This window comes from Chanos chanos, chromosome 8 (assembly GCF_902362185.1).
Source record: "Chanos chanos chromosome 8, fChaCha1.1, whole genome shotgun sequence".
Taxonomy (NCBI): domain Eukaryota; kingdom Metazoa; phylum Chordata; class Actinopteri; order Gonorynchiformes; family Chanidae; genus Chanos; species Chanos chanos.
Window position 1 is genome coordinate 45109459 of NC_044502.1, and position 70993 is coordinate 45180451.

General features: G+C 42.1%; 4 protein-coding genes across 6 annotated transcripts; all 4 read left to right on the top strand.

The window, feature by feature from the left end:
- The first annotated feature begins 11237 nt into the window (after window positions 1-11237).
- ncalda (neurocalcin delta a) lies at window positions 11238-18566 on the top strand. 2 transcript variants are annotated; one of them, XM_030781276.1, is made up of 3 exons: window positions 11238-11621; window positions 16052-16157; window positions 18468-18566. In XM_030781276.1, exons 1-3 carry the CDS (start codon window positions 11244-11246, stop codon window positions 18563-18565), a joined length of 582 nt encoding a protein of 193 aa, XP_030637136.1. In that variant the 5' UTR covers window positions 11238-11243; the 3' UTR covers window position 18566. The 2 variants fall into 2 exon arrangements, with proteins under 2 accessions (XP_030637136.1, XP_030637137.1); XM_030781277.1 differs by having other exon boundaries at window positions 11238-11403; window positions 16050-16157.
- A 7428-nt stretch (window positions 18567-25994) lies between these two features.
- grhl2a (grainyhead-like transcription factor 2a) lies at window positions 25995-37347 on the top strand. Of its 2 annotated transcripts, none has more exons than XM_030782167.1 (16): window positions 25995-26011; window positions 26914-27100; window positions 27465-27523; window positions 27762-28083; window positions 28380-28438; window positions 29649-29805; window positions 30115-30226; window positions 31462-31556; window positions 34476-34634; window positions 35119-35206; window positions 35559-35695; window positions 35785-35822; window positions 36441-36529; window positions 36652-36746; window positions 36939-36994; window positions 37233-37347. In XM_030782167.1, exons 1-16 carry the CDS (start codon window positions 25995-25997, stop codon window positions 37345-37347), a joined length of 1785 nt encoding a protein of 594 aa, XP_030638027.1. The 2 variants fall into 2 exon arrangements, with proteins under 2 accessions (XP_030638027.1, XP_030638028.1); XM_030782168.1 differs by having other exon boundaries at window positions 27765-28083.
- An 8955-nt stretch (window positions 37348-46302) lies between these two features.
- Window positions 46303-61161, top strand: LOC115819742 (gamma-aminobutyric acid type B receptor subunit 2-like). Its single transcript, XM_030783244.1, has 19 exons — window positions 46303-46539; window positions 49012-49149; window positions 49572-49742; window positions 50021-50122; window positions 50430-50495; window positions 50617-50805; window positions 51182-51424; window positions 51854-51914; window positions 52777-52854; window positions 53117-53267; window positions 53792-53924; window positions 54069-54161; window positions 54388-54504; window positions 57264-57374; window positions 57721-57945; window positions 58171-58383; window positions 58854-58977; window positions 59142-59220; window positions 60996-61161. The coding sequence occupies exons 1-19, from the start codon at window positions 46303-46305 to the stop codon at window positions 61159-61161; spliced, it is 2697 nt and encodes an 898-aa protein (XP_030639104.1).
- Window positions 61162-65795: 4634 nt separating this feature from the next.
- On the top strand, window positions 65796-66881 carry LOC115819743 (C-C chemokine receptor type 5-like). The gene has a single exon (XM_030783245.1). The coding sequence runs from the start codon at window positions 65796-65798 to the stop codon at window positions 66879-66881; it is 1086 nt and encodes a 361-aa protein (XP_030639105.1).
- The last annotated feature ends 4112 nt before the right edge of the window (window positions 66882-70993 follow it).

The window sequence follows — 70993 nt, forward strand, 5'->3', positions numbered from 1 at the left end:
TCGACCTTAAATGGAATTCTCCGGAGAAAGCCTGGAGGGCCCTGAGATGCTGAGAAGCAAGCTGGCAGACCAGTGGCATGTACTGATGTCACAGTCAGTCAGCATCATATGGGGCAAGGCTGGGGAATGTTTTCGTGGCTGAATCTGGAGGAAAGCAGTCAGTGTATGTCGGTATGGGAAGTGTGCGTTTTAAACCCGCACGGGATGTTAGAGAATGCAGTGTTGATTTTCTCGACTTCAAGGAGGCTCAAGTTTATCGTAATCCCTCGAGAACATTTTGTCATAGTCCCTTCCTGTCCTTTTCGCGAGGTGATACACAGATAAGGCTAAAAAGATTATGCAAATGCTTCACCCCCCAGACTGTTTTCAATACGCCTTTACACAGACACAGATGGGTGGGTGTGTATCTATAAGTTAAGCAGTTTTATGTGTGTGTGTATATATATGTGTATATATGTGTGTGTGTGTGTGTATATATATATGTGTATATATGTGTGTGTGTGTGTACGTGTGTGTGAGAGAGAGAGAGAGCGCATGTGTGTAAAGTTGCAGTATGATTAACATTACACTGCTAAAAGCTGTGCTCTCTCTCTCTTTCTCTCCCTCCCTCCCTCCCTCTGTCCTGTGGGACTCTTGTGTAGCACTGTGGCATGGTATGGATGAATTGACCTGCTGTCTGGTCCCCCTGCTCTCAGGATGTCGTTCACACAGACTCCTCAGGGTTATGCATTGGACAGAAAATAGCTCCACACTGTGAACTAGGCACAGCTGCTCCTCTATAGGAGCGCTTCGATCCCACAGACAGACAGACAGGCAGGCAGGCAGACAGGCAGACGGGCAGACAGGCAGGCAGGCAGGCAGGCAGAGAGAAAGAGGGAATGTATAGAGGGAAGAGGGGAGACTGTGTCTATCAGAATATTTGCTGTAAAAAAAAGAAAAAAAACCTCTTTTCAAAGCAATTCCAGTCAGAGCCTTCAGTCTCAGAATAAGACATTTTCCCCAACCTTTTTTTGTCTGATTTGAGCGTCTGACATGCTACGTAACCTCTAAACTGTGTAGTTTGCCCTTAAACCGAAAGGACAGCGTTTGTCTTGAGTACCGTCATTCATATGACTGCTGGAAGCACTTATTTATTTATTTGTTTGTTTATTTATTAGTTAGTTTGTTTTTGTTTATTGACTCATATGTTCCGTTGAGTGCCTGTGAGTTTATTAGTCTGGTGGTGTTTTGACTTTTCACTGCACTCCACTTTCTCTTCAGGTTTGATTTAATGAGTGGCTTTGATTTTCATTTTCTCTCTCTTTGAAGAATGGTAGGGGGTGTGCCCATGGGATTACCCTGTTATTATGAAAGAAAAAACAAGGACATCTCTCAAGATTATCCAGATTATCAGTCGACATTTTGTTTAATCTGTAATCACCGTAGTCAGGGATTACAGACACATCTCTTCTGATGTGTAAATTCTACAATAAAAAAAATTCTGCTCCTTTTTTTTTAACGATGTTCGCCTTGCAATTTTCCTTTCTATTTTTGTTTCGTTTTTCCAGACGGGAGAATAAAATGTCGCTCTGAATTTTGGAGCAGGGGAAACTTTAGTCGCGGTCTTAAAATGGCGCCAACGTTCGATTTCTCTTTGAATTCCCTCAATGGTTGCTGAAATGCTGAAAACTGTATGTTACGTGTGCTGGGATTTTCACTGGTTTGTCAGCCAAGCACAGCACCCTCATGCTGAAAACATGAACTAAATGTGAACTGTGAAACTGGATTCTGTTTTAATTCAGTTTGCAGTTTGCCCTGTTATGTGTCGGACGGAAGTGTGAACTTTCGTGTTGTTTTGTTAATTTCTAGCTTTCAGACTGTGGAATCCTCTGCTGTTTGTTGCCAGCACTGAACAGACTTTTCTGGTCGACACATTTTTCTGTTTGTTTGTTTGTTTGTTTGTTTGAATTGTGTAGAATCGTGGGAATAGTGAGGAACATAAAGGAGCAGTGAACGTGAATCTGGCGAGACTAAAATCTTCGGCTGTAGATAAGGCTGATAATCAGTGACACACACAAGGTTAACTATTTTTACATTGGCACACATTAATATTCCTTTGGGCAATACCTTTTGTATTTACTGTGTGTGTGTGTGTGTGTGTGTGTGAGTGAGAGTGTGATGGAGTTTCCCGTCATCTTGGTCTCATGTGCTAATCCTACAGTCCTACACAGGAGGCACAATTACATCCCAGCACTCATTATTAAAGCCCAGGTCACTCTCATATATAATCACACCCCAGCACTCATTATTAAAGCCCAGGTCACTCTCATATATAATCACAACCCAGTACTCAATATTAAAGCACAAGCCACTCTCATATATAATCACACCCCAACACTCATTGAGAGAGAGAAAGAGGGAGAGAGAGAAAGGGGGAAAGGGAAAGGGGAGAGAGACAGAGAGAATGAGACAGAGACAGAGAGAATGAGACAGAGACAGAGAGAGAATGAGACAGAGACAGAGAGAGACTGAGACAGAGACAGAGAGAGACTGAGACAGAGACAGAGAGAGACTGAGACAGAGACAGAGAGAGAACGAGACACAGAGACAGAGAGAGAATGAGACAGAGACAGAGAGAGAACGAGACACAGAGACAGAGAGAACGAGACACAGACAGAGAGAACGAGACAGAGAGAACGAGACAGAGAGAACGAGACAGAGACAGAGACAGAGACAGAGAGAGAGACAGAGACAGAGACAGAGAGAGACAGAGAGAATGAGACAGAGACAGAGAGAATGAGACAGAGACAGAGAGAGAACGAGACAGAGACAGAGAGAGAGACAGAGGAAGATGGGCAGAAAACAGGAAAAAACGGGCAGATCTCTGATCTTAATCTGTGCTATTTTATGTGAATTATAGGAATGCATGACGTACATGGTTTTAAGGAATAATGTCAACAGAGGAACTGAAGACGGTGAAATAATGTAGTCTATGACAGCAGGTGAAGTTCTGAGTAAAAAAACAACAACAACAACAAAAAAACCCCAAAAGTTCTAGATCAGACCTGTAAAAGACTAGCGTATGTTTTCACTGTGTTTAAATGACTGCACTATCCCATCACTCTTAGGCTTATAAACACTAATCTTATATTGTAACATTAGGGAAACAGTCATAAAGTCTGTCTAAGACACTGTTTGGTATTTGCTTCCTCAGTCATGTCTGAATAGCCACCTGCAAGGGTAAAATTGCACAAGTTAAAGTAGCCATGTAAAAGTGTTAGGACAATCATTTAAATAGCTCCACTCCAGTTACTGCCAGGTCAGTTTCACAGACGGGTTTACTGTGTGCAGGGCTATGGTTAGAGGGTTTGAGTCAGAGTTAGGGTAGACATTTGAGGTGATATCAGCCTTGTGTCTGAACCTGTGGACTTGTCTCTTGTGAATATATATCTGTCTGGGTTAAGCTCACTTCTTCCATAAAGTCTTCATTGTTTTGTCACTGTTTTGTATTAATTAATCTACTATGAGTGTAGTTTATAGGAGCCATTTAATTCACATTAGCATTTATGTGATGTCTCCTTTGTGCAGGTGTTTATGGGTGGGACTAGTATGCAGGTGTTTTTGTGGGTGAGCAGGATGTTGTTGTTTTTTAAAAAAAGACGGAAAATAAGGCAACACATCCTACCTCGGCTCCATATCCCTGAGTTTTGCCCACAGTTAATCAGTTAGTTATAGCTTATACTCTTAGGTGGTAGATGTCACAAACAGGTCTCTGTGGAAGCAGTTTGTTCTTCATCTGTTAGATTCAGAGTGAGCCGTTTGAATGTTGGGCTTGCCAGAACCAATCTAAGATTTTTTTTTTTTTTTTTTTTTAAGCCAAAAGGTTTAAAGGCTGTGAAGAGTTTCCTTTTTTCTTTTGGGGTATGCGAAGACAAAACACTGATCCTTTTTTAATGTCAGAACCTTTTAGAATTCAGCAGCAGTGTCTCTCCGCTGCTTGGCAGTCTGCATGTGTAACTGCAGAAGAACCAAAAGCATTAGCAGGGGAGTGGAACACAACAGTAGCGAAACCATGAACATGTCTTAAGAGAGAAATCAAAAAGGAAAACTTTTCATTAATTTGGAGAAATGGAAATGTGAAATGAGTTGGGTTGTGTTTTTTTTTTTTTTTGTTCTCTTTTAACGATGAGAGAATAGAAACCAAACAGCATATGATCACGGTTTTAAGCCATGGCTCAAACGTGGTGCATTTGGCAGCGGTTAAATGACTAATGAAACTGTCCTTTATGTTACGCCAAAAAAAAAACCCCTCTCTTATCCCAGGCCAGATCTGTAATTCTTTACGACACGGAGAGCTTTTTCTCTTTAGAATGATGGTGGACAAACCAACATGGCAGCGTCTTCTAACGCGAGACACAGTGTGTTAATTCTAGTTTCAAGTTTATTTAGAGCCCAATATCACTGTTTACAGTCTCAAAGGGCTTTACAGGCCACAACAGTCAAAATCAAAATCAAATTAATTCTGGCCTTCATTAACTTTCATTTAAAAAAAAAAAAAAAGTAACACATCCTCAATGGCGACTAAAACCCAGAGCGAACGAACTATCGGGGTTTTTTTTTGAAGATCACTGCAGTGTTTGGAACCAATGATGTATCTATTTTCTGCTGAAGCTTCACGTCCTGTTTTTTTTTTATTAATCACCTCCATGTCTGGGGCCTGATAACTGAGAAGTGAAAAAGAGGGAGGTGAAACAGAATGGTGATGAATAAAAAGTCTGGAGGGAGAAAAAATAAACCACGTCGAGGACAGCGGAACCCGTGGCAGCGGCCCGTCTCTCTGTGGGCCCGGGCGGTGCCATCCTCAGGGAGAGGTCCGAAGAGGAACGCCGTGCTCAGACGGAATGGAAACGTGGTAGACGGGGGTCAGGATGCCCCGATAAACCGTTTCCTTTTCACCGTTTCCTCCTGAGGCATCGTCTCTCGTCGCTCCACTCGAGTGTGAGAATCCGCATGGCATTCTAGCGGCAGATGAACGTGTTCACAGGAAATTAGGGTAACACAGGTGTTCGTCGTGTTTATCAGTGTTTATTGTTCTCCAGAGATAGGTGCCTTAGTGGACATACTAGATGTGAGAGTGGGTTGAAAAAGGAGAAGTATTACTGCGAAGACCTGGCAACCACGCCCAGGAGCTGGTCTGTGTACTATTCCTCAACTTGCTTTCGTTTTTATGATGAGTGGAAGTCTGTTTGCCATAGTCACCTTTTCCTCTAAAATGAGATGTGAGAGAGAGTAGAGATGAATCAGCAGATGGTCTCTCGTACACTGAGCTTGTTGAGTATTGTTTCCAGGCAGAGGCCATTCAAGTGTGTGAAGCAAAGCCTCTGTCAGTCTTTTACGGATTATTATAAGGGGTGGGGGGGGGGGGGGGGGGGGGGGGGGGGGGGGGGGGGGGTGAGTCCGTTCTGGAGAGTGTTCTCCACCTGCCTGTCGGCGAGATGAATGACTGAAGAGCCTGTAGGATTTTTATGAGAGAGAATAACCGGCCTTTTAACCCTGTACTTCCTGACCACCTAAACCTCAAAACTGACCTTGTCTCTCACCTTAGAGCCAGGTCACCCATAATCCTGGTCTTTGTCTTAGACACAGAGTGGGGGTGGTGTTACTTCCCTGTGCTAAGGCAAACTGAAAAACCCTCAATAAAGCTACGGGAAGTTGTTTTGCATGGGGAAGGGTTGTGCAGACCTGTGCAAAACTAAAATATTTCATTTAAGCTGTGCTTACTGCAACCCACCCGTGGGATGGTGAACCAGTCCACTAGAGGAATTTCCAAACCCTGCAGATCAAGTCTCGCTCTGTGCGTTTGTCTTGATACTGAACTAGAACAGCTGGTGTGGATTTTTGTTTGTCAGGGGAGGTGGGCAGTTAACCAGTTTCAGAGCACCGGTGTCGATAAATCTTGTTTCCACAGCGATTCACTCAGACACTTATTTTAACAGCTGATGCATCTTTTCCATGCTACGTTTTTTTTTTTTTGTTTTGTTTTGTTTTTTAAACACGATTGAACCTAATGACTTGAGCCAGCAAAATGAATCAGTTTGTGTAACAACCCTTCACTTCACAATCGGAGCCATTGGTTGAGTCAGCTCCCCCTACATGCAGACAGAACAGGGGCAGTTGATTGTTACCTGGACACAGGTAAAGCAGCATAAAGATGCTCTGTCCAGTTGGTGCTCCCCAAGATACTGCACACAGGGTGCCGGAGAAATGAGTCACGACCTCAGAGGTGCAAGGCAGGAGATGTTTCCTGTTTATATCACCATCATAAGACCTGGACCGCGCTTACTCACGCAACACTAACGCACAGTAAGCAGGCGTTGACCTGACCCCGTGCGCACTCGGCCTCCTCTCTGAGGTCGGCTTGTCTCGCTTTTTGTTTTATTGGGGTTTTTTTTTTTTTTTTTCTGGACGAACTGGATGACATCTCAGCGGGACTGGATATTTTTGGAGTTGAGTGTTGAATGCTGAGACTCGGAGGCTCGGTCACACGCGGATCTGGAGGACGTATTGACCGATGGAGAGTGAATGAAGAGCGGCAGATCTTTTCACCTCGTAGTTTTCTATTCCCGCCTGGGTATGACGTTATCGATCCCCCCCTTTTTTTTGTCTTCTTCTTCTTTTTTTTTCTCCCTTCACTCTCTCTTTTTGGCTGCCACCTGCGACACTACCCCCCCCCCCCCCCCCCCCCCCCCCCCCCCCCCCACCCGGTTCTTTTATTTTTAAAAGCTAAAACTGAGTGTGATGCTGCATGTTTGATGACTGTTAACTCAAACTCACCAAGTGCCCTAATGACATTATTACTTCATCCAGCCATACGTGATGGGATCTGTGTGGTGGCAGAACTTCTGTCTGCAGCCGACAGGGGGAGAGGGGGAGTAAGGGGGGGGATTAACAGTAGTCTCTCATTGATTTATTGTTTCTCTGCTCTAACCAATGCAGCATGGAGTGTCTGTTTCCATAGCAACGTGGTGAAAGGTCACAGAGAGTCATTATTACACATTAAGAGAGCATTGCTTCGTGGGGAGAAAATAAAAAAGAAAAGAAAAGAATTAATCTCTTGTTCTTTGTCTCCTCGTTTAAACCAAAGGGTTCGAGAAATAACAAGTGCCGATGCTTACCATGCGGCTGTCAGACATAACGCTTTCAACTGTAAAACACAGGCCTCACTGTCAATCGCTCTGTGAAAAAGACTGCCAAAATAAAGGAAACACCTGACCCAATGAAGAATGCAAAATACAGGCCTATTGATAGCATGTGCCTACCGACAGGTATGTTTCATGAGTCCATTAAGCAGCTAAGGTTCCATCCTACTTACAGTTGTGTACATAAACTCTGGGCTGGCCCTGCCGTATGTTATTTTGGCCACCGTAGCCAGAGGAGGAGACTTGCATGGTTCTGGAAGAGGGATAATCGTCAGTGCACGTTTGGCAGGAGCTGCGTTAGCACGCTCATCCTTATCATCATGTTTTATTTGGAGCAGTGGAAGAACAGATGTATAACTCTGAAGAGGAAGAACAGCGTCAGCTAAATTTTGTTTTTTTGCTCGACCGTGATGGTCCATGCATTGGTTTGAGATATAAACCAAAGCAGACTGAGTAACTCTGGATGAGTGGACTCCATACGTCTGTGTGGGGTGTGAGGAGGAGTTTATGAAGAATGATCCATGTAGAAAGTTAACCCTGAGGAATAAGTAATGGGCCCCGGTTGCAGTGCATAAACCTGTTATTACACTGAGAAATACATGGATTTACAAGTGGCTCTTTGTGCATAAAATATTGTCTCGTTCTCCTAATTTCCACAAGGTTTCGACTTTTTTTTTTTTGAGTGCACGTGGCAGAAATATGCAAGTTCCCACTGAAGAGCTTAGAGATGAATAAGGATCTCGATGTCTCTGTCTCTGCCCTGCACTATCTCTCACAGCTGCACTTAGCCAACGTGAATGTAGTCGACCAATACGGCACTTAGCTTTGAGAATCCTAAATTAATACCCTGGGTTTTTTTTTAGATGTATGTTCATGGACAGAATCCAAACCCAGAACTGAGCCCTCTTCTCAGTTACAGTTGTGTTTATTCCTCTTTTTTCTTTTTTTCTTTTTTAAACCAGACCGGCTGTTGTCTGTAATGTGCAGACAGTGATGGCTGTAAAGGAGTGTGGCAGCTGAGCACCAGGTCTTCTAAAATGACGTTTCAGTTACTGACCTTTAATTTCAGATTCTTCTTTTAACAGAATAGAGTGAATTTCTTACAGACCCTGACAGATATTTGGATTTGTGGCGTCGTCCTTGAAAGCTATCGCGTCGCTCTGTCAGGTGCTGTCGGCTTGTACAATACTGTGAGCTTATACTGTGAGGCCCCCCCCCCCCCCCCAAAACTATTCCTGACTTGTGTTCAGAAATGACAGGAGGGTGTACATGAATTCCCCCCCAAGTCATCCTAATGACTCCTGAATGGCCGGCAAAGTCTTTGGAGGAGATTTCCATGGCAACTGCTCAACAGTTCACACTGGTGTTCTAACCGTTTTTTTTTTTTAAGCTTGAGAGGAGGCTGACAGTGTTCGGGAGAAGGGGGGAGGGGTCAGACTTTTTTCTTTCTTTCCTTTCTTTTTTTTTTTTTTATACATAGAGGATTTCAGACAATGGTCCCCAGCCCTCTTTCATGTTTCTGTCTGGCCCATCTGACGAATATACCCCCACCCCCACCCCCATTAACATCACTATAGACCAATCGCGAGAGGCTTCACACAAGAGAGTCCCATTTTAGCGTGCAAGGGAAATTATCCACAGTTATAGAAACCCATCTGTGGTAATGAATGTTTGCCTATGAAACAATAACATTTCCCAGTTTGTGGCGGTGTCAGCTGATGTCTGTTTGTCTCATCCGGAGCTCCTTAAAACGTCTTTAAAACTTCTGTTGTTCAAATTGGCGTGTCGTGCTGAAAATGAGCTTCTGCCAATGCCTGTGTGAGATGAATGAAGGTAAGTGGAAACTAGATCAGGGCTCACGGTGTTCACTTTGTTTTGGCGAACTTCTCACCCTGTGTATTAATGGTCCGCTGTAGCCAAAAAAATAAAAGCGCGCTTGAGTTAAGAGACACTTCCAAGTTGGCTTACATTCTTCTTGGAAGTTTTTATTGGCCAGCGTGACGTCCACCGTTCCACTGTGTAATCGCCTTTGATTGCTGTTGTCTAATTTTGTGCCTGTCTGATTTCTGTGCGTAACCAAAAATGGATGAGAAGACAAGACGCAGTTCACGCGGCCGATTCATGGAGACGAGGCTCGGGTCTCGAGAGCGGCACTCCAGATAAACGACGTTCGAGCCGTCACCGTCTTCAAACCCCTGTGTTTTCTCCTGTGCTTCAGCGTTTGGGGTTTTCACAATGTTCTCCGGTTCAAAAGCTCGTTCGGTTAGGAATTGTCACTTTGATTTTCACTGATCTCAGGCTCGTGGTTTCATAAGGGTTACACCGTGTGACATGAGGAGAATATCAGCTGCCACAGCTGAGACCAAAGGTGTAACCGTTACGCCAGATGAGTTTCCATTGAACTATTTGCCTTAAAAACGTCACACAGCGGGGCAGGGAAAGCAGTAGGCTAATGCTTCATGCTTTTTGCCCATTCCTGAGAGCTGACCTCTTCTCAGGCATTTGCCTTGTCTGATTAGAACAAAGTGCCGTGACCCCGCTGAGAGAGGGAGGGGAGAGTCACTTCCTGTTTGCAGACGTATAAAAATGTCACGCTGCAGCTGATACTCAACAGCCTTTCCGTCCGTGGAGGACGAGCAGCATTTGGCTGAAGCAAAAGACACTAGATGTTCTGTTCTTTGGATGGTTGAATTACTCTTTGCCTTTGCTTGTCTTCGTTTTCTTTTTTTTTTTTTTTTCTTTCTTGCTTTCTGTCTCAATTTTGTCCTCTCCTTCCATCCAAACATTTCTGAAAGATCACCGCCGGGGAAAGTTTTGAGAGCAGTAAAGGTCTAAACATCACGTTGTGCAATAACTCGAGTTTGTATTATTATTGTTTTTATCATTGTGTGGAAATGCTCTATGGGAAACTGTTTCTGGAACTAGAAAGCACAAGGGCAGGTTTCATGTTCTGGCATGCAGTTTCATTTGTTCGGATTATTTTCATTTCGGCCAAGAGCTTTAAAGGCAAGCAAACAAAATATAGATCAGAAATAGGTCGCCTCAAATCCCGGGTGTTATCATTTCTTAAAATAATACGCCCTCCATGAAGTCTTACGTAGGCTCAGACGTTACTGCAGATAAGCTTGGCTTCATTCTGGGCCTTCATCGTTAACCTCAGAAACATAGAGTGTCACTGCCCCTGGTCCACTTCTTATCCATGCAGTCTGTGTTTAGGGAAGCAAGTATTAATGTGTCTGCACTGGAAAAAATGCTTTACGGTGGACTGTATTCTGACCAAGCGGAAGTTCTATCTTGACATGGGTTTATTCGGTGTGGGGACTCAGAACTCTCTTAAGTTCTGGGGAGTGCTTATTTGGACCTTTTGAAGCACACTGGCCCTCGGGAGTGTGCACCCCACAAAACTCTGTAACCCAGTACCAACGGACCTCGGGTCAAGTAATCGGCTAACGGTCAAAGCTTTGGTTTCTTAAATTAGATGTGTTTGTGAGAGGCTGGGACAGTGGCTGTCTCAGCTCGAGTGAACTTATCCATCAGACAATCCATTCTGACTAATGCCAAGAAGTCATGGGCTCAGTCATTGAATTAATTGCAGAGAAATTAAATCAGGTTTAACGGTGCTGCAAAAATGCACTGTCCTTTGGGTCCCCAGCACTGGGGTTGAAGTCCACTGGGTTGGAACGTTACTGTGTGGGTCAGAGAGGATCACATGACTGGACGTTTGAAACACCGCTGTCGTTGAGTAGCGTGTGAAAAGACAGCTTATGTTCAACAACAATCGATAATCAAAACAATAAGTTCAGGTTTGTAATAAACAAATGATCCTTGTGCTCAATCAACCAAACTGGTTGGTCGATGGTTTATAATTAGAGTTTATCTGAATCCAGCTCTTGGGCGAAATTAGCGACCTAGAAAGATAATTCTTTACGGTCTCGTTAAAAAAAAAAAAAATTCGATGTGTACCAATATAGTAATTCTTTCTTTCTTTCTTTCTTTCTTTCTTTCATTTTTCTCTCTCTCTCTCCTTTGCCTTTATCTTTATAGCTGTTGTGTGACACTTAAGCCATGGGGAAGCAGAACAGTAAGCTACGGCCGGAGGTGATGCAGGACCTGCTGGAGAGCACCGACTTCACCGAGCACGAGATCCAGGAGTGGTACAAAGGCTTCCTGCGAGACTGCCCCAGCGGAAACCTCTCCATGGAGGAGTTCAAGAAGATCTACGGAAACTTCTTCCCTTACGGGGACGCCTCCAAGTTCGCCGAGCACGTGTTTCGCACGTTCGACGCCAACGGCGACGGGACGATAGACTTTCGGGAGTTCATCATCGCCCTCAGCGTCACGTCGCGGGGGAAGTTAGAGCAGAAGCTCAAGTGGGCGTTCAGTATGTACGACCTGGACGGGAACGGATACATCAGCAAGGCCGAGATGCTGGAGATCGTACAGGTATGCGCCTTTCCGACATTCCCGATTATTTCTCCCTCTTTTCTAGTAAACACCAAATAGCTAGTTCTACAGACTCCTCCTATTAAGGAACAGGTCTCCAAGCTCCTCCCATTGCATGCTGGCTGCTTAGCAACGGGCCAAATATGTTCTTTTTTAAATTTATTTATTTATTTATTTATTTTGTTTTGAGTGAATGAAAATTTGTATTAGAGCAGTGGTTTCTAATCCTGCACCCGAGGGTTCAAAAGCACCGCGTATTTTAGATCTTCCCCATGCCATAACGCCCCTGATTCAAACTCACCAGCTCTTTGTCCAGGTTCTAATGAGCTGGTGCAAAGGGTGAGAGAGAGAGAGAGAGAGAGAGAGAGAGAGAGATGTAAAACGTGCAGAGCCGCGGACCTCCCAGAGCAGTCAGAGGAAGCGTGGAAGCAGCGTGTGAGTGTTTGTAACGGCAGCAGCAGCAGCGCTGCAGTGGCCTGTAGGCAAAGGCATTGACACACTTGACTGAAACATCCCAGTGTCTCAGCTGCTGCGGTTTGCTTCGGTTCAGTCACCCTCAAACTAGAAGCAGGTTCTTCTTACACAGGGCTCTCTGAGCTGTCTGATCCCCTACTGAGTTGTAGCCTTCTTTTTTTTTTTTTTTTTAGGGAAAAGGGCAAGCCACATACTAAATTGAGAGAAGAAACCAAAACCATATTCAAGAATTTCAGTTTTCAGGAAACACAGCCAACTCTGCTGACGCACGGAGCACTATTTTTGAACGTTGCTTGAAGCGATGCCTTCAATCCATGGTTCATTTTTTCTTTTTTCTTTTTCTTTTTTTTTCCACATAATAGCACACATGTTTCATTATGGGAGTCTTTTATCAGATCTGCTTAAAAAAAAAAAAAAACCTTATCATAAAACAAGCAGCACATTCCTCAGTTAAATTTCAGACCAAAAAAGAGGCAACATTTAGACTAAACATCTTGAATCCTGATCGTGAAACGGACCCTCTGAACCAGACACATTGACACACTCACAGTCCAGATGGGTCAGGGCTACTAACACTCCCTGTGTTGTGACTGACAGTTTTGCTTAATTAACTTTGATTAGCCCGACATTGTCAGCAAACTCTATCACTCTGTATCCTCTGGCGCGATTTAACCATTCGACAAACTCGTATGTCTTTCACCGGAGGACCGGAGCGCTTTGGAGGTTATTTAGGTCAGTTTTGTGAGTTTTGCGAGAGCACTTGGTCAGTGTGAGTTTAAAAGAAACACACACACCTCTGTGTCTGGCTCCGTGAACTCAGCCCTGAGAGAGAGAGAAGTACGACAAGGCTGTGCTTCTCTCCTGAAATGAACGAGTTTTCTCGTTAGATATTTAATTTTGGGTTTTGGATGAGTTTGGCCTGGTTCTGTTTTCGCCCCATTCCTCCCTCCATGCGTGCACAATTTTAGTAACAAGTGGTCGTTAAGATGTCGGGACCCAGTTCAAGACGAAGTCTGGTTTGATGAGAAGGCGGGGTGTGGGGTGTGTGGGGGGGTTCGTTGGGGGGGGGGGGTTGGTTCAGTGGAACTGGTGGGCGGGACCCAGATGTTGCTAGCCTATCACCCTAGGGGAGCTTGAGTTATTTATATTGATTTAGGGCATATGAATGTCAACAGAGCAGAAGAGGTCTCGTAAGGGGGGCGAGACAGCACAACTCTTCTCTTTAAACTTGTGTGATGAGCAGGAGCGAACTCGAGGAAAGGCTCGTCCTGGTTTAAAGTCTTCGGAAATAAAACAGAACTAACACTTTGCATTTAAACCCGTGTACTCTTAAGCATTTCACTTTTGATGTTTAAATACTTTTAAAAACCTTAAGAAACAAATAGTTTTTTTTTTTTATCATATTGTTCCCCAAACGCTTGGCTCTATGCCACAGACTGGCACAGGGGCATTTCACACCTGCTTTGGTTTTATTTAGTTGAGCGGTTGAAACGCAGGTCTTCTGTTATTCTCTGTTTTAGTTTTTTTGTTGCCTCATTCGTTCTTTGTGCCCCCAAGTCCTCGTGTCCCGAGCGGTAATGGCTTTACTAATGTACCGTCTCTCTACGCGAGTAAGTCATGTCACTGGTCAGAACTTCACTCTTCTGCTCCTCCGTGAGTCATACCAGTCATTTTGAAGAGGAATTACAGTAATGACTACTCTTAGTTTTGAAAGCGTAGGATTTCTAGTGAAATTTGGAAACATGTTCTCAGACATTTTCTTCTCTTACTCGTGTGATGACACTAGATTCATGTCGGTTCCAGCACTGGTCAGTTTTTGGTTTTGGTTTTAATCATGCCTCTGTGAATGTGGTTGAATGTGATGTTAAAGTTTAGTCAGACTTACTAACGACAGCTTATTCATTGGTGTAAAGGACTGACATAAGTGTGAATGTCAGTTTGATATGCGTTCTCATCTCCTCCCTGACAGACCACCTGTGTTTACTGGGCCCTAAACTGGTGAATTTGTATTCTTTAGTAGTGCAAGTAGATGTGATTTTTTTTCAATGCATCCAGTTTTGTTTTGTTTTTTTTTTTCTTCCCTGGGTGTTGAACAGAAGTAATTTATCCCGACAGACATTGTCTGTGTGCGTGTCAGAACACTTATTATTTCAAAGAAAGAAAAAAAAGAAAGAAAGACAGAAAGTCTCCCCCTCCGTGTGTTTATATGCGTAAACGTCAGTTCTGTTCTCTAATAGGCCTCACTGCACTTGTATAATGGCAGAATACATGAGCTATGCTGCAATATCTAAAGATGATTTCTCTGTCCAACTCCACACGCGCGCACACACACACACACACACACATCTATGCTCCCAAACACGCACCCTTACAATGCCCCCTTTCTCTACACATTCCACCCTGTTAAACATATTGTTCTTCTTCTAACCCAGAGACAAGAGTGTGTCTTAGTCGTCAGTGTGTTTGACCGTCTGGAAACAGGCTCTGAAGCAGAGAATGGGTGGGGGGTTTTTTTTGTTTTTTTTTTTTCCCTCTGTGAGAAATATCAGCTCGGTATCGGTTAAACACAGACCCAGGAAACAGGAAACAGCAAGCGGCTCGCTCGGAAGTGAAAAGCTTAATGCTGCTTCTTCTTCTTCATCTTCTTCTTCTTCTTCGGTGGTGGCAGTGCCCAGCTGGCATCGCCCGTCTCAGTCACACTCTACAAAGGAGCCGTGTCTGCTGCAGATGCTCTCAGGGGACCGTGTGAAATCCCTTATTCACGGTCTGTAAAGTCGTGATAGACGGGCGGCGAGGAGAGGCCGCCACTAACGCGCGTGCGCTCCTCATCTTTCCTCAACGCGTCTTTTTTTTTTTTTTTTTCCCCCCTCTCAGCGTAACGACCCTCACCTCGGTCTTGCTGAAGAGCGTCTCTTACTAGACCGTTCAGTGGAAACCCACGTCACGATTCAGATCTCGCCCACCGGCGTCACGGCATCACGGCGTATTCGGCCTGTGGAGGGTTGTGTGGGTGGGTGGGGAGAAGCGAGTTGTGAATAAAACATATGAATTTAGGTGTGAGGAGTTTTCATCTTTACCGCTTCTTACTCTCCTCCACTTCAGTGGACCGATTGTTTGAACATCTCTTTCTCTCTCTCTCTCTCTCTCTCTCTCTCTCTCTCTCTTTCTCTCTCTCTCTGTCTGTCTCTGTCTCTCTCTCTCTGTCTGTCTCTGTCTCTCTCTCTCTCTTTCTCTCTCTCTCTCTCTCTCTGTCGCACCACACATGTGCATGTGCATGTGCATGTGCACCACAGCAGAAACCTGTGCACTTTTGTTCTTTATTGAATTAGAATGACTATAATAGCGTTGTACTTGTGAGTTAGACTGGGTTTATTCGTGTGGTACTTGTGAGTCAGACTGGGTTTAATCGTGTGGTACTTGTGAATGAGACTGAGTGTAATAGTGTAGTACTTGTGAGGCTCTTCGTAGCTGTCAGACGGGGGGTAATTTTGCCTCATGTCTCCTCACACTCACTCATTCATCCTCTATCCCACTGATAGATCACAGGATCAGAATGTTTTCTGATTCGGCACATCGTCATGACAACGAGCAAGGGTGGTGGTCCACTGTGCCTTTTTTTTGTTTCTTTTTTATCTTTTTCTCTGTGTGTGTTTTGGGCATTGCTTTTTGGAAACTTCAGAACTCTATTTTATTTACTTATTTTGGCTTCTCTGATAAGCCCCCTTTTGAGTACTTTTTTTTTAACTTACTCTGTTTTGTTTTTTTTTATTATTATTATTATTTTAAACGGCATCAGGGAGCTTGAATGCTGAGAGAGTCCAAAAGTCACGTTGCGTCCTGATGGTTTTTGCTGGCTTTCTGTAATGCAGTCCAGTTTTCTAGCCTAAGCAATAAAATCTTGAATTACTCAAAAACCCACTCTCTCTTTTGTGTGCATTTTATTTCATTTTGGACAGGCAATCTACAAGATGGTGTCGTCTGTGATGAAAATGCCGGAAGATGAGTCCACCCCAGAGAAAAGGACAGAGAAGATATTCAGACAGATGGACACCAACCGTGATGGTAAAAAACAAAAAAATTAAAGAGAAAGAAAAGAAAAAAAAACATGCCTGTTAATCTCCTCCCCTCACTGCATTTAAAAACATGCCTGTTAATCTCCTCCTCTCTCTGCATTTAAAAACATGCCTGTTAATCGCCTCCCCTCTCTGCATTTAAAAACATGCCTGTTAATCTCCTCCCCCCTCACTGCATTTAAAAACATGCCTGTTAATCTCCTCCCCTCTCTGCATTTAAAAACATGCCTGTTAATCTCCTCCCCTCACTGCATTTAAAAACATGCCTGTTAATCTCCTCCCCTCTCTGCATTTAAAAACATGCCTGTTAATCTCCTCCCCCCTCACTGCATTTAAAAACATGCCTGTTAATCTCCTCCCCTCACTGCATTTAAAAACATGCCTGTTAATCTCCTCCCCCTCACTGCATTTAAAAACATGCCTGTTAATCTCCTCCCCCTCACTGCATTTAAAAACATGCCTGTTAATCGCCTCCCCTCACTCCATTTAAAAACATGCCTGTTAATCTCCTCCCCCCTCACTGCATTTAAAAACATGCCTGTGAATCTCCTCCCCACAATGCATTTAAAAACATGCCTGTGAATCTCCTCCCCTCACTGCATTTAAAAGCACGCCTGTCAATCTCTTCCCCCCTCACTGCATTTAAAAACATGCCTGTTAATCTCCTCCCCCCTCACTGCATTTAAAAACATGCCTGTTAATCTCCTCCCCCCTCACTGCATTTAAAAACATGCCTGTTAATCTCCTCCCCCCTCACTGCATTTAAAAACATGCCTGTTAATCTCCTCCCCCCTCACTGCATTTAAAAACATGCCTGTCAATCTCTTCCCCCCTCACTGCATTTGAAAACATGCCTGTTAATCTCCTCCCCTCGCTGCATTTAAAAACATGCCTGTTAATCGCCTCCCCCCTCACTGCATTTAAAAACATGCCTGTTAATCTCCTCCCCTCACTGCATTTAAAAACATGCCTGTTAATCTCCTCCCCTCACTGCATTTAAAAACATGCCTGTCAATCTCCTCCCCCCTCACTGCATTTGAAAACATGCCTGTCAATCTCCTCCCCCCTCACTGCATTTAAAAACATGCCTGTTATTCTCCTCCCCCCTCACTGCATTTAAAAACACGCCTGTTAATCTCCTCCCCCCTCACTGCATTTAAAAACATGCCTGCAGCCTAACTGTGCAGAATGTGAACAAAAGCATACTAAAGCTATTAACCTATTAAAAAAAAAAAAAAAACAGAAAGCATAAAAACAAAGAGGGAGACACGCGTGCAGGTTGCCGTGGTAATGCTGAACGCGTGCCCAAGGCGCGCTCGCTCCTGCCCTCTGCCCGGTGTTAAGTGAGAGCTGACTTACCGATAAGAGACGCCCGGCTTCTCCGTCAGCTCTGCTCTGTAAACAGCCGTCAGACGCCGGGCGCGACTGAGCACTGTGTTAATTGACTCTGACTGCATGCGCGCGCGTCCACTCAAGCTAGAAGAGAGGGATGGCCAGAGAGTTGAGGGAAGAGAGACCGGAGAGGGGGGGAAAAAAAAAAAAAAGAAAGAAAGAAAATAGAGAGAGATGGAAAGTTTGAGAGGGAGGGAGCCGACTGAATCTGTGGCCAGTGAACTGATTTGCTCGCCCTCTGCTCCCCTGATCAGAATCACGAGGGAGGAACGAGAGGGCAAGAGAGGGTAAAAGAGAGAGAGAGAGAGAGAGAGAGATTAGCTGTATGTTTGTATGTGTCAGTCCATGTGCCTGTGATTCAGTGTTTACTGTGCACATGTTCCTATTCACTGCCTGCTTTGTGTGTGTGTGTGTGTGTATGTGTGTGACTGGTTTGATTAAGCATATGCATTTTTACTCCTGTCCCTGTTTGCTGATGAATAAGGTCTTTGACCAAATGTTTTAGCTCAACACTGCCATCCGCAGGTCAAATCAAGAACTCAGAGATCTCTTCTCTCTTTGCGGACGTCTCCAGAGTGACTGAAAGTAACTGCTGTGTTACTTAATACTTAATACTCCCATTCCTGCAGTATGGCTTTGATCCCTCTCTGACACAGCCTAGTTGCGGCATGCTCCGATAATTTCATACTTTGAGGTGAATCACGTGGGGCGTCGATTGACAGGATTAAAAATGCAGAGAGCTGGCATCGTGGAAAACAGAATTTAGAAGGCCGACTTCAGCCAAAGTCAGAACCAACGTCAGAGAAACCGGCACCGTTTTCAGAAGAGATCGTTCTTTGTGCAGCTTTACTGTAGCGTGAATGCTGATGAGAAAGTCCTAACTGTGTCCATGTGTCTGATTTCTCAGGTAAACTGTCTCTTGAGGAGTTTATTAAGGGGGCAAAGAGTGACCCCTCCATCGTCCGTCTGCTCCAATGTGACCCCAGCAGCGCGGGACAGTTCTGAACACCCCCCACCCCACCCCCTCCCCCCCACGGCTCACCTTCTACTTCACCCTTTCATTTTATTTATTTATGTTTTAATTCTTTTTTTTTTTTTTTAAACAGACAGTACCTCTCTCTCTTCAAAATGATTCGTGGCCAAACCGTGTGTATGTGTGTGTGTTTGTTTGTGTCTGTTTTATATCAGACTAGAAGCACTCAGACACACACGCGCGCACACGCACACACACACACACACACACATATGAACATACACACATACACACACACGCACACACACACACACACACACACACACACACACACACACACACACACAGCTATTGGCTGTGTGCGCACTATTGGTTTTTAAAAAGGGGGGGGGGGGGTTGACAGAAAAGTGAAGGATGGAAATTCAAGCACTTCCCACAGGGCCGAAGCTGCGGCCCAGCAGTGTGTCAGACGAGACAGAGAAAGAGGTTCTCTACACACAGTGTACCGCTGCACGTGCCAGTCTTAAAGTTAGCAGCATTTACTGCGCTATTGAAGAACTAAACTTGACACATGTCGTGTCGTGAAGAAGGAAGAGATTGTTTTAGTAACTGTAATTTGATTGTTGAATAAGAGGTTTCCCATGGCACAGATTCTGCTCTTAAAAACAGGAATCGTGGTGTGAATGTTTGGCTATTCTAATTACCTGACCTGGACTCAGTGCTACCTTATATTGACCCCGTTTCGTTAGTGACCTAAACATTTCAAACTATGTGATTCTGGACTGTATTTGGACAAGATACACAGGAGATGTACACACACACACACACACACTCACACACACACACACACGCCACCTTTTAGCTCAAAGCTCCAGCTCACCAAGAAACTCTGATATTGTGATAATGTGTCTCACATCATGACAGCCTTAAGCCATGAACTCTGCCTGTTCTTCCTTCTCCACTCACACACACACACACACACATATACATACATACTTACACACATGTGCACAAACACACACTCACACACAATCACAAAATACATTCTTTCCAAGTTGTGAAATGGTAATGCTACCATGTAAAAGTAGATTTTTTTTTTAGCTCTTTTAAAATGTGACAATGTTTATCTTTGATTTATTTTTTTTTCCGGATAAGTGCTGGGTTGTTTAGACTTGTGGAAATTTCAGACCATCTCTTTGCCTATGCACACAAGGTCACTCAGTTGGGTTGGATCCTCAGAGCCGTCACTGGTTTTCTCTCCACTCGCTCAATGGTTCCCAGTCCCCAGCCCCCAGCCCAGCTCCGCCCACATCTGAATATCACAGCATGACGACGCCCCTCCCCTCCGTGGACGTAGGAGACCAGACATGTTTGTCAGAACAATAGTTGTGACTGACATCAACAGCGTGCTTTTAAACCAAGTGTCGAATTTTGATTGGAGTTTTTAGTTTAGTTTATCTGCAGGAAACAGAGTGAAGAGACATTGAAGCCCCTTTCCCTTCTATATAACTCTCACTCAGTGACCTTAACGTTTTATGACAAGTCAAGGAAAAAGCTAAGCGGAATCAGAGGAAAATCGTACTGACGGTTCTTTTCGCCGCCGGAGCTCGACGTGCATGCGAATTCGGTATTGTCTCCAGACGCCATCTTTCTCTCTGACGTGTTTTTCAAACGGCGCATGTAAATCCAGGTTTGAACTGTGTGTTTGTGGAAGACACAACATCTGTGTATTAAGTATGCATGTCTGTCTGTGGTTTTGAGTTGGCTGGATGGTGTGTGTGCGCACGTGTGTGTGTGCGCGCATGCATGTGCGTGTGTGTGTGTGTGGCAACACTTTTTGGTTGCAAAGGACATCTCTCAATAAACTGCAACCTTGACTGGGAGGGGAGGTGGTGGGGGGGGGGGGGGGGGGGGGGGGACAAGGCAGGATAGGGATGCAGACTGCCAAAGCTTAAATGTTTACAATAAAAATATGGAAAGCTTTACTGATACTGAGGCGAGGAAGGTTTGAGAGTCTGTATGGATCTTCTACAGACCAGTTTACACACAGCATGAAAGCACTGTCATACCAGTTAACTGCCACACACACGCACGTGCGCACACATACACACACACACACACACACACACACACACACACACAAAAACTTGGTTTTTTTTAAGTGAATGATTTTATATTGCCCTGTTGCTTTTTTTAATGGAGCTACTACTGCAATGTGACTGTTAGTGTTGAATTGAAACCCTGTTGTTTAAAAAGAAATATATAGATATATATATATATATAGCGCCTGTTTACCCAGAAGTCCTTTCGGTTCACACGCCGCCTCTGCTGTCCATGGTTTGCGTGCAGATGATTGACCACTGTGTCAATCTGTGTCAAACGGCACCGCAGTTCAGATTCATCAGTGATGTCAGTACCACTCTACTGTTTAATTGGACAAATTTGAATGTTTTGATTTTTTTTTTTTTTTCTTTTTCGTTTCTTTTTTGTTTTCTTTTTTTTGTTTTGTTTTGTTTTTTGTTTTTTGTTTTTTTTTGACTAGAACTGCTGTTTTGTAAAGATTAAAAAAAAAAAAAAGACGTGTTGAAAATAACAGATCACAACTACTGCAATGATATTCCAACATGTATGCTTCTATTTTATTTTTTAACATCAGACATAAACATTTCTCTATCACACAAATTGTATCACGTGGTCAAGTGCCAAAAATACAAAAGGACAAAAAAAAAAAAAAGACAACAGTATTGTATAAATTTATACTGTACGATTGTTACTTGTCGAACAAAAATGTTTGTAATTGTTGCATTTTGTAGATTTTTGTATGGTAACTTGTATTTTGTGACAATGTAGATTCTAAACATAGAGCTCTGTTTTGGTTATCCTATAAAGCAAAGATTAAATCCATAAAAAAAAAAAAGAAAACATTGTTTGACTGGTTTGTTGGGAACAGGGAAAACGGGGATGCTGTAATATTTATTTATTTATTTAGCTCTGTGACGTTTCCTTGCCATTGCATGTTGCAGGACAACCGAATGGCAGACATTGGCGGTGCAGTACCAGTGTCTGCCACAAGATGTCAGTGTGCTGCAGAAGATTTGAACACAAACTTTTTGCAGTTCACTTTTAACGCTATGTGGGAAAAAAAAAAAAAAATTCTAGGCTATGACATCACGAGTTATTTTTCAAAGACTTCTGGAATTCAAAAGAACCTTTATATTCATACAATCTCCAGACGGCTTCTGTCAGTTTAGTGCATATCACTAAGGTTAACTTTGTACCTAAGCGAACTCTCTTTATATTTGCGTAGTTATTTAAAGTTTGTTTTACCAGCTTATGACAACTTGGATATATTTAATGCTTATAAGATGAGGACATGTTTAAATGCCCTTTGAGGAATAATAGGAGAGGTTGCATAACTGCGGTCATTACGAGACGGTACGTAAGTGTATTTGTGATGGAGTTGATTTTGGCCCTTTGCATATTTAGATTGTCTTCACAAAAATGCAGGCAGGTGAAATGTCCCAGTGTGCTGCTGTCATACACAGAGACAGAAACTCCTGACAAGGGTGTGATGGTTTGCTTTTTTTATTGATTTCCAGAGTAGCTCAAACAATTGGTTTCTTCTCTCTGTTTTACCAAGCTAAGCTCATGGCAGTTTTAACACATCACTGAATTGGCAACAAAGTCTGTTGGCTCACACAGGTTATTTAACCTAGTCTCTCAGAGGGAGATCTTACTTTTACACAGGTCTGTGACACCACACATTACAAAGCAGTAGGATTTTCATTACCTGTTTCCCACATTTGGGAATTGGGAATGTGTTTGTCAGGCAGCTGGAAAAGGAGGGGTGGGTATTGAAAGGTTTGGGGAAGAGCTGCCCAGCCCAGAGGCTGCTGTAAGGAAAACCAGTCACTGTCGGAGTTTTGCTGGCTGATCCAGTGGGAATTCTGTATCTTCACATCTCCCTCCTTTTGTGAGTGGATAAGGTACAGGATCAGTTCGAGACACCTCCCCCCCCTCCCCCCCGTCTGTCGAGCCTTGAGAAAGGTGCCTGGCAACATGAACGTAACACAATAGTCCATTGTGGGTTATAAGGACGCTGAGAAATTACGCCAAACATTATGACGTTCAGCTGAAGAACGAGTTTCTGTTCCCTTTATAGAGTGCACTGGATTGATTCAATGCCCATGCTTACTCTACCTGTGGTGTTTCTGTGGCATTTACAGGAGGAGGCTTCATGATGCCGCAAACCGCTGCGTGATGAATCTCACCCATGAGCCATCTGCAAATGTTATGTTTCATTTCAAGTTTTGATTTAAAAAAAAGAAAAGAAAAGAAAAAAAAAGCCCTGCCCACAACTCTCATTTGAATGGTGAGATTGGATGGTGGCACATTCCAATGTTTATCGACTGTCCCAGGGTCTTGTCAGAAAACTAGAGTAACATTAGGTCAAACTGATGAAAAGATACCTATAAAGGGGTGTGTTTTGCATCTAACCTGCTCTTACTGACAACAATATCGTTTCTGTCTTCAAAAAACTCAACACCAGTTTTCTAGTTTCAAATGTTAAACTGCGAAATTATTCACCATTATTGATTTAATCTGTTTGTTTGTTTGTTTGTTTGTTTAAAATAACTAAAGAATCGTAATTCTTATGTTGAAAAATCTTACATTCACAGACAAATAGGTCGGGGCTAGATTGTGATCACACTCAGATAACTGGTGGTATTGCAGGGATATGTGAGTCAACAGGATTAGGGGATTAGACAGATTTTTTTTTTCCCACCAGTACAACTTGTAACTGGCAACAGAGGCAGAGACGGTAGTTGTCAAACTTGTTTGATTGAAATAAAACAAATAAATGTAAAAGTGCAGCTGCAGGAAATGACACAGCGGTGTGTGTGTGTGTGAGAATGTTTCCACGTGCTCCTCAGCGTCTTGTGGGAACTTTGTAGGGCAGGTAACGTTCATGACATCTGGTCTTACACAAACGATCCGTGCACACATGCATACGCACTGTCAACACCACGCTCTGTGATTCGTGGTAACATAAAGCATGCACACGCGTTTTGAGCTGTGGGACCTACAGACTCTGAGCGTAAAGAGCAGGACAGAGAGAGAGAGAGAGAGAGAGAGAGAGAGAGTATTTACCAGAATTTGTCTGACGTTTTTCTTACACAGCACAGACGTTACCTGACCTGACAGATGAGAGGAAATTGTTAACACCCCTGCCCCACCCACCTCGTTCCACATTGCCACCCCCTCTTTGAAGATTCTGCCACAAAACACCCCTCTTTCTCACTGTCTGTTCCCAGCTAACTACAATGCTGAAGATCTGCTAAGGCTGAGAAAGGGACTGTGTGTGTGTGTGTGTGTGTGTGTGTGTGTGTGTGTGTGTGTGTTTTAATATTTGTTTGAATGTGTGTGTTTTTTGTACGGTAAGGTTTATTTGAAACCATAATGAAAGAGTGCATTGTGTTGGCGTTTTTTTCACTTTGCTACAGACCCCTAAGCATAAAAGAAGACATCACAATTGTGGCAAACATACCTAAGAACACTATTCATGGCAACCTGTATTTAACCACACCTCTTTACTCAGAACAGAAAACCTACCAAAAAACCCCAGCTCAAATAAAACACAACAGGACAACAGTTCTTCTCTCCACAATCCCAGGGAATACTCTGTTTCTTACAGTGGTTCTATGGTAGTTTGAATGAGGTCCTGTACAATGCAGGTGTGCGGTGGGTGAGTAAAGTAGGCAGTGTGACACATAGGTTTAGGGTCAAATACCAGCTCCACTCATTGGCTGATTATTCCCACGACTGTTGAATTCAGTTAAGTGTGAGCTCATCAGACCACACAGCTATCATGTTATGGCCTGTCAACCCTCAGCTCCCCACTACAAACACACATACGCACACTGCCACCTTCAAACACACATACACATACATACCACAGAGGAAGAAGCTATTGTATTCAGTGAACGGGGGGGGGGGGGGGGGGGGGTACAGACTTCAGTAGTTAACTTGGTCATACCAGTATACTCAGCTCCTCAAGGTCTGCCGATTTAAGATCAGTTTAATGGTTTTGTCTCTGTGGCTCATGGTAATAAGACAGCGCAGGAGAGATGGACCCATAACAGACATCTGCCAGAGAATAAGCAGAGGTCTTTCAGCTGGAAAGAGACAGAGGAGAGAGGAAGAGAGACTTTCAGAACAGTGGGAGAATGAAACCACAGCTGTGTTTATCCAAGAGCCAATTTTACTTGAATTGTGGCAGCAGGTGCCCAGAAAATGAACGTCCGTCAACACCGGTTCTCATTACGGAGACACAAACAGGGATTTCTCTCAAAAAGAAGACAAACATTCCTTTAAAACTAAAACCTTCAAAAGCTATTGAATACCTTTTCATATCACATCAAAACAGTTGCCTTTCAGCGAATACAAGCTGTAATATACAGCTATCGTGCTGAGACAGATCGGAAATTTCTTAATCAGGTTGGATCCAGAGTTTGGTTCTGCTAAGAACACGACGATGTAGTTTGATGAACTTTTACGGCTCCAATAAAAAGTCAGCCTAGTATGCCAATGAGGGTGGCCCTCGTTGGGAATTTTCGTTGTTTAAAACTGCCAAAGTTAATCGGAGAACAATACACTTGTGCAAAAACACTACTCCGGGCTTTACTGGCAACTGAATTCTAGCTGTGCTTAATGTTACGTCGTCCACCAGACTTACAGGCGTGTCTGTACACCGTGTATTGAGAAAACCGTTAATTGTTCCGGCCGTACAAATACAAATTTTCATTTATGGGCCATGACGAAAAATATTCCTAGATCCAATACCATCATTACATTCGTGTTGAAATGTACACGTCCATAGTAAACTGTCGAATAATGTGACGCTTCACCGGAGGAGAGAGCTCGCAACTCTTACATATATGTAAGCTATAATATAATGTTCTTGACACTGGGCTTGGTCTATCACATGTCTCACGCAACGCTAATGTTATTTCACTGAAGGTTGGCACGCAGGTAACATTCACAGGTAAGGCGGGTCTTACCTGTTCCGCTACGACCTATCACCGTCGTTTTGTGCAGGTGACTGCTTCAACTATTGGTCGGATCGTCCCCTCCTCTTTTTCAGTATATTTGCGCTTCACGTACTCTTCACACAATCAAATTCTCAGCTTTGGAGAAGCGAATTTCTTGTGAGTGACACTCTAAGTACTTTAATGACGTGTCCATCAATTTGACGTCGCGACAAACAGCACGGAGAAATCACTAAGGATTAGATGGAGGATGCTGAGGTGTAACGCCGCTCTAACAAGTCGCTTTACCTGTAGCTCAAGTTTCTCGGTCTCCTCTCGTTGTCTCGCGTGTACCTTGACACCTGCACTGACTTGAAAGTCCTGTTTCGCTAACAAGTTTCGAGCCGTAAAGCGGGAGTACACCGGAGCGATCATGTCACAAGATGATAAGTAAGTTGTGTGTGATGTCTAATCGTCGCAAACGAGTCGTATTTGGAATGTTTTAATTTTTACCCAGTCTGCCTGTCCACAGGAGCCAAAAAAAAAAAAAAAATCTGTTTGTGGGAAATATTTTTTTCTTTTGTCTAAAAGAGGAAGCTGCTAGACAACCGCGGTCGAAGAGCGGATGCTATAGTTCAATCAGGGTCTCAACACAATTGGTTATACATTTAATGGGTTTAACGGGATAGTGTAGTTTTAAGACGTGAGCGGAGAGGACTCTGGGAACAGTAAGTACATTGTACACCTCTCATGCCCTTGGGCACGTCAGGGTTGTTTTTGCCTTGTTTTGTGTAAAGGGAACGGCACTGAGTGTGTGCTTTTTCAACACTACGACCAGTAGTATTTGCGGTTCTTAAGAGACAGGTGTCAAACTGTACACGAGCAACAACATTTTAAAGAACAAAAAGTTCATTAACGACCCAGGAAAGCTCTACAAAGACCCCGTTCGTCTTGCATGTATGTTCTTGTCTGTCAGTTACAGCTTTCATACCCTATACATTTTTTCTCTTCAGTGTTGCATCTCAAATGGACATACATGATCGCATTTCATTTCAACAAATCAGAACGACAAGCCTGATTTGCCATAACCCGTGTTAGAGTGTTCTGTGGAGACGACATTTAGCAACGCCGAGCGGGACAATCCCGCAGCTACTCAAAGCAACTGCTCAACACCAACTATGATAAAAAAAAATGTCTTTGTTAGTCGTAAACCTTTGCATGAGTATTTAACAACTCACTTTACAGAGGTTTAACTAAGTAAAAGTTTTTAAAGTGGATTTTCCAGATGTCATTAAATTGTGGGCATATATTTTAACGAATTAATATATTTTATTGTCTATATCGCATTACAGCAAGAGACTAGTGGTAGTAGTGCCAAACGAGATGTCCGTCCAGTCGCGTCGAAACTTCACGAGTGAGGACGAGGCATGGAAGTCTTATTTGGAGAACCCTCTGACCGCAGCCACCAAAGCCATGATGAGCATCAACGGAGACGAGGACAGCGCTGCGGCACTGAGTCTCCTCTACGATTACTACAAGGTCAGACGTCTTCACGTTTTACGACTTTACTATCATTAGTATCGCTTAACGGTATATGTACAGATTTGTCTTGAGTGGTGCTAATATTTCTCCATGGCAACAGATCACACCCAGCTCTCAGGCTGTGGTCATTTGCATATCATTTGCATGTAGTAAACTCTGAGATATATAGATATACGTTTATCTCGAGCTTACTTTGTCCCTTATTTACTGTTGGTTTAGTTTTATTTTTGTTTCTCCTAGTCAGTTCTCACAAGTGAATGCAGAGACTCTGTGTTTGGATGACGCTCACCGTTGTTTTAAAGCACTTAAAGCATTTATTTTGAAGCACTGTGTGGTCTTTTTTTTTGTCTCGTTTTCTCAGGTTCCTAAAGACAAAAGAATGCTGCCTATCACTAAAGTTGTAGAGGATCATGAAAGGAGGTCAGTTTTGCATCATGTACACTCCACTGGCGATATACACTCACACAGTGAGATGAGCACTAGAGCAGGACAGATCCCTCTTTCTTACAGACCTTTCTGACTTACAGACCTTGTGTTTGCTTAGTTTTCCCCCAGTTTAGGGTGGGTTAGGGTGAAAGGCCATGTTCAACATGTGTAGCCGCGAAGTGTCTTCCCCTCTGTTTCGTTTCCACGTTTCATCCATGTCAATGTCTCCAAGGAGTTGCCAGGGAGACCTGGAGTCCCTCAAGACGGTCCCTGTCAATCTGTCCCTCAACCCCGAGACGCTCAGCACCGAAGCCAAGCGTGAACTCTACGGGTCATTGCCGGTGGAGGGTGGCGTGGTTGCCACGGTAAAAGCTGAAGTTTACACCCCGCTGTTTTCCAGTCCCGTCCATCCGCAGCAGGGTCTGCAGTACCAGCGCCCCGCCCTCCAGCAGCTCCCGCAGGAGAGCGCCGCCGCCGGCCACGGCGGCTACAGGGACGAGCGACGCAGAACGCCCGACAGCACCTACGAGGACTCCTTTCCTGGAGACAACACGGTCAGTAAATAGGTTACTGGTCCAGAAACTCTTTTATTTATTTATTTATTGATGTACTTATTTTTGACACATAAGATATTGGTGTTGAACAGTGGTGCAGATGGGAGGAAAGGGCTGTAGCCAGGTGTTTCACGATGCATCTAGGACGTCACCGGTTTTGGACCAGTGCCAGTCTCCTGGCATGTTGAAATGTCCCGCTCCGCTGTCATTGTTGTATGTGTGTTTATAAGGGAAATTTGAATCACACTTAAGTGTTTACTGTGCCTCTAATCTGCAATGTCGATGTTTTGAAACAGAAATTCAGAACACCAGCTACTTTGGGTGCGGAGGAGTTCCTCTACGACCAGTCTGGAGCGTAAGTCCTGTGGTCTTTGTCGTTTTTTCTCCCTCAGAGAGGTCTGCTGAGAGGGCTACACGGTTCTCTTTTCTGTTCAGACAGTTTTCCTGTCCTGCTCTTGGTTTTAGCAGCCTAAATTGAAGAGTGAGAGCAAATGTTTGGCTCTGATGTCTTCCGTTTTGATCTTAATCTCTTTAATGTTTCGAATTAACGCACTGTTCATTGTGATATGCTGTAAAATATGTAGTCATTTAGATTGAAAAACACACATCACATGACGCTCTATGCCTTTAAAGTTTAAAGGAGGAGATGAAATGTGAGGACACTGAAATATGAAGTTGTGCTGTGTTGTTTGTATATATACTCCTGACTGGTCTCGGGTGTTTTTTACTCTGTTATGGTTTGAGAACAGTTTTCCTCAGGGTGTGTGTATTTCAAACATTTAAAAAGAGTGTCAGAGACAGAGAGAGAGAGAGAGAGAGAGAGAGAGAGAGAGAGAGAGAGCCTTGTACCCGGATCCTCTGCAGCCGTTTCTTGGTTCAATCTAAACATTAATACCTGGAATTACTGTCTGTTGTCAGAATTACTGGAATTATCGCCAGCATTTTTAGACAGCACCATTGTTCTGTTGAGGGTTTTCTCTGCGCGCCGTTAGGCTGTAATGTCTCTCAGTTCTTTGGCAGACATTAGAACTGTCCAAATAAGCTCTGAATAGCCACATAGCGGCGTTATTTACTGGTGAAAAAATGCTCTTCGAATGACATACTTTGGTGATGAAGCAGCTTAGAGTACAGAAGTGGAGGAGTAGTTTTAAAATTGGCTTTACTTTATTTCCCCAGTGGGTTTCAGTACATTTAGTCAAGAATCTCTCTGCTCTGGCAGAAGACATGGAGAACAGAATGAGGTAGGATGTAGAACTGGCATCCCCCCATCTGCTAATAACATTAGACTAGTTAACTATTTCAGTTTAATTATTACTTAGGCAATCCAATGCTCATTGTCCCACCACGCTGAGCCAGTCACATGCCAAACGTGTGCCGATGGTAGGTCAGAGTGAGCAGAGGCAAAAGCTCTGGTATTAATACATTTACTCAAGTTTAGGGCGATACCAGCCGAACGTTTGTTTGAATCCATCCTCACTTTGTTTAAGGCTTGCGTTAGAGAATGCATGAACACTGCGTGCGCTTTATTTAAACGAATAAACGTCTCTGGTTCTCCCCTCGAACAGAGACTCTTTCCAGTACGCTCTGGAGGCCAGCTGTTCGCTGCGGGACAAACCAGGGGAGGACCCTATGACCTACCTGAACAAGGGTCAGTTTTATGGCGTCACACTCCGTGAGACCAGTGTCAACAAGGGTCTACGTCATCCCATCAGTAAAGTGCGGGTAAGTGGCCAGTTACTGTCACTAACGGCAACCACAGCACAACAACATGACGACATGAAACTATGAATCACGAGGCCAGGTGATCTGTTTTGTCAAGTTGTGCTAAACGCTGATTCATATATACGTGTCTGTGTGTGTGTGTGTGTGTTTGTGTGTCAGTGTGTGTGTTTGTTTTTCTTTGTTTATGTGTATATGTGTTAGTGTGTGTCATTGTTTGCTGTGTGTGTGTGTGTGTGTGTGTGTGTGTGTGTGAGATATGTGCTCTGATTGTCACTCTGTCCTCTCCCTCTCTCTCTCTCTGTCTCTCAGAGTGTGGTTATGGTCGTGTTTGGGGAAGAGAAAAGTCGAGATGAACAGTTAAAACATTGGAACTACTGGCACAGCAGACAGCATACGGTTAAACAGAGAGTCCTGGACATTGGTAAGAGTCTGCTTTACTCTCCTTCACAACCCAGATTCTACTGCATTTCCCCCATGTGATCCATTCTGTTGTGCATGTTCTAGAACTATGAACTACTCTTGGATTAGAGGTGATCAGGCCTTCCCCAAAAGGTTCAGGTTCCTTTAGAATTTTTCAGAATGTCAGTCTAACTCACCTGATATCAGCTATTGTGGACGTCTGAGAGAATCTTAATATCTGAGCTGGGTCGCTGTTAAATGTAAGATTAGAGAGTGTTGTGATATTCAGTTAGTGTCTACGTGTCCTCTGTCTGAGGCTAAACTGCTGTATCGCAGGCTTTTTGTCTCGCTGTGAGTCTCACTAGTCACCTGGCGTGGGTCACTATTCCCCAAACCCCGATCCACCTCTCCCTCTGTCTGGGGACCGGGGGTGGAGGGAATCCCCTCTTTTGTGTTCTTCCCCTTCTCCATTCATCCCGAAACCCATCCCTCATCCACTGCCCTCCTTTCATATCCCGAGAAAACTGTCTACAACACTAGCTCCACGCCTGAGGCTGTGTAATCCATCACCTCCTCCAAACAGATGGGAAACTTCCAGACAATGAGGGTCAACTCAAGGGAGGGGGTGTATTAGGGGGAGTTGGGGGAGCGAGTGTTTTTTTGACACCTGGAGAATGTTCTGGTGGTCCTGTCTAAAGCAGGTGGCAGCCCTACACCTTGTATGTTTGATTTTTTTTTTAAGAGTTGGAACCTGATCTGACCTGCTGAGGTGATTTGAATAACAGTATGTAGGATTTCTCCAGAGCACCTCAGGCCACCACTGTGGATTTGAATAGGAACGTTGAACGTTTGTGGGGCAAATCACAACCCCCCCCCCCCCCCCCCCCCCCACCCAAAAAAGAAAAAACAGATGCCAACTCAGGGGGTAGTCAGTTGGCTTTCAGTATTCATGGTCCAAATGGTCTTTCTTTTATCAGTATAGTTCCAACTTTGCTATATATAGCAATTCATCCTTCAGTATTAAAAGACTTACTGGTTTATTTTGACTGGAGGAGTACATTTTAAGCTGCTGTATCTTTACTAGAGAAATAACCTTTCTTCTCTAAGTTGTGACTTACTAAATGGTTCTATCTGCTGCTGCTTGGGTAGGCTGTGTGTGCCCGTGAATCCTCCATGTGTTTGTTCTAGCCCCTCGTCCTCTCAGTGACATACCACACTGACCTGTCTGTCTTCACATGTCTCGTTCTGTTTCGTTAGCTGATTACAAAGAGAGCTTCAGCACCATCGGCAACATCGAGGAATTTGCCTACAACGCCGTCTCCTTTACCTGGGATGTCAATGAGGAGGCGAAGGTAAGGAGGCGAAGCATGCTCCTCAGACATGAGACCTACACCTTTAGAGGTAATGTCATCTTGCCACGGGAAAGACGAAAGCCATTAGGAAACTCTGACGTGGTCGTCGTCATGGAGACCCCGCTGAAACACAGATAGCCACTGGAAAACTTGCGGTTTTGACTCCGCCACAATAGCTGAATTGTATTGCGTGTATTTTACGTTCCATACGTTGCACAGGAAAATGTAGAGAGAGAGAGAGAGAGAGTGTTTAGTGAAAACATCCTGAACTAAGGGTGTCTCCAACAAATGACCATGTCCCCGCTTGCTGTACCTTTGGGTCAATGAACATTGTGTTTGGAGACGCAGTCCTGCTGTTTGTCTGGGACTTCTTAAATACACTCATGAGAAGAGCCTCAACCCACTTTGCTTGGCCTGTATTTGCTTTCTTAGATTGGCCACTTTAGTGGGGGGTTTTCTTGGTTTTGAAGTTCTGTTAGTGTGTGGTCCTACCCACAGAGGAATACAGAATTGAGTGACTCATAGCAGTCTCTTCGTAATAGGCCTGTTGCTTAATTTTGATATATGAGCAGTTTCTATGCTGAAGGACAACATTACTCATATCATGTGAAGTGCTAAGAGGTGATGAGCTGAGCTTGTTCTATGTGGATTGGGCTGCGTGTTCTGAGTGCTCAAATAAAGCACGCGCATTAAGATATTTAAATGGACTGCTGATGAGAGCGCCGGTTTAAAAGGCTGAACTTTTGGGGACTCTTTGCAGTAACTGTTGTTGAAGAGTGTGCTGAGGTGAAGACCGTGATAAAGGGGGTGTTTTTCGTAAAGGTCAGAAGAGCACAGCCTTTTCCTCCCCTAGTTTCCTTCTCACTATGGTGAAAACAACAAGAGAGTGGAAGAGTATTGTCAGACGGTTATGTGTCATGGTCGCCTTTGGCATGCTGCACATACGCGGACACACACTCACACACACACACACACTCGCGCACACACTCACACACACACACTTCCCTCCTACAGTCTGAGAGCCTTTACACTAAATCAAAAGGAGACCAGGAAGGGAAAATGTGGAAAGTCTCACTAATGTTCTCAATTCCATATGGAAGGCCAGTTGACCTTTCACCTTATGAACTGTGAAAGGGAGAGAGGGAGGGGGGGGGGGGTGGGGGGTTAAAATGGGGGCGACGTGTTTATAGTGATGTTTTTGAGTGACGTTTTTACAGCACGTAGGAGTGTTTTTTTTTAACTGCTTGTCTGCTGAGTGAATGCACATGGACGTGAGAAAAAGGTGCAGCACTCATAACGTAATGCCACAAATCATCTAGATAAACGATGAACAAGCGTAGACACGATTCCTCTGGCATCGATCAGTGGGAACGGTTTTTTTTTTTGTTTTTTTTTTACACTCAAACAGTGCGCTGTGAAGATTCTCCTCCTTTTGGGTTGCTGTTAGTAGTTTTTCCTGTCTTGTCAGAAATGTTGATTCACTGAAATTCAGTTCCATAGCAAACAACTGGTTTGGAACAGTTGTTTTCACTTTACTGAAAAGCAAACACACCTTTCAGGCCTAAATCTCCACAGTCAGCAAATCCACCTTTTTGTTTCAGACCCATTTAAATCTACTTTCCAATAAAACTGTCATTATCAATCCGTGATCACTTACATTATCCAATAGTAGATTCCACTATTTCATAAATATTTCCTGACCTGTTTGATTTTTTTTTTTTAAAAACAGGTAAAGGCTTGTGTTATGTGGAGAGTTTTCGAGCTGTTTCAGAGGAATGTCAGTTTTCTCTTTGTGGGGGGCAGTATTTTACCTCAATCCACCACTCAATGGCACTGATCTCCAGACCAACCTTCCCTGACCTCAGAACCATCACTGTGACTCCAGTCTCAGTGTCTGCGGAAAGGCTGAATGCCACAACGCTGATCGGAGATCAGCAGAATGACCCAAAATCCCACCTTTTACAGTTGTCTTACGCCTTAAATTCGACCTGCTTCTAGGGTAGCGATGGGGGATATCGGATACATTACTGAGGTAGCCACCCACCGGCTCCATTCAGCTCAGGTGTGAGTGTTTGTGAGTGTTGGTGAACAGTGGACGATGGAAACAGCCTTTTAATAGGTGAAGATGTTTGTTTAACTCGATGACTTCCCTCCACACTGTCTGTCTCCCAGTCTGTTTTGTCCACTGGAGCAACGTGTTAGCGTGATATATCGGAGACATGACAGAGTCCGCAGGCGATAAACGTGTGACGATGCTTACACTAATAGTACTGTAGTTTATTACAAAGCCCTTCTTTAATGCTACACATACACGTACATTTTTGTGTGGGGGTTTAATGTAGCAGTTATTGCGGTTGCTAAGGTTTATGACCCGCTCAACATGAAAGGCTGATGGTTTCAAGCAAACGGTTCTGTCCCAGCCCACGGAGACATGCTGGAGCCAGTCGTCTGCTGGAGAACCTATACAGGAGATGTGGGCACTGATAAGGCGCTTAGACTCTGTCACTTTGCATTGTGATTACATGGTGTAAACGCAGCTATTGGAACTCTGTTTTCAATAGGTATTTTGATCGTCATCTCTCTCTCTGTAGCTCAGCATGAAGACTCCTGACTCCTTCAGTAACAAAAGGGATTACTGGTTTGCTAGTTTTACCAGCTGCACCAAAATTTGGCTACTAGTGAAATAGACGCAGACACTGTCTGTAATTGTTTGAAAGCTGTGTTGCTCAATAACAGTTAAACAGTGATGACGTAAGCTTGAGTCATCCTCAGAAGGAGAGTTTGCAAAACATGTTTATCAGGTTTTCAAAATCGAGCCCTGGGAGAGTTCTTGAAACATCATACAAAATGTACAGTCTCTTTTAATAATTCCTTTATTTATGTGATTAATCGATTTATTTGTGTTTGTTTGTGCCACAGATCTTCATCACGGTGAACTGCCTGAGTACAGACTTCTCCTCCCAGAAAGGAGTCAAAGGCTTGCCTCTCATGATTCAGATTGACACTTACAGTTACAACAACAGGAGCAACCGGCCCATCCATCGCGCCTTCTCCCAGATCAAGGTCTTCTGTGATAAGGTTAGAAATGACATTGTCACACATGGGCCAGCCCTCTGTCTGTCTGTCTGTCTGTCTGTCTTTCTGTCAGATATGGATCAGAGTGTCTGTTAAAGTAAAAAACGTAATATCTCCTGATCAACAATGTACAGAAAACATATGTCTGTATAGACATATAGATATATGCACATATATCTGTAAACATATATCTATATCTATATATCTATACATACAGCTGTGCTGATCTTCCAGTTAATGTCAGCACCATTTAGAACAAACTAGTGCTTGGACCAGTGTCTTTGAAAGATGTGTGTCTGTGTTTTTTCTTTGATAGTCACACGAGTACAGACAGTCATGAGGAGGGGCAGTATCTGTACTGAATTAATATCACTGTTCCCTGGCTGGAAGTGAGGGGTTTCCATGGGTGTCTAGTCAGGACTTACGGCTGTTTGTCGCCCCCTGTCTGCACGCGTGGTCATTAACAGTCCGTAATCTGATTTTACAGGGGGCAGAACGAAAGATTCGAGATGAGGAGAGGAAACAAATCAGAAGGAAGACCAAAGGTCAGGCATCTACTGGGCAGGGTCACCATGGTGACAAGACTCTAAATATTCAAAGTTCCAGATATCACGTGTATTTATGTATTCATCGCGTCTATTTTCTCTGTCCTGTCGTATTGTTGAATGCTCTTTTGGCTGCTTCAGTGGGCTTTAGAAATGTAATATAAATATATCATCACTTCATTTAAAAATGACTATAATTGGATGTATTGTGTCATTGAATGAATACAGGACAAGTGCAGCATTTTAAATGCTGCTTTGAGAATTTATTTTTTTTGTTTAATGCTATGGACGGTAACAGTTCAAAGTTCACGCCACAGAAAGGCTGTAGTTTATTCATAAAACGGATCAGAGGTGATATCTCTTTGTTTTTTCTTCTTCACAGGAAAGGGGAGCAACGCAGCCGCACTGCCTCTGAAAAAAACAGACGTGACGGTTTTCAAACCCATGACAGATCTGGACTCCCAGCCCGTCCTGTTCATCCCTGACGTTCACTTTGGGAACCTGCAGCGGGCTGGACAGGTGAGTACTGCTGACGACAGACGCATCCTGCCTTTACTCAGCCTGAATCAGGTGTGACTGAAAGCACTCTTCACTCTCTCCATCCACAGGTGTTTGCCTTTGGTACTGAGGAGGTGGACAGTGATGGGTAAGTCTGACCAACGGTGCTCTGTCTCGGTCTCACTGCTTAGGGATCCCTGTACAGACGAGGGGCAGGCATTCAGGAAGGCTCCTCAGAGAAGGAAAATCAGTCTTATGTCCAGTCCATAAACTTTTCCTTTGGTTTTACAGAATCTAAACCATTCATAAACATTCCAGCGGTTTTAAGTAGTTATAACTTGACAAACATTTAGGACACTTTGTGAGGTGTGTCCCTTAGAGTTGATGTAGCAGCATAAAGAGAACAGCACCTGAGGACTTCTTGTGAGAGGACCAAATCTGATCTGAAACATTTTATTTTCTTGAACGATCAGTAAAATAGGATTTTGTTAATTAATACTAATTGTGTTTGTCACAAGGTTTCAGTTTTTGTGTTTGAGGTCAACCTGTTGAAATGACCTCATCTAGTCATGGGTGTAGACGCAGAGTTTGGAATGGAGGCTGGCTAAGTCTCCTCTTGTCAGTATGAAAATGATAATAATGATGATGAGCAGCCCATGGAAAATGCTTGCGCTCTGGTCATTGTGATTTAACAATGTGGAAGTTGTGTCTTTATATCTGTGTTGTTGATTGGTTGGTGAGTGATGATGTCATTGGGTCACAGGAGTGTGGTGGTCAAGAGAATGTTCCGAACATCAGAGGATGATCCCTGCTCACCCCCGGCCAAGCAACTAAAAGGAGACTCACCAAAGAAAGGTGTGTGTGTGTATTTTCACTGGACAGAGGATGGAGACAAAGCAATGTCTGTATTGTGAAAGTCAAATCTGTCGTGTGTGTGTGTGTGTTGAGTCTCATTAACCCAGACTCTGTCCCTGCAGTATTACTCTATGTGAGAAAGGAGTCAGATGAGGTGTTTGATGCACTGATGCTCAAGTCTCCAACACTGAAGAGCTTGACTGAAGCTGTAAGTGCCGTTTGTGTGTTTGTGTTTGTAAATGATATTGAAATGGTGTATACTGGAGTTACACCACTCAAATACCTCCTTCTCAGTGAAGCCCAGGCTTTTATATATGGGTTTGACTGTCATTTCTGTAAGATTTTGCAAATTACAGTACTGTAATGAAAACCAGATTTGAGACAATCTGTCATATTTCAGATATCAGAGAAGTACTCTGTGCCTATGGAGAAGATGCCCAAAATCTACAAGAAAAGCAAGAAAGGGTGAGGAATGTATTAATGACACACAAACCATTAGTACAATCACTAGAACTGTTTTAGATTCATTTGAGCTACACCGATGTGTCTGCACATCTGTGACCTGACCTTTAATGTAGCGAGTAAACTGCACATGTAACTGCCATCTCGTTTGGATATTTACCTGCATGCAGTCACAACCTGATTGGTTACTCATAAGATCACCTGACCTGTCCATGCATCTCTCTGTCCTCTGACCAATCAGGATTCTCGTCAATATGGATGACAACATCATCGAGCATTACTCCAATGAGGACACGTTTATCCTGGGCATTGAGAGTCAGGGTGACTTCTTCCGGGTCACGCTCACTGAAATATGACATCGTACATCTAAATGGCACTGATTGGTTCTGTGTCCCCACTGGGGACTGTGCCCTGAGCATCCAGTGGCCCTCTGTTACTCACACACGACACATCTGTGGTTTAAAGTGGCACTCAAAAACAGGAACTCCAGGTTTCCTTCTTCTCTACGGACTGTTGTTATCCCAATTCTACTCAGCATAATGTGTACAGCATATGCAACAGGTCATTTGAGGACACCATGTAAAGAGGTGAAAAATTTTCTGACTCTCAGGCTCTCCCTGGTGATCAACAGAGGAATGTCACCTGTGGTTAACCCTCATCTATGGATCCTATGGGAAACCTCCTTTCAACCTGGACTCTACCTCAAAGCCGCCATCAGAGAGAAGCATTTACTAACAAACAGCATTTTTCACATACGCAGTGGCAACGCTGCTACACATTCTCAAAATTCAGAAAGCATCACCCATATGCCAGATTTATTCCAACAACCCAAACGTGAAAAAAAAATCACTGAAGATAATGTTAAAAGGAAAACATGAACATTTTTCACGTGACTGTTTAAGGGGGTAAACGATAATTCCAATCCACGGGATTCAAATGCCAGGTGTAGAGTGCTGAGAGATGTATTTTATTCCATTTCATTCTCTTGCTTTTTCAGTGATTGTGTCTTTTTTTTTTTTTAATGTGCAAATGTTTTAAATAAAGAAAACAGAGAGGGGCGCTGGTTTGTGATCAGTGGCCTGCAGTATTCCTCATTCCCCTGTATCCTTACGAAAGATGTGTTTCAGTCTGAGAAAACATCTCGTTGTGGTCACTTAGTGTTACTGTAGATAATGTGAATATCGCTCATACTGTTAATTATTCTGAAGTCTGATTATGCTTTTCATTTTATGGCCTCTTGTTTCGTTCTGTTTAGTTTTGTTTGTGTGTTTTTTTTTTACGTTTTTGACTTTCGTCTTTTAATGGATAGATTTTATCTGCTATGTTCACCTCCCTGTCAGTCTTCCCTTATGTCTGGATTCTTCTGACTGTGTTGTGTTTAAGCTAACATACTTCTCGCTCTATCTCTCTCTCTCTCCCCCTCCCTCCCTCTCCACAAATGTATGTATTACCTGCCTGACCCAGCATATCAGTCATAAACAAAAATGCATGTGTTTGCTTAATTTTGTATTTTGTTTTTTATAACAATAAACTTTTTTTTTTTTTTTTACCAAACCGTTGAACATATGTATTGAATATTTGAGTCATTTTTGAAAAGAAAATAAAAAAATAAAAAACTTAAGTTGTTTGTTTTGAGTTATTATTGTGTATATACTGTTCCAGAGAGCAGAAAGCCAGCAATCCCTTTAGCTGCTCCTTTTTTCAGTGTACACTACAGCCTAATGCATCATTGCTCTGATAAAACAATAAAACAGTTATATGTTTAAAAAAAAAAAATAAAATTAACATGAACTTTCCAGACGTTATCTCAAAGTTCATTGGATACTTAAACAAAACGCTTGAACGGAGTACAGCTCTTTGTCTGGTTCTAATAGCTGTGATTGGCAGTTTCTGGGTATTTGTAATACTGCAACAGCACAGTGTCAGGGATTTACTTAGTTAAATCTGGATTAAGTGTTGTACAGATTAAATTTAAAAAAAAAAAAATTAGAACGTTCTCCAAAAAAAAAAAAGATATATTTACCAGAGACTCTCTTGTTCTGCCTAAACCAAATCGGATGTTTCCAGCTGCAAGTTAAACGCACTCCATGCACTGAAAAAAAAAATGCTTTCTCGTTATTTTATGTTTTGCCCCAGAATTCCTCAGAGGATGCTTCCTGCTCTCCACATGCGTTGCTGTTTTGCGGTGTTGATTCGTTGCTTAAGCAAAGTCGATATGCCTTTGATTTGCACTGTAGCCTATATTCAGGCGCGTTTAAACTACTCAGGATAGCACTTAATACGGTTGGCCTTGTCCTTTCTGATGTACTTCACCTCTGTTTCTGTTCCGCTTCCCGCACGCGAAAAAGGTGTTCTTTGCTAACCACAGCAATGCAAGGGTAAACAAGATATTAACAAACAATAATGAAAGCATCGCTCTCATTTGTCATTTTAATGTGTTTATTGTTTGTGGAACTTTTCTACTTGCAAAATATACATTGACAATGCAGGCAAAGCAGAAGGAAGCTGTGAAACACATGCACACGCGTTTGAGACGTTACAACGCGCTAACTGATGAACATAGTGAATGTAAAATGAATTGATTTACAGCGCCAACGTAATCGTAAAAGCACAAAAACGATCTACAAAAAATAACGATTACACGAAAGTGATAGACTTTTGACGAAGTGTTTTACTACTCGCATGTCTTCTGTTAGTTAAATTCCGTTAATAATATACAGCTATTAGAGACTTCTTAATTATTCAAGTCGTGCGATCACACTGTAACGGCTGAGTCCGCTGAATCTGGTAACGAGAAGAAAACATTCCTCTACAAAACATCTCACGTTTACGTTCACGTTAAGACCTCCGCTCCGGGCCAGTCATTTTAACAACTTCATCCGGCGATTCCTCTTCACTGCTGGCTCCGCAGCAGCAGTTCCTCATTGCCCAGAGGAACGCTCCCACGGCGAACAGTAATATCATGGCAAGCCCAATAGCCTAAAATAAAATCAAAACGTAACAATCGGCCGAGTCAAGTTATGGTGAAGTAACGTTGCTATTCGAAATCATTACATTGTTGTCGATGATTGAGTTGATCAAGAGAATGTCACTGGTGATCACAGTCTTTACTGTGTTAACTGTGGGATAAACTGGAAATATTTATCCCCTCATTCATCTTAAAAAGTTTTAGTGAGGAAACAGGCAGGACTGCTGTCATTTAGGCTTGAAAGTACTGACCGAAAAGAGAAAAACAACAACAACAACAAAAAAAAGCTAAACGACACAAAGAATACTTAACCAGGGTAGGATAAGAAAGTTCTGGGCTGTAGCATGAGAAGTAAAAAGGCTATACAGATACTACACTTTACTTGGAAACAGAAGAATTGCACATTACACAGTACATGCCAACAAGCACAGAAAGACAGAGAAAAGAGAAGGCAAGAAAAGACATAGTAACTGTGTGCGTTCGGACTGAAACGCTGAATGTGAGAAAGCAAATGATTTACTGATAAACTAGTTAGAACTTTTTAATCAACTATTTTCAATTAAACTTTCAATGTAACTCCTTGTAACTAGTGATAGATTAGTGCTGTGGATGTTATGTTAATTCTAAGACTCATATCAGGCACCTGCAACTGGCCAAACACAACCCTCTACAAACTCACCTGAGACTCCAGTCTTGCCCTGTGGAACTGATCTTTCCTCTTGGACATTGTTTCGTTATTGACTGGGTTGCACCAGGTTGTAGAGGTCAAAGTGTCCTCAGCAGCAGCAATGTGTCCAGGCCAAGAGGTTCTGGCACACGCCCAGTATTGACCGTCAAAGAACAGAAGTATGAGCCACAGTGTTGATGGAACCAGGGCGCTTACAATTTTTTTACCATTTCCACAGCACCTCGGCCTCTCGTAAACTAACATGACTCCAAAACTAAACAACGCGGGAATGACAAAAAACGCGCAAGAAAACCAGGCATTCAGCCGGGGATCGCAGGGACACATAAAATCCGTCTCAACAATTTTTTCGATCCCAAACGTCAGGCATCCAAGTAGAATTTCCTTCTGAAAGGACTTGCTTTTCTTTTTCACAAACCGTATCACGTTTGTCCATGGCTGACAAGTCTCCATTTCCAGTGATGAGTTAATTAGTGTGTCTAGACAGATAAAGAGTTTAAATGTGCAGTGTTGCTCGCAGATGCTTTCAGCACAACCTCATTTGCAACTTATAGGAGGTCTTCTCATGTGTTCACTGGTTTCTATTCTTTTTTTTTTTCACAACTGAAGTTTGCACAGTTTGCACTCTGTTGTGTATCTCAAAAACCCGTGAGGTCCTGTGCTGATGATGACGTGAATATTTTTAGGTTGAAGGCCAAAAGTTACCACAATCTTACAACACTCTCAGAATTAAGTTAACTCTCTCTTTTCTGTGGCATCAAAATGCAGAAAGAACTATTTACAAGTTTATCATGTTTTTATATATATATATATATATATATATGTATAATTATTCAGTGGTTTACAGGCTCACAATGTTTACATCTAGGTTTGTCTTCCACTTTCCACTGATCATCTTCTCATGTCATGAATGACTCAATACTCACTGGTCATGAATTTATACGTCTGTGGTCTGTGGTAGTCTCATGGGACATGTGAAAATATACATATACATACATACATACACACACACACACACACACACACATATATATTTGTGACTGTAGTTTTTCTTGTAGTGTGAATGGTCATTTATCTCTTTTATTCTTTGAATGTGACAATGCCAAGACACCAAAGGCCGTCTTTGATGCTGTTCACCACAGACCCAAGAACTTAATGATGTTTGGAGGAGTGTGTTTGTTGCTGAAACCTTGTTCAGGTGACATCTGTCTATCTATGATTCTCTTTTGTCTTGTAAGGCATGATTCTGGTTCATGTCGTGTGATGAAGTATTAGTATTTATCGATACAGGAAGTCCTTTTCATTATTCGGTCATAAACAACAGTGAATTGATTCTGGTCTCACATTCACTGAGTTACCCATTCATTCATTCATTTATTCATTCATTCATTCATTCATTCATTCACTCAGTTCCATTTTATTGGTACTATGGACAATAAATCATCCAGTATTTTATTTATTCATTTGTTATGTTATGTGTATTGATTTATCTTATGTAGAAAAAAGTGACATTTCTAGCACAGTGATGTGTTGTATGAAGCGTGTGTATTTGATATGAACACTGTGTATTTCCCCTGTCACACACAGGATCATGGACGTGTCCAGCGCTTGTTTGGACAGTTTGGTTATTCTGGGTGCACTCCTCTCCTATTCCTTCATCATGGTCTTTTGATCTGTAGCCAAGTGCTGGATCCTCTGAGGAGAAGAATGGAAGAGCACAGCTCAGAGGTAAGGATTCAGTCCAAAAACACCAAGAACCAGCTCTGACAATCATTCATAATGATCCAGTGTGGTCCTGTCATCCAGGTTTATAACTTAACACCTTTCTAAGTGGCTTAGACTTCATTGGCAGTAGTGACTAATACTTGGACAGTTTTAATTTGGCCAGTATAGAGGTGAAATCCCATTCTTGCTACGTGTACCCTACATGCAGAAATTCCAGTGTAACAAAATGCTGTAAGAAAACAGCCAAATTCTGACTTTAACATACTGTTTCCCATTAAAACGGTAGTATACTGTAGAGAACAATGCATTCTGGGCAATACTTATAGGCAGCTTGCCGTTTCACGTAAAATACTGCAATGTACTGTGAATAGCGTTGCATTCTGATGTTAGAAATCAACGGCAGAGAGGAATACAATACACTACTGTACTTCTAGAGCAGACACGCTGAACACGAAGTGGTTACCCTTTTTTGATTATTATTTTGTAGGTAAGTTCAAAATAGTTCAGATAAATTAGTCGTATTGGTTTTTGTTTGTTCGGTTGGTTTGCGGCTAAAAGCGTCATTGTGCGTATGGGTTTGGAAGTTTGCCCTTTCTTCTCTGTGCATTTTCACGAGCATAACAAAACGAAGAAATATTCCAGAAAAGTTAAAGATTTTTAACAATGGCCTAACACTGTTCGCGCATCTTCTGCTTAGCTGTTACACCTAGCTATTAGAAACGTCTTCGTCATTCAACGTAGTTGTGCAGTCATACTGTAACAGCTGAGTCTACAGAATGTGGTAGGGAGGAACAGCATTTCTCTGCACCTGTTAATGTCAACATTGACGTTTAGGCTTCTGTTCCAGGACAATCATTCCAAAAGTTCATCCGGTGATTCCTCCTCACCGCTGGCTCCGCAGCAGCAGTTCTTCATTACCCAGAGGAACGCTGCCACGGTGAACAGTAATATTATGGCCAAACCAAAAACCTAAAGTACAATCAAAACATAATAATCAGCCGAGTCAAATAATGGTCAGAGAATGTTTGTATTCTATGTCATTTTTTTCAGTGTTTGAATCAGCCAAGAGAGTGTCACTGTTGAGTCTTTGCTTTGTTAATGGGTTATAGATCTAGTTCTCTCCTCATTCATCTAGAGACATTTTAAAGCAGGAAGAAGCAGGACTCTTGTCATTTAGGCTTGAAAGCGTTGACTGAAAAGAGAAGATGACGGAAAAACAGCCAGGCCAAAGGGTAAGAAACCTCTGGGCTCTAGTATGTGCAATAGAGCTAAACAGAAACTGAAAAGTGAGCAGTTAAAAGGCTGTACAGATATGAAACTTTACCTGGAGACAAGTGACTTGTACATTAAACAGCAAATGTCAAACAACAAAGAAAGAAAAAGGCGATGGCAAATAAACATGTAGTAACAGTTTGCTTTTGGACTGAAACACAGAGTATGACAAAGGAAATGAAGAACTGATAATGATATAATGTCTTATAAAGGATCAAAACAGGTTATAGCTGTGGAATATTTTGTTTTCTGTTCTACTTCAACTGGTCAAATGTAACCCCTCACAAACTCACCTGAGACTCCAGTCTTGCCCTGTAGAATTTATCACGTGCGTTGATTTCCTCCGTTTCGTTGTTGTGAGGCTGGCACCAGGTTGAGGTGGGCAGAGTCTTTAGAGTGGCAATGCGGCCATGCCAATGGGTTCGAGCACACGCCCAGTACTGGCCGTCAAATAACAGGAGAATGAGCCACAGTGTTGATGGGATCAGGGTACTTAGAACGTCTTTGCAATTTTCAGGTTTCTCAATAACTAACATAACTCCAAAAGCAAATAGCGCAGGAATAGCAAAAAACGCAGAAGAAAACCAAGCATTCCATTTTGGATCACAAGGACACACAAACTCCACCTCCACAATTTTTTCGATTCCAAACATCACCAATCCAAGTAGAATTCTCACATGCAAGGATTTTTTGAATACTTTAAAAAGTCTTTCCCAAGGTTGACGTGCGTCCATTCCCAGTAGTGAAAAAACATTGCTGTCCATGAACAGTAAGCCTAGATGTCGGGGCCCACGTTGAGGAGTGTTGTATGCGGCGTTTTAATCGCAGATGCTTTCAGCACGACCTCATGTGCAACTTGCTTTCAGAAGTAAAATGTTGGCAAACTTCGCACCGTGTTGTACGTCTCAAAAAACGTGTGACATCCTGTTATGATGACGATTTGAATAGTGTGATGATTTGATGAAACATATTCAACTAAAGTGTTACCACACCCAAATGATTCAGGGGAGAACGTCTATTTAGCGATGTATGCTCATGAGGTATTAGGAATCCGACTGATGCACTGATTGTAAGTCGCTTTGGCTAAAAGCGTCTGCTAAATGCTAAATTGTACATTGTCTATTGGCTTGTTTGTCAGACAGTTCCCAGAGACAGAGTGACCATGTTTCTTTTGAAATGGTTATTGTTTATATGTAAATGTGGGGAGATATTTTCTGTGGATATTTTCTGTGGAAAATATCTAGTTTGTGAAAATGTATCGAGATTCATTAAACAAAACATAGGATCTGGCACAAGCCGCAAAAATCCAGGACCTGTGAAATACTCCCACAACATCCTGATATTATTTTAAATCTCAAATAACAGGTTATATCTGCTGAGCCAACGTACTAATTCTAACAGCCTTCCCAATCGCTTAAACGTGGCTTTTAAAGTTTCTACTTGTGAACGCTTCACATCATTGCCATGTTTCCTTATGTTATTACCTGTCATCTTAGCACACTCATCACAGACAAGGTTCTCCTTAACATCAGCGATGGCACTGAAGTTCACCACGATCTACCCATGTTACTGTTGAAAGGAGATATTTTCTTGTCCCAAAGCATTAAACTATTCCCTTAAAAAGCCACAACACTTGTACAGCTGAACAAATCTTATTTGTACTTTGAATTTTGTTAGGTTGTTCATCGCACTCTGTTATCATAGGTATTCACACCCTCACTCTCGTGATATATGTTTTACAGTCATACAGAAATGTGGCCGGTTTCAGTTCCTCTGTGTGTTTTTTTCTTTAATTATTATGAGGTTTCATATTGAGTAGTTATTCATCCTACGCGAGGGCAGATTCACGTCCATAAACACACTCCACCACATAGTAAATGAAAATGACAGAATGACTTGAAACACAAGAGGCAGTGTCATACAGAGTTTAACCACACAGAGGCGTGAATTACCATCTCAGATGTTTAGCGGACCTCTGGCCTTCTAAACCCTTTTTATTGATTTGTGGCATGTTTGGATACCCTCTGAAAATAATTCATTGAGTATTCTTTGATGAAAAAAAAATTGTAGATTAATAAATAATTGTGAAACATATTTTCAGATTCTGCTCTTTCTAGATCGATCTAGAAAGCACATCGCTGCACTTGTACCGTAACTCTCTTCAGTGAGCTGAACTCAGTGTTACTGACTAGGTTATTCCCTTTCCCTTTTGTCAGATGTAAGGCTGACTAGTATATCAGTGTCGCTGTTGGTGTTTCAGTTTTACTCTGGCGACAGAAGAAGGAGGTTCTCACACACATTTATGTTTCACCCCACCCTAGACGGAGTCGTAACAATATAAAAGATTATACTGGCTCAGTCTCTGTGAAATAGCTGCTGGTCTTGGCTCATGTCTCTGTCAAGCCATTCCTGCTCCCCCTGGATTTAAAGGACGGTGGCAGATGTATGAGATCAGCCCCAAGCCGGTCTCTTATCCTTTTATCCCTTTCGGTGGATTCTCCAGAAGCACGGGCTCCCCCTGTGGAGCTCAGGAGTGCCCCTGCGAGAACAGACAGGGCTTAAGGAGGAGCTTAAAGGAGCCAGGATTGTCTTCTCTCCGAAGGTGCAAAGTGCCGGGGAAAGTCTTGTCAGAGGAGCAGAGCGAGGGCGTCGGGGGAAAGAATGGATGTCTGGGGGCTCGTGCTCGTTTTGGGGCTGCTGGAATCGCCCTGCCTGTGCCAGGGTCACGGAAGACACCCGCTGCCCGTGTTATGGATCATGCCTCTCACAGAAGAGACAGGGAGGAGTAACATCACAGCGGAAGTGCTGCCTGCTGTCCAGCTAGCCCTGCACCACCTGAGCAAGCAACCAGCTCCCTTAGGCAACTACAAGCTCGATCTCCACTTTGTAGACTCCAAGGTAAATACCGAGTGATGTGGAGAAGTGGTTTTAGACTTTGTGAGTTTTAGGCGATGTTCTGGACACAGTTCAGAGGGTACTGCCAAGGAACAGGGTTGAGTTTACATTGCGCTTGGGGTATTGTGCAAAGGTATCCTTTGTCTGTACTTGATCTGTGATCACAGGGGCTGTGCTTGGAAAGACTGAACACAGATTTCGCATTATCAGTCATTTACAGTAGTCACTTCAGTGCATGCTTGTGTAAATCTCAAATATCTCGGCAAGCGCTCCCACGCTATGGCTCATAATACTCACCTGAGCTTTTTAAAGGTTCCCTCTGTATGCATTAAGATCTTTGATGCTAAAGGTTGCCAATGATCAAATGATTTTCTGTGTAAACAAAAGTGCTTATTCGCCCTGTTACAACGCTAATGAGATCTTAGAGGCTGAACCTGGTCTCAAATTCTGGTTTTGGAGCTGAGCAGAGACTGAGCAGCTTCAGAGATGACTCACTAAGTTTGTTTTTTTGCGACACGAGCATTCTCATCTATAGCAGATTGCATCCGTTCTTGAGTGTGATGTTACGGTCTGCATTGTCATTGTTATTGTGGCGGAGTCTCCCTGCATGCTCTTTGCCCTGATTGGCTGCTGATCTGCTGTGTACTCCCACCATACGGGCTTTCAGATTCACTGGCTAATCTGCCCTGACCTTTGGCACAAAGCTGGCCAGTGACACACACACACACACACTTTCACAACAGCGTTTGAGCGACAACATATACAGTATCTTAACCTCTGACAAAAGAGTTAATAAGTTAATAAAATGCCTGACATTATATTAGCAGAATTATGTTATATCCGCCTGTTCACAGTGTCTTTGTCCCAGTTGGTTGGATTGATAAAAGCTTTAGAAAAGGACTTGTTTTTATTTTAAAGTATGATATTGCAAAAATGTTTCAGCTTCTGCTAGGATGGCTTGTAATCATACATCATAAAAATATGGCAACTGTTTGGGATAAAAAGTTCTAGAAAGTTCATTGCTTTCACAGTATTTCAGTATGCTAAAAATTAGAACTGTTGTGCATTTGTGAGTTATTGTACACAAAAGTTTATCGTTTTCAACATTCTCAGAACACCTCTAGTCAAACAGTCCTTTTTCCAAAAAAGAAAAGAAAATGCCAGAATGAGTATTCCCTTAATTTTCTTCATTTTTTGTTAGCCTTGATAGAACTTTGGTGCGGATTCCTGAAGGAAAAAAAAAATGAAAAAAAAAATTTGACGTAGAATTATGGTGGCAGTTGTGGGCACAGTTTTTGCCTGTCAGACAGTGAGTAAATATACCATCAAACAGATTACATTACCGTGACAGGTTACACAGACATGTCTGTGTCTCCTCTCAGACTCACTGTGCATTACTGATACAGACATTAATAATCCAATGTTTACTGTACACACAGTTCAATCCATCATTCAATGAATCTATTCTCAATGCAACCAGAAAAACTTAGTCAGAAAAAAAACTAGAGATACTGATTCCAATCCTGAGACAGGGCTTTCCCAAGACTCGGACTAACCCGGGTCATTAAACAGTAGTTGTTACACATGAGAAAACGGACCGCACTGACTTGTTTTGTCTTCCAACAAGCCTTGTGATGCAGAACAGATTCCTAAGAAGTTCCACGGAGGCTAATCTTTGTGAACGTTTTATAACTTTAGAGTTCGGCTGTCCCTCCCGAGGTCACACAGGAAACAGACCGATGTGCGGTACAGTTCAATCAGGCGTTAGTGGGACAAAGCCTCTTATGGCGCCTTCAGCATAAAACCTCAGAATGATATAACTCACCCTGAAGATGAACGTGTGTCTGGGTAGCAGGCAGGACGAGTTCAGATGCCCAAGACTTTGAAGGTGGTTCACACGCCACCCACAGACTCAGAAATGATGACTCAGCGATGTTCCTCAACAAAAGCAAGAGGGAGGAAGAGGGGAAAAAAAAATCTAGATGCAAAAGAAAAGAATGAGAGTGTTCAAAGTTTCATGTTGTAATTCTGATTAAATAATTTATTAAACTTATTGAATGATTAAAAAAAAAATCTTGTTGGTATCAATATATTTAACAGTTAAATTTTGATTTGTTCTTGACACCAACATGTTGCCTCTCTTGTAAAATGTATTTATCATTTGTAGCCAAATTCTCCGAGTTTATTTGACTGTCTCTTTGCTGTGGCATCAAGCTAGACTTATTTAGCATTAAATGCATCAAATTCATGAGGTCTTAAGAATTTTCTAAATTTCCAGGTGTGACTCATAAACGTCCAGGTCTTCTGCTTTCCTCTGATAATCTCTGTGTGTTATTAATGATTCCATACTCACTGGTCATTAATGTAATATGTCTGTGGTAGCCTCATGGGACATTTGAATTTGTTTATTTATTTTTTTTAACTGTAGTGTCTTGTAGTTGAATGTTGCGTTCTCTGCTTCTTTGATTCTGTGAGTGTGACAATGCCAAAGCGCTGAAAGCCTTCTTTGATGCTATGTACCACGGACCCAAGTACTTCATGGTCTTTGGAGGAGTGTGTCCATCCATTACGTCCACCATTGCTCAGTCGCTGGAGGAATGGAACCTTGTACAGGTGATTCATTAATCAATTACCCTTTTATCTCGTAATGCGTGAGTTAATGTCATTATTAATATCAGTGTTGATGTCACTGATAAACAGAGTGTCTGTCTGACGTCTTGGTAGCGTTTCAGAGAGATGCCTTTCCAAAATGGTCAAAAAGCTTTCATAGCTGATTTGATGCACCTCATTCTTCTGTCTGTGTGTATGTGTCTGCATGTGTGCGCGTGTATGTGCGTTTGTGTGTGTGTGTGCATGTGTGCGCGTGTATGTGCGCGTGTGTGTGTGTGCTTCATGCCTATACCTCACACAGACATTTCAGCAGTGTGAAATTAACACTGAAGAGTGTATTTATGTATATACACTGTTAATTTGGTTAATCCAGCGCTCCCAATGTACTATTTCCATCTGTTTATCCTCTTCTATGGATATTTCAGCTATCATTTGCTACAACAGCGCCTACGTTAGCCAACAAAAGAAAGTACCCGAACTTCTTCCGCACGGTGCCGTCAGACAGCGTGGTGAACCCAGGCGTCGTAAGGTTTCTCAGGCACTATGGCTGGAGCAGAGTGGCCACTCTGACCAAAGATGATCCAAAATTCTCTGAGGTAAAGAAACAACTTCACTTTTTTTTTCAGTGCTGTCTGTCACACTCCCTATGTGCTGTTGGTCTGCCTACCGGAAACTGATTCCTCTCTCTCTCTCTTTCTCGCTCTCTCTCTCCCTCTCTCTCTCTCTCTCTCTCTCTCTCCCCCTCCCTCTCTCTCTCTCTCTCTCTCTCTCTCTCCCTCTCCCTCTCTCTCTCTCTCTCTCTCTCTCTCTCTCTCTCTCTCTCTGTCTTTCTCTCTCTCTCTCTTTCTTCTCTCGCCCTCTGTTCATTCTACAGGTGAGAGCTGATTTGATCGAGCTCCTGAAGAATGCAGACATTCAGACTGCCAGTGCAGAGGCCTTCTCCCATGATCCATGCAGCAGCGTGAAAAAGCTTAAAGTGAGTAGAGGTACTCTTCATCTTCATCTTCATCTTCATCTTCAACTTCTTCACAGTACCACACAGAACCACCCAGATGGACAAATGTCCTGTTAAACATGCTAATTTTCTTCAAAAATTAAAATATCATTAAGGCAACATCTTTACTTTTATTCATTTAGATGTAACCCACAGAATACCATCATGACTGTGACCACTACTGATTACTGTGAATTTTGTCTGTGTTGAATCAGCCTCCATGTCTGTGAGTTCATAACCAACTGAATATCACATATGTCTCACAAACTGAAAATGTTTTTTACTGCAGGATCATGATGTGAGAATTGTTATTGGACAGTTTGATGCCAGATCTGCTGTCAAAGTCTTCTGCTGTGTGAGTCTTTACACAACCTCAGATGACTGAAAAATCACTGAAAATTCACCTTCCACTAAAAGACCAGTGCTTTACATGCCAGAGGTATACTGATGTAACTGCTCTCTCTCCTCTGGTCCAGGCTTACAAGCTGGACATGTTTGGCAGAAAACACCAGTGGATCATCCCTACCTGGTACCAGGACAGGTGGTGGAGTGACACCAGCTCCACCAACTGCACCACCCAGAACGTGCTGGCGGCTTTGGAGGGCTCCATCAGCGTAGGCATAGAAACACTCAGCTCCAGCTCTGTAAGAGGCATCTCTGGCAGGGTGCGTGTTTATCTTAACGTTACTGATTTTGGTTACACCACCTCAGAAATGTGAGAGAATGACACACACACACACACACGCTGTTTGTTTTAGACGGAGGTTTACAGAGGGTTTTCATTGAACTGGACAACCCAGGATGTGTGAATCTAAACAGTGTCTGAATGGTCTAGAAACATTTGAAAAAGCATCAAATGTATTTTTTCATCCTCATGTAACCAACTTACAAGCTGGGCCCAAAAAGTTTATTTAATTAGAGCCCAGAACCTGAAGCTAAAAAAAGTCCCCAAAGTTACTTTATCATTCGAAAAAAAACCCCAAAACCTTGTATTTATTACAGAGTATAACTATTGCTCACGTCTGTGTCTGTGTTCGTTAGACTCCACAGGAGTACGAGCAGGAGTATGAGCTGAGGCGGAGGCAGAAGGGTCTGGGCTTCAGTCGGTTTCACGGCTTTGCCTACGACGGCGTCTGGGTGGTTGCGAAAGCTCTAACGCGGGTGATGGAAGTGCTGAGGTACAGAGACAGATACAACCTCCACCGTAACCTCACCACCAGTGAGCGCGAGGTAGGACAGATGATCTGGGAGGCCATGGATGAGACGCAGTTTTTTGGAGTGACGGTAAGAGGTTGTGTTGATGTTAATTACTTTATTTATTATAATGCTGATTTCATTTTTCATCCTTACTAAAGTGCGCAAGTGAGGTACAAATGCAGATAAATTCTGAAAATTCTGAATAAAAAAAAAAACATTAAATGGATTAGGTTTATTTTTTACTCAGTTGAACCTCTGAAGCTGAATCCAATACATGAGTGATGTTTTTGGTTGTTTTCTTTTTTTTTTCTTTCTGCTGTCACATGACCTTTAGCAGATGCTGTTAAACTCACTCACTCACTCATTATCTAAGCTGCTTATCCTAATTAGGGTCTCATGGGATGCTGGAGCCTATCCCAGCATTCATTGGGCGAAAGGTGGGGAAACACCCCGGACAGGTCGCCAGTCCATTGCAGTGCTGTTAAACTGTTTTGTAAATTTCTCCTTTTTGTTCAGGGTCAAGTTAAGTTCCAAAAAGGTGAACGTGTGGGAACAGTGATATTTTCCCAGTATCAAGGTAACTGTTCACAACCACTTAACACACTAAAACTGAAAGCAAAAATACACTCATTCTGTGGGCTGTAGTTACCTTTGGACACTTAGATATTTTCTGTTGTTTTGACTCTGCACATTCTGTTACATTAATGTTGTAAGAAACAATTGATGCCATGTCTCTCTGCAGAGTCTTTGTTGGTTTGATTTTTTGTTGGTTTTGGCTTTGTGATGACGAGTTTCACTTACATTGGCAGTGTTTTGATCTTTGCAATGTGTCCAACGATGAAAACAAAGCCTAGAATGAACACTGGACTAGCGTCGCAGACATGTATTCATGACACAAACACATCTGCCATATCAGACACAGCCCTGGAGTCAATTCAGACTTCAAATTTACTCTAATTTACTTATTTCTTCATTTAGCAGACACATGTATCCAGAAATAAGAGGAGCTGTGTACAAAATGTGCTGTTATTTCTAAATGGTCGATTTGTTGTGGATGAAAATGGTCTCAGATTAAAGTCCAAACTCTGTAGTTCATCCACATCAGTCCCATGCTGCTGCTTCAGATCCACAGTGCTGGAAGACAGAGCCAAAACAACAAGAATGTACCACTGTCCAAAACTTCCCTTCACATCTAAAAAGGTCCCTTTAAGTTAACAAGTGCATAAGACCAAGGTCCCCCCTAAACCCTCGCTTTGCACTTTTCCATATTGAAATCAACCTTCCCTCCAAAACTGAAATGGATAAATTAACATTGATCAAGTCAGTCATTTCATATGAGATGTTCTTACACGTATGCCTAAGCAGTCTGAACTCAAAGGTCTACTTCATAATAATTCCTTAATGTTCTATATTTAAAATTTTATCATTGCACTTCACAGATGGCAGAGAAGTAAAGGTTGGTGAATATGGTGCATCTGCAGATAAACTGAAGTTCACCAACATTGTTAAGTTTAAAGGTAAGAGGCTGGAGAGCATACAAAGGTAATTCATCTAAAGAGCAGAGCTGGACCACAGAGCGGATTCGTGTTATAGTTGACGGTGGGTCTTTATTGTTTTTATGTGGTCATTGTCACTAAACATGGACAGTACAACCTTAAAATACATCACAAAGTAACTAAGAATTACTTAAGTGTTGATTTAATAACTTTAAAAATGAAAGGTTTGTGGTTTGCATTGACGCTCCTTCCACAGACAGTAACTGAATCTTTGTTTCTATAGGGGCGGAGCCTCCTAAGGATAGAACGATAGTGCATTTTCAGAGGAGACGGATCAGCCTCATTCATTACAGTACCTTAACGCTGGTCACCATACTGTGCATGATCACAGCCAGTGCCTTACTGTTCGTCATTATCAAATGCCGCAGATATTGGTATGTCCCAGTGCTCTCATGGTACATAGATGTGAGAAAGTATTTTGGCTGACAGTTTGGATGACAAAAATCACGCTGGCACAACATTTGTTAAAAATGTGTTAAAAATATTTATTTTTTATATTAATCCAGGTGTTCTATGGCAGTTTGACTACATTAAAGAAAGAAATTCTATGTTATTTACTTATTTTAATGACATGGATTGTTCTCATTTCTGATGACAGCTCCTTATTGGAAATGTTACTTAGTATTAAACAGCTAAGCATTGCGTGAAGTCCTCTTTTTTTATTATATTATTACAAACAGTAGTGCTTTAATTCTTGTCTATCAGTTACCTACTTATCTGTACATTCATTCATTCATTCGTTTATGCAAGAGGTCATTCAGTATTTTATTTCAAGATATTTCATGAATTCGTGTGTGTATAGATTTATTGTAAAAAGTGACCTTTCCAGCTCAGTGATGTGTTGTATGAAGCGTGTGTATTTGATATGAACACTGTATATTTCCCCTGTCACACACAGGATCATGGACGTGTCCAGCGCTTGTTTGGACAGTTTGGTTATTCTGGGTTCACTCCTCTCCTATTCCTTTATCATAGTTTTTGGTCTGGATGGCTCCTTGGTCTCAGACAATGTTTTTGAAACTCTTTGCTCTGTGAGTACCCATATGAGCCGGCAATTAAACCTCTATGTCATGTTTGTGTGTTCACTCTTATATATATAGCCTCAAAAAAGCCGCTTCTCTATCTCCCCCTAGTGGTGTTGATCTAAACTTGCCAACTGTCCTCTGTTTGTACAGGTGCGTAGTTGGATTCTGACTGTTGGGTTCACAATGACGTTTGGGCCCTTGTTTGCCAGAACCTGGAGTAATTATGTTTATATGAGGAAAAAGGTAGAACAGCTCAGAAGCCAATCTCTGTCTGATCTGCACAGTTCAAGAGTGCCTCAGTCCCACTGTGTTTAACATCTATGTATTTAACATATACATATTTACATTTTAGGTTTATTGCTCTTCTTTATTGCTTGCTGAAATAAAATTGAAAATTTAAGTCTCCCTCCCTCCCTCTCTCTCTCTGTCTGTCTCTCTCTCTTTCTGTCTGTCTGTCTGTCTGTCTTAGGTACTACCGAACCAGATTTTGACAGTTTGCTGTGTGCTGTTGGTTGATTTGTGCATTTTGATCTGTTGGCAAGTGCTGGATCCTCTGAGGAGAAGAGTGGAAGAGCACAGCTCAGAGGTGAGATTTCAGTCCAAAAACACCAAGAACCAGCTCTGACAATCAGTCATAATGATCTGGTGTGGACCCGTCATCAAGGTTTGTAACTTACAGCCTTTCTAATTGGCCTCAATTTCACTGGCAGCAATGAGCAATACTCAAAAGGGGAAATGTCTGTGTATGCTTTTAGTCAGAGAATGATAAAACAATGAATTTGTCATTTACCTCAGAGAAAAGAGGGTTTTAAATAGTCCTCTCTTGCCACACGTGTGGGCAAAACCTGACTTAACGTGTGTTTGTGAATGTTGTTGTTTGTAAATTAGCCTTGGTATAAGGAGTTATTCACTCATAAAAGCCAGTTTTTACTGTCTGACAAGAGCTAGGGGCTTTCCTAGAAGGACAGTTTTGCTAATGAATAAATTTCATTGTCTTGGTTATTCTATCAAAAAAAAAAAACTGTTATTGTCAAGAACCAATAAAAAATGGCTTTTTAAAGCTTAAAAAAAACAAACAAAAGAAAGATTGGACTTAATTTGAATTAAATTTGCCAAGCTGATCCTCGAATAGTGCTCCTCATTCAGTCCTACTCATTCAACAAGCTATGCGACATCAGAGTGAAACATGTCAAGCACATAAATTCCATAACATCTTCCATGATGGGAACTCATGAAATGAAATTTGGTCAGTGTTGTATGAACTGACTGTTACATCCATGTTCCTTCAGCTTCTTCATCTGATTGACTGTCTGTATTTCCCTTGAGAGGAGATTTAGTACCAGGGTCAAACTGGGGATTCTGACCACAGTTTGGATCGGGGTTCTGGGCAGAGCATTCTGTTCCAGAGATTTGTTCATTGTCTTCTTCTTTCTTCCTGTTCTTGTGTTCAAAATAGATGAATGCGGCGGTGAGCAGTAGCAACCCAACAAGACCTATGCCCTAAAAGAACACCTACACATCAGTGGTGCATCTTTCAGTTATTTAATTCAGATCAAGACCAGCGGCCTTATTGGACATTCTCTCCCCTTTGTAGCATGCTTGCTTCAGCTAACTGAAAGCTTGATTAACCAGCTGATTAGATGAGTCAGCTCTATAAAATCAAGGAGAGATGTAAAATGCGTTTCAGGAGTAGGACTGAAATAACCCACACTGAAAGCAACAGCATATAATGAGTTGATATCTGATTGTCATTTGGAGATTTGTACATAGGCTTTAATGTTCAGCAACTGAACCAACAACATATCAGCAGTGTGCTGAAATACTCACCTGAGACTCAAGTCTGAAGTTATGAAATTTGCGTTTTGCCTCTGGTCTCTCTGTTTCATTCTTTGGCTGACACCAAGTTGTAGAGGCTGGAATGTCAGTCGAGGTTTGTGTGCCTTCCCAAGTGATCCGTGCACATGCGAAGTACCGTCCATCAAAAAGCAGCATTAAAATCCAGATAAATGCGGGCAACGCACGGATGCAAAAATGCTTTTTTTTCCTTTTGGATTTTGGCTTCTTTTTTTTGCGTTTCTTTTTTTGAGACTGTAGCTTCTCCACACGATCAACTATTAGAAAAATACATGGTGCGGGCACCACAATGAAACACAGAGAAAAAATGGCATTACAATATCGATTGCAAGGGCAGACAAATTCTGCCTCCACCATTTTTTCAATAAGTATTACAAAAAATCCAACAGCAGCCTCTGGTGAGGTCTCTCGAATAAATTTTCTCAGTTTACTCCCGAATTTATCCATGGTTAATCTCACGTGTAGTAAGTGAGACTCAACAGCAATCTAGATGTTATTACACAATCTTCCTTCAAAGTGATGTTTTCCGAATCTTGAAGTGCATTCTCACTGACTGATGCTTCAGGGAGGCGTTACCCTTTGAACTCTTACTGCAGTGTGGTTTATACAGATTTCCTCCCTCTTTTCCTGGCTCTCCTACTGTGAACTATACAAATGTTTTTTAGATAATCTAAGAGTTTTTCATTAGACTTCCATGAAAGTGCACAGTACTGCCTTACTGTTATAATAATTAATACAGTAACAATATCATATCATTGCTGTATTTTGCATTGAGCTGCTGGTACAGGATGTAAGGTATGAATCTCACATCGGGTGCTCTGCATGTGTTGTGGTCACCAGTAACAATCTGTAACTTAACCACACAGGCAGAAAAGCAAACTCAACTGTTTTGTCACATACTGAATTAATCTGCTTTAATGGACACAGTGATGAACTAATCCAGGTGATGGAGATGCTGTAAGATGTGTTAATTTGCTTCTTACTGTTACTTGTTCTGTGCATGATTATGATAAACTGGAATCTATCAGTATCTCCTTGGTAATTACACAAGATGGATAGATACCAGCATTTCAAATGCATAATGACTGAACTTGCACACTTACCCACATTGACATTGACACTCACATTCACATTCATATTCACATTGACATTGACACTGATATTCACATTCACATTCTTGTGTTCAACAAGTGTGTATGAACTTGACTTGCTGTTTGTTCTCAAAGGCCTGAAGTACAACCAAAGTGATACAGAGAGTTTCCTGTGGCATCCTGCACCAATCATGCAAACCATGCAAAACACTCGCTTCTCTTTTGTTTTTTTCTCCCCTTCTGTGTACCGGCTAAGCCACATTCTAAATAAATATAGAGACTGGAATAGTTCAGATTCAAGGGGTTGTGTTCTGATGTTTTGCAAACCTGCTACTAACACAATGTCTTTCAAGACTAAAACTGAGGGATGAAATCCATATTTCACATTGATTTGATGCAGGCTGATCCTGATGGACGAGACTTTGCCATCCGGCCCTTCCTGGAGTGCTGTGAGAGCATGCACTTGTCTATGTGGTTGACAGCTGTATATGCCCACAAAACTCTACTTCTGGTAAGAACATTATCAGGATTTCACTCGTGCATTTTAGTTGAGAGTCACAGACATTTGTAATAAATTGAGAAGTAATTAAAATTTTAACTCCACTCAACAAAACAACTAACAAGAAGTGTGCACTACATTGTTTGGTTACTTGATTTTCACTAAACTGGAGATTTTGGATATCAGGGTTCTGATTCAGTCAAACCAACATTAAATTGCCTCAGGAACAAGTGAAAACTTTGTATAAATCACTTTTCCATGGTCATTCGCTTGGGCAACAGTAAACTACAACAAAGGTTATTTGATAGAATAACAGAATGAATTGTGCTGGCAGTATTAACCTGCTTTACCTGTTTAGTTTTTTGGCTGTTTCCTGGCCTGGGAGATGAGGCATGTGAGGATTCCTGGGTTGAATGACAGCAGGTACATCAATCTCAGCATGTGCAACGTGGGAATCATGTCCATCCTTGGTCTTGTGCTAGCGGAACTGACCCGAGACCAGCCCAATGCACAGTTCTGCACCATGGCTCTAATCATCATCATCTGTAACACCAGTACCCTTGGTCTGCTGTTTGTTCCAAAAGTAAGACAAAGCTGTACTCCCTAATGTTCCTGCTCAGTCCCAGTTGGTAACAAAACAAACTAACAAACAAACAGTACTTACACCTTAATGGGAATTTGTAGCATTCATGAAAACAGACACAACTCAGCTTCGGCTGACTAGCAGCTCAATTCCTCAATAGCCAAAGTCAGTCGAGTTTTCAAACTGCAGCTGTGCTCAAAACACACCGTATGTCTGTCCCCACAGCTAATTATCTTGAGGACAGACCCTGATAAATGTTTCCAGTTCACCCAGAACCAAATGGGAAAAAAGAGGGAAAGCGAGATTGAAAAGGAGGTAACTGATGATAGTGATGATTCTGGAGACTCCAGCTCGGAGATCAGTGAAACTCCAGTCAGTCCTTCCCACCTGGATGCCCTGCAGTCAGAAAACCAGCGGCTCATCATGCAACTCTCTGAGGTAGACCACATTACTGTCACAATTCCACAGAGTGTGGGCAGCTTCATTTTCCACTCAGTTACAGCTTCAGCTGAAATGTTAGCACCCAATTATGGAACAAAAACCCCAAGCAAGAAATTTTAGTAATCAGGTACCTCATGATTGCAAGACACAGAATACTAATTAATTGTTATTTACTTGGTAGTAACACTGTCATAATGTTAGTGATGTTATTATGAAGGTCCTGAGCCACATGTTGGTAATAATTATTCCCAGCCTTCTCAGAATTTTAAATGACAATTTTTGAGATGCTAAATTGCTGCTAGATAGCATAGAAGCAGCACCTGAATGGTCTTTCATGTTAATTATCTCTTCCCCCCAAATGGTCTCACCTCTTTTACAACTGTCACTCTCAGTGTGTTTGATGTCTGGAGAGCATCTGAACCTAACTCAGCTGAGTAGGCATCTAATGCTGATTCTCACACAAACAGCTGGATCATGAGCTAGAGGACATAACCATGCAGCTGCAGGATACTGACGAGTTGAGCCATCCAGCTGCACAGGAACGCTTTGTGGAAAACCTCATTAACGTTGGCAGTAGCGCAGATGTATCAGGTAGGAGAATCCTGTTTTGTGAAAATGGAAGTTTTGATGGAAGTGCATCATTTAGATAATGTGGTTGTGGTCAGCATGAAGTATAGTGGTGTTACTGCCATTTACTTGTCTGAAAACAAATCAGTGTTTTTTTGTTCTGGCTTTTTTGTTGTTGGTGTTTGCAGGAAAAGAAAAGTGCCGAACTCTTCCTGCAGGATCCAGTGCTAACTGGGACTTGATGGACGACATTAACTCCCCTGAGCTGTACGTTACTGGTCAAATGCTGTTATAGACACTTAAATTTTTCACTGTCCATGTAGAAATTGGTTTGCCAGCTTCACTATCGTAACATATATTAAAGGTCTGCAGATCACCTAACCAAAAAACACCAACCTAAAAATTATATCTAAGAAATAGTTCACTGCAAACAACTCGTACACCTTAGTAACACAAGACGGGTTATAAAGTTGTCAGTGATGAATAGAGTACCTTAGGACATAAAAATGGGAAATTTAGTTAGAAATTCTTTTATTACATTTTATTGCATTTTATTACTCCGCTGCCCTCTCATACCATTTTCTTATTACTTTCCAAGTAACTCTTTCGTTCACTCCAGTTGTCTCTACCACGGTTCGTAGCCGCCGTCACATTAATGCTTCCAGCACTGCTGCGCTCATTGACCTGGTTCCAACTGCTCTCAAATCTTTTAATGATCAGCAAAGATCTGTGAACGACTTGACGGACAGCATAAATTCTACTGTCTGTAATGTACTAGATATGGTAGCACCATTAACTATAAAAAATAGGCATAAACACTCAACACCTTGGTTTAATAATGAAACCCATACGCTGAAGCAGGTGTGTAGGAAATTGGAACGAAACTGGCGGGCAACCAAACTAGAGGTTTTCCGCCTCGCATGGCACGACAGCCTAAAGGATTATAAATGCACTCTCTGCACAGCCAAATCTGTGTATTACTCGAAACTAATTAATGTTAACAAAATTAACTCCAGGTTCCTTTTTGATACAGTATCTAAACTTACCCAGAATCACTCCCCTCAATCTAGCCCTTTCACTGCAAACGATTTTGCAAACGACTTATTCCTTCGTAATATTCTAATTAATTTTTCAAATCAGACTGCCTGCACGCTCTCCGTCAGTGCACCTGAGACTAATCATGATGTGAACCCTTTAACTCACTTTAACCTTATCTCTCTAGACACGCTCTCAAAATTGGTGCACTCCTTAATCCCCTACCTGCTAAACTTTACGTAGAGCTTTTCTCAGTCCTCGAACCAACAATGCTAAACCTTCTAAATATATCACTTAAATCTGGTGTTTTACCCTCTGCTTTTAAAACGACCATGATCAGGCCTTTACTTAAAAAAATGAACCTTGACCCTGAAGCCTTAAATAATTATAGGCTGATCTCTAATCTCCCCTTTCTTTCAAAAATACTTGAAAACATTGTAGCTGCTCAGCTGATAGCCCATATGTCCTATAACAGTCTGTTTGAAATAATTCAGCCAGGCTTCACGTGTTTTCACTCTACTGAAACCGCGCTTACTAGAGTAACTGATGATCCTTTATGCGCCAGTGACGCTGGTGCTACTTCTATTCTTATTCTGCTTGATCTGAGTGCAGCATTTGACACAGTTAATCAGACCATACTGTTAAAGTACCTGGAAAATCAAACTGGCATTCATGGCCTGGTGCTCTCTTGGTTTAAATCTTATCTCTCTGAGAGAAAGCAGTGTGTTCATTATAATAATGTGACCTCTGAATACCGTGAGCTTAACCATGGAGTTCCTCAGGGTTCAGTCCTTGGTCCTCTTCTGTTCTCTATTTATATGCTCCCTTTGGGTGACATTATTCATAGTTACAACATTAACTTCCATTGTTATGCTGAAGATACTCAGATTTTCTTACTTGTGATTGCTTTTATAAATGCTATTTGAATTGTCTGTGGCTCATAATAATACAATAATATTGTGTTGTTTCATTCAGTGACTTCTCTCATCCTGTGTTCCTCTCCATAGCATCCAGCGCAGACTGTCCCTACAGTTGCCCATCCTTCACCACGCCTACCTGCTATCCATTGGTGGATTGGATGCCAGTTGTACTAGCCCAGTGGACAGCCCATGTGCCAGCCCCCAGTACAGATCAGTGCCCAGCTCCCACAGAGTCATGGTGACAGGAGTATGATGCCACAGTCATACAGACACTTTCTTCACTTGACCAGTATGACCAGCATGAGGTCTGGACATGGTACTTACTAAAGAGAGACTTTCATTTTGAAAAGTTAGCAAGGAATGGAAAAATTCTCTTCTGTTCTTGGGCTTGGCTCTACAGGGTCCTTGCTGACATAGAACCTTGTTTCCTACCAGAGGGAATTTCATACATGTGTTTTCTCTTTTTACCGTATACTTTGAGAATGGGGTTTTATGGGGAAAGCTGATGATGTGGATCTTGTCCCTTTGTACAACTACAGCAGCATTTTGTCAGTTTCAGACAGCATTCACCAGGAACAAAAACACAACAAATGCACATGTTTATGGAGCATGATAAAAAAAGCTGTTCCCTCTCAGGAAATGTCTCAGTAAGTGTAGATTTTTATGTTAAAATATATAAGACTTTTCACCATTTTGAAGTATGCTCATATATCATTTTCAAATAATTTTTCACACTACACTGGACCTTGTGATCCAGTTTGCCATGGCAAAGTGACAGAAGTAGTTAACATACTGAAAGGTCTTCTCAATGTATGACATGCGTTTGGAAAGGTTTGCCAATAATCCACAACTGGGGTGGAAGTAGCCTGTTTTTCAGCTGAGTTTCATGCACCAGATCCTGGTTGTGTCAAGCCAGCAATGAGATATACAGTGTGCTTGAAAAGGTTTTGAGTAGGGACAAATCTTTTGTTGCTCTTGCTTTGAGCATTCTCTCTTCTTCATGTTTCTTTCTTCTTCATGTGAATGCTTGTTTTCAGTATGTCCTTTCAATAAACTTCTTAGGTCCTTATGTTGTCTAGTTTCCAAAGGCCAGAACCAAAGTTAGTAGAGTCTTCAGCTCTCTAATGCATGCAAACACAAACACGTGCCTAGTAAGATACAGCTGTGCTGTCAAAGAACCAAACCAACAAAAACTCAATGTCCAATCTGAGTACTTACAGAAATGTAAACAGACTGCATTAGTAATTGAAATGTTCAGGTCCATTTATATCAGAGGGAACTTGTCGAGTGATTCTTCAGTGGTCATATGCCTTAGTGGAGTTTGCCAATAATGATGTTAACATATGAGTGGTAAGTGTCAGTGAATGTCTGTGTGGCTGCTGAAGCCCCTGTGGGTTACATCTTTTCAGTTTGATGAAAAAATACAACAATGTTGATTCTGAATTTAATGTAGGTTGTGCTCTGAAAATCTGAAGTGGCATTCCCTGAATTAGCAAGCTTTGGTTTTTATTCAGGCCAAAGAATGTAAATGTTTATCAGAACTACTGGTACTGTTTAATTCAATAACTTTTTAAAATAATGAATAGTGTTTGAGAGCGTTTGTTGTGTGAATTCTACCTGTGCGAAGAAAAGACAGGTCTGTTTTTGTTTGCTAGCACACACTCAAAATAAGAGCTCTCCTAGGTAACAAGTTCTCTGCGTGCATGATAACAGTAAGGGCCATACACACGTTTTTCTCAGTCAGATTTTCACACTTGATGGGCTTTTTATTGCTGTGGCATGTGAACCTAATCTATTGTTATGTCTCTTGTCATGTGACGAAGTATAACAACGGTGCAAAAATATTTCCTGTGGTATCAGGCAGTTAGACTGTGACACAAACTCAACGTTTTTTACCCCTGAGGAAGACCACATTATTTTCTGCAGAGGTCAAGCCATTCCACTCAACACAAGCTGCTTTATTTTTCACTCAGATACAGACACAAATGGAAAATTAATGCCTGATTATTTAACAGATAGATGAGGAGAAGTCCTGAACACATTGACTGACAGCCTAACAATAAAAACAATTTGTTATACACCATGTTTCATTTAAGGGTTTGTTTTCTTTTCTTTTACTTTCAGTTTCACTTTCAGACTGCATCTGCCATGATGAAAGAGGCAAGCAATGCACTTGTTTATGTGACATGATTAGGAAAGTTGCTGTCTTTCAGGAGCCGTCAAAATCGTTCTTTTAGTGGTCACTGTATATTTCATCTTTTGGGCCCCTTACAACATTGTCATCTTCCTGCACTATTTACAAACACTGGGCTATTTCTGTGAGTGTGACGAGATGGCTAACATTAACTTGGCAATGCAGTGGACCGAAACGACTACTTTCATTCACTGTTGCCTGAACCTGCTCATCTACACTTGGGTCAGTCAGAAATTTTCAAGACAGGTTCTGAAGATATTGAAGAAGTGGTTCTCCATCTGTTTCAGCTACGGAAAATGTCCCCAACTCAGCAGAGAACCATCAGAGAGGAGAAGCTCTGTCCACTCCAACTCCTCAGCAGTGAGCTCCCCCATGCTGCTGTAACCAGGCAGTGGGGTGAGGGTTGCTATGCACTTAATAAAAGCTACCAAGAGTTTGAAGTTTAACTGAACGACTGCATTGAGTAGGATTTAGTTTAAAACATCTGCTGTCCAGCATGTTGTATGCACACAGTAATGTCATTCCATGGTTTAAGTGAGCATGCATATGATGTGCAGGAATGGTACTTTTATGTATGAATGTTCTGATGCAATGCAGATAATGCATGTTTGTTATTCTTAGAAGATTGTGTTGTTGCACCCCCCCCCCCCCTTCTAACTGCAAGAAGATATAAGACTTCTCACTTTTCACCATTTTCAAGTATTCTCATATATCTTTTTCAAATAATTTCTCACATCATACTGAGCCTTGTGATCCAGTTTGCCATGGCAAAGTGACAGAAATAGTTAGCATACTGAAAGCTCTTCTCAATGTATGACATGCATTTGGAAAGGTTTGCCATATATTGTCTAGTCTCCAAAGGCCAGTACAAAAGTTAGAGTCAAGACTCCTGAGCTCTCTAATGCATGCAAACACAAACACGTGCCTAGTAAGATACAGCTGTGCTGTCAAACAACCAAACCAACAAAAACTGAGTCAATGTCCAATCTGAGTACTTACAGAAATGCACCCAGACTGCATCAGTAATTGAAATGTTCAGGTCCATTTACGTGTGAGGGAACTTGTCGAGTGATTCTTCAGTGGTCATATGCCTCAGTGGAGTTTGCCAATAATGATGTTAACATATGAATTATTGTCAGTGAATATCTGTGTGCCTGCCAAAATCTGCATGGATTGGTTCCTTTGAGTTTGATGAAAAAGTACAACAATGTTGATTCTGAATTTAATTCTGACTGTGCTCAGAAAATCAATTTGAGTGTATTCACATTCAGAGAGGTGTCAAATCATCAATGGTAAACAGCCTGAAGTGGCATTCTCTGAATAAGTGAGCTTTGGTTTTGATTCAGGCCAAAGGATGTAAATGTTCATCAGAACCACTGTTTTTTGAGGTGATAACTCAGTAGTTTTGGACTTAGATGTGATCCCTCAGTATCAGCAAAGTTATATTGTTAAAATATAATGAAGCATTTTCACCCTCAGGGTCAGAGTACTGAGCAGCATTTGGACCAATGTGAGGATCAGGGTTTAGATCAAGGTTTGGTTTAAGCAGAGGTCGGGCATGCAAATATAGCACTCTAGCACCTCATGGCTACCGTTTAATATGCAAGAGAAATCATATGCTCACAACCAAGTCTGTAGCAAAGCTTTTAATTACAAGGAAATGTTTGAGTGGTGAGCGCTTGTGTTTTGTCCTAAAATATTGTCTGTAATGTTGGCTCGTTAGCTGTGTACTGGTCGAGTATGCGTACGGTGGAAATAGTCCGGGAGGAAACTTAAGTTTTATATTTCAGTTGGTAATTCAGTTGGTAATCAGTAGGTAAGTCATATGTTAAGGGTGCTGTTTAAATGCACAGTGGTCTTTATTTTAAGAATATATGTTATTTTCAGTTTCAGATTATTTATTTTTTGCAGTGGAACTTTTTTTTTTTAAGTTTACTTTCACTATCCCACTGTGGTGTACAGCAACAGGGAAGAGAGTTGTCCTTGGGCCAGTAAAGTGTTATCAAGGTCTCACCCGCAATCCAGAACCCCTGTGTACAGCGCTTTTTTCTCTTCGCACAACGCCGCACCACCCACACGTTAGAAGCACAACGCAGAGTTTGTGGAGAAGCGCCTGCAAGCAAAGAAATTCATTAGATTGTCTTTTCATGAATTGGTATGTAATTTTATTTATATTATATATTATGAATCATATAAACAGTGTATGTGATATATACTGAAATTTCATGAAATATCTTGGAAAAAGGGAAGCATGATGGACACTTGTAGAAATTTGTCAGAATGGAAGCTGTATGACCCCTGACTGTTGTTATGTTGTTTATGCTGCATTCTGCTGCGCTGAATCAAATTACTCTACAATAACAGCCTGACGTGGTCCTTTGTCCAGCGCATTAAGTAAAGCACAACTTTTTAGTTAGATTTCTCTCTCTCTCTCTCTCTCTCTCTCTCTCTCCCTCTCTCTCTCTCTCTCCCTCTCTTTAACTGGTTTTATGTTTGTATATGCAAAAGTTGCACTAATGATGTAAGATAAGTTGGGCAGCAATCACCATAAGTTTGTTTGTATGTGTACATTGTTATTCTGTTGGTGATTTATATGGGGTCACATTAGATTTGTTTACATAATTAGACCTGTAAAATTTAGACCGCACCTGTTAACGTATGCAAACTGTCTCCCCACAGGTAAATGTGCAGACATGGCACACTACGAAGATGAGAGCTTCGATTACAATGGGATGGACTACAGTGAATATTATAAATACTCATCAGGTGATTTCGATGATGGATCATGTGACAACTCCAGTGTGAGGGATTTTGGCCAAGTCTTCCTGCCTGCCATGTATAGTTTGATCTTTGTGGTTGGTATCATTGGGAATGGGCTGGTGGTTTGTGTATTCGCCAAAAACTGTAAGGAGTGTTCCATGGCTGACATGTGTCTCTTTAACCTTGCACTGTCAGACATCCTCTTTGTCCTGACGCTTCCTTTCTGGGCCCACTATGCAGCCGTGTCCGACTGGACGTTTGGTGACTTCATGTGTCGGGTAGTGACAGTGATGTTTACACTCGGTTTCTATGGCAGCGTCTTCTCCATAATGATCATAACCATGCACCATTACGTGTCCATCGTCTGTACACGAGTGAAAAAAATCCCTCTTCGTTCGTTCCGGGCGGCCGTGATTCTGATGGGATTCGTGTGGCTTCCCAGTTTCTGCGCCTCCTTACCCACCATCGTTTTAGCGCATGTGGAAAACAAGACAGGGAGGTGTGCGCCAGGCTTTCTAGACAGTACAGTGTGGAAACAGTTCATGTATCTGGAGCAGAACATACTGGCCCTGATCCTTCCTCTTGCTTTGATGATCTTCTCATACTCTCAAGTGATCCCAGTTGTGTTACGCACGCGACTGTCAAAAAAGCAAAGAGCCATCAAAATCATTCTTTTAGTGGTCACCGTATATTTCATCTTTTGGGCCCCTTACAACATTGTCATCTTCCTGCACTATTTACAAACACTGGGCTATTTCACTGCGTGCGACGAGATGACTAACATCAACTTGGCAATGCAGTGGACCGAAACGATTGCTTTCATTCACTGTTGCCTGAACCCGCTCATCTACACTTCGGTCAGCCAGAAATTTTCAAGACAGGTTCTGAGGATAATGAAGAAGTGGTTCCCCATCTGTTTCAGCCACGGAAAATGTCCCCAACTCAGCAGAGAACCATCAGAGAGGAGAAGCTCTGTCCACTCCAACTCCACGGCAGTGAGCTCCTCCATGCTGCTGTAACCAGGCAGTGGGGTGAGGGTTGCTATGCACTTAAAAGTTACCAAGTGTTTGAGGTTTAACTCAACAGTTGCATTGAGTAGTATTTAACATCTTAAAACATCTGCTGTCCAGCATGTTGTATGCACACAGTAATGTCATTCCATGGTTAAACTGAGCATGCATATGATGTGCAGGAATGGTACTTTTATATATGAATGTTCTGATGCAATGCAGATAATGCATGTTTGTTATTCTTAGAAGATTGTGTTGTTGCACCCCCCCCCCCCCATTCTAACTGCAAACAATGCAGATTTTTTTGTGAACATACAAACCACAGTGAACGAGAGGTGGATTGTTTTTTTCACACTGTCTTTGACAGTTATAATGTACTTTTTTCCCGGTCTCATACAATATTGTTGTTTTTTTCTTAAATCAGAAAGATGTCAACTTCCACTGCGTGAAAAGTGGTGTATTCGGAAATATCCGGACAAAGTAAACTTCCGCTAAACCTGCTGTTTTCCGGAGGTATTCGGATGCCCGCAGAACTTTGTCATGCGGACCTGAAAACTCCCACAAATGTCCGAATACAGCTGTTAGATGGCAGTTTTCGGGCATCCGCGTGACCACAGTCGTTAGCTGATGGCTTGGCCTTTCAAATGCTAATAACAGTCAGTGGTCTAGGTGGGACTGGGTATAGAAGCCTGCCCCCCTTCCTCACTGTAACTTTCTATCAGTTAGCCTATATGTAATATTTAGCCGATATTTTGATAACCACACAAACTTCTTAGGTGTTGCATGGTGTATAATATAGCAGTGGTAGGCCCATATAGCCTTTAATGTCATTGCTCTGTTGTGCAGCTAAATTACAATGGACACTTCAAATGGAGCATCAAAAACACACTGAAAACATAATTTAAAAAAAGTCTAAATGTTCATTAATTACATATTTGATGGTTATGCAACTGTCCTTTACTTGGGGTCAAAGGTACAGGGTGACCAGATGCAAACAGACCAAATGGGGGACAAATAGTAAGTTTGTGTGGGACAATATGGGACATGTTACTAATGCTGAGAGATGATGTAAAACTTAGATATAATGTCAGTCTAACTGTATAAGAAACACTTGTATACACTTGTATTGATAGACATCCAACATGCATTGGCCATTACAGGCCAATCAAAGGCAACTGTACTTAAGCAAAGCAGCAGGCATCATACAGCTCAAGTCTTTCAAGTTAAACCCCTGACCAAATCCAACTGTAAGAATAAATAAGGCTCAAAATAAAATATTACACAAAATAAAACAATTTCAATGCAAATCTTTATATCAAGCCAAAATCTCTATTGGATGAGAAGCATGGTCAGAAGGGATAAAAGAACTTTTTCCTTTCTTTTTGACCATGACGTCGGCTGACAGCGTTTATCTTCATATCTGTAAAGTTTTACTAAGTTTGGTTTTTGTGACGTAGCAAAGAAATTCGTCGGCCCCACAGCTGCACAGTTTGATTGACGGCCGCCACAGACTCTTGATGACCGCCCTCAGCGCTCTCCTCTCAGCCATTTGGTGAAAGCAAGGCTTTTAAAAAAACTCGCCTATGTTGCATTTTTACTGCTTTTGACATAGCGCTATTAAATAGATTAGAAACTATGCTCATGTGCGGGCGGGTAAAATAATGGATCCATATATTTTTTTTTTTCTGACAGTTAAAAACCAAACGACCAGCGAAAATGCGGGACATTATCTCAGTATGAGGGATGCGGGACAAAGGATACAGGACTTTAAAAAAAAAAAAAAAGTTTACAGGGCATAGGAGTTTTTGTTGTTGATTCTCGCTTGTTTGTTCGGAATGTTTCTCCTCAGTACGAGGACGCGCCCCGTTTTCAAACCACCCACTTAGAATCTAAGGTTGAGTCCTGTCCAATCAGTTTTCTGTGCGTGCATGGCGTAGGGTGACAGTAACCAATAGCATTGTGTGCAACTGCAGCGCGAAATTTGCTTTGGGGAAGGGGTTACCTGTAGTAAGGTAAGGAGAAGCGAGTCAGTGAAGGATTACAGAAGTTGTACTCCGTATTCTGTCGATAGTGTGCATTTTGAAGATGGCTTGCAAAAGAACACTTGAGTTTTCGAACGGACAGCGGAGTGGAGAGGCTACTCGTGCGTCGGGAATATCCAATTTTTCCAACGCCGAGTCCGAACGAAAACAAACAACGGGTGTCCCCGTTAAATGCATTTTTAAGAAGATGTCTGAACAGCAGTAAACGTTCATGGAGAATGTTATTCGGCGGTTGGACAGGATGGAGTCCCATCAAAGAGGCGCAAGAGGAGTCTGCCTGAGAAAAGAAGACGAGCGGGGAATAACTGTTTCGGTAAGTTTATTTCTGTAGCCTTCTGGCTTTCGTCTTTGACTGCCGCGCATTCTGATACGTTCACATTTCTTTATCTGCTTTATCCCTTAATGTGGTTGAATTTAACTCTTGTATAAATTTTGCTTCTACAGGAAGCTGTGCGGATAATGCATAATGCTGAAAACAACACGCACAGATATAATCCACGGACAAGGTAGGACAGCGTGTTTTGTTGGTAGACTATATCGTCGCGATTGTTTCATAGCAGTGCTTGGAATTCTAAACGAACTTTTATTCAATCTTCCTTTCTTCTCCGTTTTTTTTCTCTCTAGCATCCTGAAAGACCGATTGAGACTATTCGAAAGAGTTACCGGGTGAATCCAGAGAACAAAGAGGGGGGCAGGATCGCCACTCGAACGAGGCAAAGGAGGAGAAGAGTAAGTCAAAACATCATTTCCCTAGTAGTTCTTAGACTTTTTCTCCATTTGCTATTTTCAGTGATCTAATTTCTGTTTTCACTGTGTTTTGCATCTGCTCAAGGCCAGAGCTAGTGTTCTTTAAACTGAGGAAGAGGCTGCCATATGGAGGACCACATCAGTAGATATAATTTCTGAAGGGGACGCCGCCATCTTGGATGGAAGGCCAGCGTGGGTCCTCCCGCCTAGCACAGAGTTGTCTGCACTGTGTGGGGTGCTACAGAATGGAGACCACGGAAGCTGGGTTGTTACTGGGAATGCTCAACATTTAGAGTTTCATTTATGCTCCCAAAAGCATTTGTATTATATACTATGATATTACAGTATATTCTGTTCTAATGTATTCTATTCTGTTATATATTGTACATTGATTATATATATATATATATATATATATATAATAAATTGTCAATTTATATGCCTTATATTATACTGTATTTGCTTTATTTATAATAAAATTTGTGTAATTCATTTTTGTTTGCCAGACTATCTATACAATCTACCTATGAACATAAAACAACACCATCACCAATAATAATAATAATATTAATAATAATAATTACAATAATAATAATTATTATTATATAAACCATATGTCTGGGGACCCACAATGGTCCAATGGGGAAGGGTTTTAGAGGAGGGGCAAGACATTGCTCCACCAATCCAAAGAAAGACTTTTGACCAATTGCAGGATACCTGGTGGCCCAAGGTGTGAAGTGCAAATGTTCCCTTCCAAGCACCCCCAAGGGATTATTCACCATGGCAACTAAGGGCTCTAGGCAGACCCCAAAACACGGTACATATTCAGGAGTATTCCATGCCGCGTAACAGAGCTGCAAACTGCCAGATACAGCCGATAATCTGTGGAGTATCCGGGAATATACAGGAGTATTCCACGCCGAATACACCTCTTTTCACGCAGTGTTCACCAATGACTTCTAAATGTAAGCTATGACAAAGTCTAGCTGTAGAGTAAACTGAAAATAAATAAATTAAACTGTTTTAGATTATGAATTTTGTCTCAGTTGCATTAAGTTGATATTGTAGGTGATGTTCGTTATTTTTCACTTTATTTACTCCTTTACTTCTGTTCCACTTTCTATTGTGTATTGTCACAATGTATTTTTTTAATAAATCATTGCCTCCATTGTACCTTACTTCTGTTTTGCATCTAGAAAACTGAATAGTTTAGGGGTAGAAGGTTTGCATGTCCCCGCCTTTCCTAGAATTCATGGGTGGCTGTGGAAAAAGCCACACAGACACTGCAGTCTCACTGAAGCACTGGGGAAGTGAAAGAGCAAGTGTGAAGAG

What these genes read in the sequence shown, in the direction of transcription:
- LOC115819742 (XM_030783244.1), top strand. Translation starts at nt 46,303, where the DNA reads ATGGATGTCTGGGGGCTCGTGCTCGTTTTGGGGCTGCTGGAATCGCCC. An exon ending in AGGAATGGAACCTTGTACAG is followed by an intron (nt 49,150 to 49,571) that starts GTGATTCATTAA and finishes TGGATATTTCAG; the next exon opens with CTATCATTTGCTACAACAGC. An exon ending in CAACATTGTTAAGTTTAAAG is followed by an intron (nt 52,855 to 53,116) that starts GTAAGAGGCTGG and finishes TTGTTTCTATAG; the next exon opens with GGGCGGAGCCTCCTAAGGAT.
- LOC115819743 (XM_030783245.1), top strand. Translation starts at nt 65,796, where the DNA reads ATGGCACACTACGAAGATGAGAGCTTCGATTACAATGGGATGGACTAC.
- ncalda (XM_030781276.1), top strand. Translation starts at nt 11,244, where the DNA reads ATGGGGAAGCAGAACAGTAAGCTACGGCCGGAGGTGATGCAGGACCTG. An exon ending in AGATGCTGGAGATCGTACAG is followed by an intron (nt 11,622 to 16,051) that starts GTATGCGCCTTT and finishes CATTTTGGACAG; the next exon opens with GCAATCTACAAGATGGTGTC. An exon ending in GATGGACACCAACCGTGATG is followed by an intron (nt 16,158 to 18,467) that starts GTAAAAAACAAA and finishes CTGATTTCTCAG; the next exon opens with GTAAACTGTCTCTTGAGGAG.
- grhl2a (XM_030782167.1), top strand. An exon ending in TCCTCTACGATTACTACAAG is followed by an intron (nt 27,101 to 27,464) that starts GTCAGACGTCTT and finishes TCGTTTTCTCAG; the next exon opens with GTTCCTAAAGACAAAAGAAT. An exon ending in ATGTCAATGAGGAGGCGAAG is followed by an intron (nt 31,557 to 34,475) that starts GTAAGGAGGCGA and finishes TTTGTGCCACAG; the next exon opens with ATCTTCATCACGGTGAACTG.